The sequence below is a fragment of the Anas platyrhynchos genome, chromosome 2, assembly GCF_047663525.1.
Source record: "Anas platyrhynchos isolate ZD024472 breed Pekin duck chromosome 2, IASCAAS_PekinDuck_T2T, whole genome shotgun sequence".
In the NCBI taxonomy this organism is placed as follows: domain Eukaryota; kingdom Metazoa; phylum Chordata; class Aves; order Anseriformes; family Anatidae; genus Anas; species Anas platyrhynchos.
In genome coordinates, this window is record NC_092588.1 from 11,882,156 (window position 1) to 11,938,035 (window position 55,880).

Below are 55,880 nucleotides of genomic sequence, written 5' to 3' on the forward strand. Positions count from 1 at the left end.
CCCCTGAGCCTCCTCTTCCCCACACCAACCACCCCCAGCTCCCTCAGCCGCTCCTCACAGGACTTGTGCCCCAGGCTCTTCCCCAGCTTCGTAGCCTTTCTCTGGACATGCTCTAGGGCCTCGATGTCCTTCTGGTACTGAGGGGCCCAAAGCTGAGCACAGCACTCGAGGTGCAGCCAGAGCTGATTAGGCTTTGCAAAGCGATAATGATTGAGTCTATTGGAAATCAGCAGTGGGATTTGGTATTAAGAGACACTAATAAACCAAAACTATATGAATAGGCTCTCCAAACATGGGAAACGGGATTGTGTTTCTATAGTGGAGGAAAAAGGAAAAAGCAGCTCTGTGTGGGGCAACCCATCCCCAGTGATACAAGGCTGCTCTGGGAGAGCTCCTGGCTGAGGGTTACACGAGCCGAGCACTTTCCTGGTTCCTGGGCAGGTGGCTTCTCAAAATAGCCGTGACTCACCAGTGTTTACCCACTAATATTTTCTCAGCCCCTGACTGCAAGGTGATTAGAGAGTATAGATGAGAGTAGCCAAAAGGTGTGGCTAGTTTTCATTACATTATTATCACAATTAGTTTGAACAGTGTCATCACGCTTGCAAGGGCCTAGGAAAAGCGCACTGGTGGGCAGAAATGAGAAAACAGACAGTGAGGGACCCCCAGAGGCAGACACAAAGCTGGCAAAGGTTTTCATACAGTTCAGAAGGGAAGGGGAAAGAATGACAAAAGGAGTGGATTATAGTGAAAATCCACTTGGGGATTTTATCATGAGGGCATTTTATTTATGCTGTGGTCACACCTAAAAGTCTCTTTTGTGGACCAAGCATCCACCATTTGTGTGTTTTGTGACAAGAAGTAATATGCCCCTCTACAGACTTGTTTTTAATATTCTGTGCAGTTTAATATTCTGTACAGTCCTCCCAGAATAAGGCAGTAGAAAATGGCAGGGTAAGTAGGAGGGTGACTGAGGTGACCAAGGACATGGAACAGTTTCCAGACAAGCAATGGCTACAAAAATTAGGACACTGATGCTTGGCAAAGACAAGTGGGTGAGACTCATTAAAAGCTTGTAAATCTTTAGTGGGATGGCAAAGATGAAGAGGAAACACCTGTTCACTGTTTCTCTCTGCAGAAGCATTTTGCATAAGATGCATAACTACAGTGTTAAACAGATGAACTGGTTCAGCTGTTGCTGCTTAGCGAAGGATTGCATACTGTCGATATACCAGAACAAATTCAAGCTAAAACTACTCCAATTCAGAGCACAGAGGACGAGATTCTTAATGCAATAGGTTTTTAAAGCAATGCTCTTTAGATTTATGATTAACAGATTATTATCTTTGGCTTCTCCAGCAGTTCACACTTCATGGAGAAAGTCGCTGGGTTTTCATGCATAAATTCAAGCCTGAAAACGGGATTATTGATGCAAAGGGATTGGAATAGATTTCATGTACAGCTACTGTAAGAACATTTTCCATGCACTGAGATGGAAGAAGAGTTCTTATGTAAATTAACTACAACCTGCCAGAAAAGTTTGATGGCCCTTTTCTCTCTGCTTTCTAAACTGGAATCCCCTGGGGCACACAGATAGCACCTTACATTGCCTAATTAAAGCTGTTGTGGGGTCTGGAGCATACCAGGGAGGCCGTGGCCTCTGTCTCTGCCCCACCACAGTCAGTGCCACCCTGTCCAGGAAACGTCTGGACCAGAAGTCAGTCAGGCATGAGGTCTCCTGGAGGTCCCAGCCTTCCAGAGAAAGCTAGCTGGAAGGAAGAAAAGCAGAGATAGCAGCAACTATGGCGAAAGAAAGCAGGGGGAGGAGTGCAAGAACCCCAGGAGTTGTATTTTCTTGGTCTATAGAGCTGAATTAGAAGGGGAAAGAAAGAAAACCAAAGAACTACAGCCCAGCACCTCTAACAACTACAGCTCCCCATTGCCACCCGCTCCACAGCTTGCCTAAACCTGGTGTAACAAACTAAGTATTTTTTATTTGTTTTGATACTGTGAAATTTGGCAGCCTGGAGTCCCTGCTTCAAAAAACATGGTTAACGTGAACACTCGAGGTTTTATAGACCTCTACCATGTCCTCCCTTATCTCTTTTTTGTCTTCAGAAAGTGACAAAGCTCTTTTGATCCTAGCTATTTCCCACCCTTCAGATCATCAGCCTCACCCTCTCTGAACTCTTCGTGCTTCACTATTGGCTTCTGAGAGGGGAAGGTTTTTATGCTTCCAGCAACAAACCAGCAGAGGCTTTGAAAGCAAAGTTTTTTAAACGTATGATTATCAGATTATTATCTTTGGATTCTCCAGCAGTTCAGGCTTCTCAGAGCAGTTTTCCAGCAGCAAAAGGGCTTTAGGAGAGGGACGCCCTTTCATTAGCACCAGTACTACCTTACCACAAGGGAAGATGTCTCCTATGTTTCCTACATTGGTACAACACCTTCTCCTTCTCAGAAACATCTATAGCACACAGTGGGACCACGTGCACTCAGCACCTTGCAGACCTGGGTGCTGAGCACCCTTGTGGGTGCTATGCAGTCCTGGTGCTGCTCAGGGCACATTTCTGACTTCCTGACACGACTGCTTTCAATGCTCTGGCTTGGTTTTTTTCCCCCCTCACTTGCTGTGCTTAAGCACCAAGAAACAAACCAGATGAAGATCTGTTATCGCTGTAGGCCATACCCTAACTCCCACAGCACTGGCATTTTCTCTCACCCAGACCCACCCATTATGTGACTGCTTTTACAACAGGAACATTAGTAGTTCTGCTAAAAGTACACATGGTATTAGCCTCCAGAATGTCGTTTTTGCAGAAACAAAGGTTCTCTTTCACTTCTCTTCACTTATCTCACCAGCTTACCACCATCTTAACACAATCCATTTCCCCTCTTACCCACAAACCTAACAAAAAAAGTGCAAAATGAAGACAGCCACATGCCACCCAATGCTAAGGTAAGAGAAGGAATTTGAGCTTGCAGTGAAAATTCCTGTCTTTCTTTGGCTGTTTTCTCTCCTCTGTCTACTGAGACGACAGTTGCTTTGTAACTCAAATAAGTTGCTAGGTCACGATCCACCCAGTGTGTCTAACAGATCCACCCAGCGTGGCTGACCGATCATCTCCCCTACCTCTGGATGGCTTCAGACTAAATGTCCACATGTGAATTAGTCACCTGGAGCTTCTTCGTCAACAGGAGATAGCGAAGAATTTTATGGGTTTGGCTTGACACCCTTCTAGAGAGCAGATGCAGGGGTAGATGCCTACCAGAGGAACACCCTGAACTCTCCAGGCAGGTTTGGGTGTAATATTTGTGGCCATGGCCCACAAGAGAGAGGGGAATGAAAGACCCAATGGTATTTCCTGGTCTTGTGATCCCATATTACATTTACTGGCGTAAGAAATAGTATCTAATAGCTAACACCATGAGGGGGTAGCTCCTGTTCACATAATTCCATCAAGCTTCCTGGTCACATTTGATTGCCAAGCTTAAAACAGACCACAGTAGCCTGGCTGAAAATGCAGTCTCCTCATACCATGTTATCTGGTACTACCCAAGAGCTCTACAATGTTTGATTTTACTACCAGGTGAGCAGGACATCATGTGAGTATGCACCAGACTGATCGCCACGCAATGTGATCACCTTATCTGACTATAAAGCTGCAACCAAAGCCTTCACCTACTTTTACTGAACAAAATCAAATGTAGCTTACAAAAGCTGTTATCTGGACCCCACTGCCACTACTGAGTACTTCAATGTTTTGAAATTATACAATGAGATGTCCCTGCTTCACATGCATCCCTTTCTCACAGTACAAAGAGACTGGATTTTACGCAGCCAGATTCCTCCTGTTTGAATCAAATAAATTTCTTTTTCTCATTTGCATCCTTATAGCTTCCCCTGCAGCTCAGCCATAGATGTTTTGTTTTCTTTCTGTGATAACATTCTGTATAACCATTCAAACTCTCATGTCTACACAACTACAGCTAAAAGCATGACGAAGTCAGTTTGCTTTCTTCCTTGGTTGTGTTGTATTAGGAAAAGGGAAAGAAAATTTTTAGCAACTGCACTACTTGGAATCCCATATAGATATGCTCTGTTGGTTTATTTAATCTACAACAACTTTCTTTATTAAAATTGAACCTGAAATCCTGTGGGTGACATTTTTATGTTCATATGTCAGCAGCTGCCTATTTTGCTTTTTTTTTTTTTTAAAAAAAAAAAAAAAAAAAAAAAAACTTCAACAGAAACATATTTATACAGAATTTTCTCAGCAGTGCCCATAATACAATCCCATCTCTAGGCAAGCTTCCAAGCCTCAGCTGCCTGGTCATATGAATGAGGGAGTGCTTTGTGCTTTCAAACCTCAAACAGCATTACCCGCAGTAATTTTTTTCATTCTCCTTTCCAAAATTCATCTTATTGCCCTCCTCTGATGCTCCTGAACACACTTTTCCAGAAATAAGTTACTTTAAAGTTAAGATTGCACATCATAGAATTATTTTTCTACCTTCTCATCTTTTGCCCAACCAGGTAGTTATTACATCTGTAACAAGACATGCTTCTTCATGTGTTCAGCCCCTATCCCACGGTATGGGCTTGATAGAGGAAAGCCAGTTACACCTTTAAATGCTTCTGATTTTGGTGTGAGTCAGTAATACATAATGATTTTCCTTCTTTCTCCTGAGTTCTGCGTCTAACAGATTAATTCCTTCCACAAGCACCTGTGAAACAACCACTTCTTATTAAGTTGGATTGCCATTCATTCTGATTCTCCCAGCCTCATCTTTGTTTCTGCGTAGTTGCATAGAGTGTTTAGCATCAGAGCCTTGCACAGCCTCCCCATTGCTGTTCCATTCTCAGCTTCATTAGCATTTCTCTCGGTATTTTATCAATTTATGGACAGATGCCCACAAATTTCCATAACAGACAAGGGACTTCTATGCACATCCACTGCTAATGGATTTAAAATTACTCAGTGTGTTTTATCTGCAGGGCTTCTCCTTCATAATACCTGTGGGATAATTTGCAAAGCGGTTTTTGTATCATCTCCTTATTTAATTTTCTTCCTTGATGTCTCCAACCAGAATGGTGATGTCTTCATACGGCTCTGCTTCAAAGCTGCATGCAGCTCGTAAGCAAGGGGCTGTAGGAGTAATAGGCAGCAATGTCTCTTCTTGCTGCCCTAATATCACTACAGACCAGCTCCAGAAACCAAAATACAGTGATGGCCGGATCCAGACAGTCTGTCTTCAGCTTCAAACGTAGGTATTGCATTCCCTAAAATGCCTAGTCCCCTAAACACTGTAATTCAGAGCCTGTAAAATAATTCCCTGTGGAGGTAATAAAGCCTTGCCAGGTCCCTCTTCCCTGTCCCTCGTTTGACTTTCCTGTGAGGCAAAGGCACCCCGTGAGCACCTCTCTGCTACATGAGACACTCTCTGGCATGCTTTGGCTGAAGAGAAACCGATCTACTTGTGGAATAAAAGCACCTACAGGCTGAGAAATCAGGAAATAACCACAGGGGTTTATCTGCACTCTACCTCCAGGTGTTTTGCTGTTTTTAATGTTCCCACATATTGTCCATCATTCCTAAGAGATCAGTTTGATTCAGGCATAGTATGGAAAAGGGGAAGGAGATATAATGAGACCTCCCGCCTTTTATTCTGCAGGTTTTTCCCCTTGCAATGGCTATTTTTCAGTTCCTGACTTCCTTTTGATTGGCAGCCCACTGAGATCACTATGTGGTGGAGATTTAACAGCAAGTGTCAAATGGCAGGCCAGGTACAAGCCTAAAAGCAAACTATGAGACAGAGCTTCTGCCAAGCAGGCTGGTGTGCCAACACCCCTGTTCATCGTGTCTTCAGACCAGCTTAAGTCAACAACAAAGATGCAGCTAAATTTGAGGAAGTCTCTCATTATTTCAGTGCCACAGCCATGAGAATGTTCCTCGTGCCTCTGGCAAAGGTTTATTTGCACGGTCATGGTTTCAGGTGCAGCTGCAGAGCACACAAGGCCAAGGCTGTGGTTCCTCTGGCTCTCTGAGCTCGCTTCCCCTATCAGGGCAGGGAGGAGATGGCAGAGCTGGTGCAATACACACCTGGCTGGGTCATCTCTGTGGCTGCCATCAGCCTTGTGCCCTGGTGTGTACCTCCTGGCACTGTGTCTGCATGTCACACCTTTTCCTGGTCACTCCAGGCTCTTCCTAAGAAAGGTGATGGTGCTGCTGCCCAAACACAAACATTATACATCTCCCTGAATAGCCTGATCAACTGCTGGGTGCTTGTGAGCAACTGTTTTAGCAAAAATGCTTGCTATTTAAGGAGCACACACAAAATGTGGGTCCCACAATCATTCAGCCCTGTGCAGAGGAGAGAGCTCCTGTCCCGAAAAGCTTAAAAACCTAAGCAAATTTAAGGTACATTTCAGTAAGCAGTCTATACAGGGCAGCCCATAAGAGCATACTGAATAATGAAACAGAACAATATGAAGCAGAAACACCAAAACCACCAGTACGTCCCCACACCTGGTCACAGCTAAAGCCCTCAGAGATGCCAACAAGGGGACAGTCAGCCTGGGCTGTGCTCCGTGGACCACAGGTGTGTGGGACAGAGTGCCATCTGCTTTGCCCTAAACCAAACCAAAGTACCCTAAACCAAAGGAGTACCAAACCCAAAGGAGTCTGACCCCAATACTCTCACCCTGAATAGACAGAACTGTAAAAAAACCAGAGTCCCTGGGTCCCTGGGCTTGGGTCTGTGGCTGTGACCTGACACAGGACCCTGCACTCTCTGCAGCAGCACCTTGTCCCCACTGAAAAATGCAGTAACCATGCATGTAACCATGTATGGCAGGGGGAAAGGAGGTGATTCTTTTTTATATAAAAGCTATTTCTGTGTTCCTTTTATAATACTCTTCTAGATGTCAAAGCCAGCAGCCTCCTGAGCACTGCCTGGATTATCAGAGAGAGATGAGGAGATGTAGCTGCTGCCACAAAGCACCCATCATCTAGGAAAGGAGAGAGCACAGGAGAGAGGAAGCATTTCAAGCCTCCTGCGATTTGACTCATTGTTTATTCGGAGGGTTTGATTTGTAAATGGGAGGAAATTCGCTTCCATTAACTTGTCATTCCACACCAAACACAAGTTGCATGAATTATAGCCTTTACTAACCAAAAAGGCACACAAAAAGCCTTGCTGCTCCGTGTCGGTTGCTCTGCACAAAATGCAGTTAGCAATAATATTTGCTCTTCTGAACTACCAGGAGCCAAAGAGGAGATGTCAAGTTACTGAATGCACCAGCACTGATGCAGACACAACCCAATTCCTCGGGGCAGCTGCACAGGGGAGTGGGGCACAGGGGCCAAATGTTTTTCCCCCTTACCTGGAAGCACATTTGTTGGCCTGCAGAGGAATTGTTTCCTTTCAAGCAGCAAAAATCCACCGCGTTAGAGACTTGGAAGCCAGATAAAATAGGCACCTAGGAATATAGACATGGAAGAGAAGAGAGAGACAGAAGTTTTGTGTATAGATTTAAATTCACATTGATCTTAATTTTTAAGTCATTTAGATTGGTTTTGTGACAGGTATTGTGTAGGCTGTTAGCCACAGTTTGAGGTTGTTTTTATTTTTCAGTGTGAACTTAGATACCAGTTTAAAAGAAAAAAAAAAGACACTAACATAAAGTTGAGGCATGCTAAAACTTAATGAGTGCAAGACTGAAGCCAAAGCAGCTCTGCAATAATCATTGAAATTGGAAATGCAGCTGCGAGTCACCTGTGATATAACTTACATTACCTCAGCATTTGAACGCATAAATCCTTCACTTTTTCCAAAATCTCAGTCCAATACAGAACTGGATCATTCTCAGACAGGGTTTCATATCCAGGAGTAGCTTATCAGACATCCTGTACCCAGGAGCTGGGATGATCTAAGAACTTTGCAGCTGCCCCCCCAAGCCTGCATCTTCGCTTCTCTGTACAGATCCTTCTAAAATATTTAGCTAATTCGTCATGAAAAAAAGAGTGGATTTAGAAGCAGTCACATTTACACCCAATTTTTCTCTCGCTTGGGAATGGGAGAAAAATGACTTCAGATAGAATAGAAATTCAGGATCTATGCAATTTCTCGCTCAAAACAGCCACTTAGAGGAAATTGTGTGCACAAAAATGAGCAACTGCACGTAGGAACCACAGACTTGCAGACCTCAGTACTGGTAGCAGCCTCTGCGAGAAAGTCTGCAGGGAAAACACTAGACTGCCTTTTACCTCCTCTGCCTTCTTCACAGCTAGCATGTTTGATGGAAGATTTAACAAAGCTCATTTAGCTGTCGTTATGTTTCCACACAAACACGGCATAGAATGTGAGGGAAGGAAGCTTGCTGCTTCTTTGCATGGATAACAAAAATCCTTTGTCGTTTAATTGCTTTCCTTTCCAAGTAGAGGAAAGGGGGATTTAATAGCAGAGAGCAGCTGGGCTGTGTTCAGCCCCTGATCTCAGCAGCAGGGCCCCACCACGGCCACCCAAACCTCAGCTGCAGCATCAGAACCGTGCCTAGAGCTCCGACCACGTGCTGCAAACAGCACACTGTCCTGAACCATGACGTGCATCGTCAGGAGCCAAAGATCTGCATACCAGAAGCTGGATAAAGCCAGTTAAGAATCTGAAATGAAATTAATTTCCAAAAAAAAAACCTAGGTATTTCTCTTAAAGTACCTGTACAGAAATTGAAGCCGCGATAAAGTCTTGACACTCAATATCTGCTAAGGTGTTTCTACAAAATGTGGGAAATGCCAGGTCACACAACTTCCCAAACCAATCTGCCTACAAGAAAGCTCCAACTATCTTTATTTTTATTCTGATGGCAATTCCCAGGATGCCAGAGCATTCCCCTTGTACTTCATTCCCTCTGGAGCTGGTCCTTGAAGACATCTTACCTAACACTGAGAGTGTTCTTGAACACTCTTATCTAACCTGTGTTAGTTTAATTTATCCCCAGGGTGTTTTGGTGAAGCAAAATCCATAGCTTGGGAAACCTTGAACCATCACCTGCCCAGAGTGCCTGCAGCCTCTCTGCCTCCAAAACCAGAAAAGCCAGCAGTCATCTCTTCATCAGAGCAGAGCAGCACTGTTACCTGCTGCCCTGGGTTTTTAAAAACTCCACTGGATTTATGACATGGAGATAAATTCAGCCCTGAATTTTGCAAGCGGTTGCCTGAATAAATCATGTCTGCGAAGTCCCTGTAAATTCAGGTTAGTGCTGCTGAAGCTGCCCTTTGTATTTATGCATCTCTCTCACCGCACTGCAATGACTGCAGCACCAAGTTTTAACAACACTTCTGTTGTTTTACCGTGGTTCAAGTACACAGCAGGGGTAAAATCCTCATTTTTGATAGCAGTGGGATAAAACCCTCCTACAACCAGCTCTCAGGGAGAGGTAGGTGATTTTTTTTTCTCCAGTCTTTGGAAATATCAAACTGCTTCGTCCTCTTCCTCGCTACACCAAATCCTTGGTGTCAGCAACATGTGTGCAGGGCACGTTCACAGCAACTGTTTAACCAAAGGCTTGTCAGAAAGAAAGGCCACGGTGCATTTGATGTGTCTTTATATGTATCCTTGCTCTCTGCAAAATAGCCACCTCTAACTATGCCACGCACACACAGTTGGAATTGTTAGCAGTGAACCCAGTGCTGTGTTTGAAACCACAAAAATTGGCAGGTTGTATTAGGAATTGATCTGGCATTGGAAGAGACCTTTTGGTCTCTGTTATTGTTACATATTGCCTTACCTGGGTTGCTCCAGCGGACCTATTATTGCAGGTATCACCCCGGCTTTGCCACATTTCAGCAGTCTTGCAGTCAGCACAATTTGGGAATAACCATTCATTCATTCAAGTGTGATGATACGGATCTCTACTCTTGACCTCTAAAATAAAAAGAGCTATTTGACAACCATGATGCCATGTTTAAAACTGATACAAAGGTGAGTCTGATGAGCGAGTGCCAACCTCAGTCTTTTGTGATTCTGGCTTTGTATCTTATACAGAAGCATGGTTGTTCCAGGGATCAGCCAGGTGACACACAGCCACCGCACTGCTGCTCAGCAAGACAAGAAAATTGAGGGATTACCTAAAGTTAAAACCTTTTTGCTTTTTACATCTCTCTTGCAGAAAATCCTATTGACATAGCTTATTACAGTCGCCCTTTAGCCCTTCAGCTCCCTTTAGCTTGCCCCGCCAATTTAATGCAGATCCCCTTCCCTTGAGAGATGGTAAAAACAGCTTCTTTAGAACCACATGGGAACACGTACTCATGCCTCCAGACCTGGCAGGACTCACCCCGGAGGAGCAGACAGCACTGAAGGCATTGGGTGCCACAGCCCCTGGGGATGCGCAGCCATCTCACGGCTTCTGTCACTGATGGAGAGGAGAGGAGTTCAGTTCTGCAGGTGAAGTGAAGAACATAACCTCAGGTAGCTTGGGACTGAGACAAACACTTATTTTGTCCTAAGTTTTAAAATGATTTTTTACTTTCCGACTTTAAATGTAGGCAAAGTGCTTCAACAATGGAGACGCTGTTCAGATTAAATCAGCAAATAGTCAAGACAGCAATTAAAAATAACAAAACAGCTATTTCATTTGCATTTTTTCAACATATTAACTATTTATCCAAAAGTGTCCTTCAAACAGAGTGCCTCAGCTCCAGCTTTAAGTGGCTTATTTGCACCAGGAAGGAAACGGGATGACACCGCAACCTGGATTTCTAAAAAACATGATGATGATTCTTTCAGGGATGATCATAAACTATAACACGCCTGTGTAAATAAGCACTTTGATATTAGGGAGAGCATTTTTCCCCTTTTGTAGATGAAATTGACTCAACAATTTTCTGTTTCATTTTCTTTTATGTGCAATAGATTACCTCCATCTCTCTAGAAAATGCCACTTAGCTGTACACTCTCTGAAGTGAGTGGGGAAAAAAGCAAATTAAGGGTTTGGTGCAGGCATGAATCTTTTTGCCATCTCACTCCTTGCACAGGACTGCAGATTGGTTTGCAAACTTAAACAAGTGAGAATGAAATCTTTAGATAAATCTGAGCAGTAGGACACAGATAATTCATTTTTAATTCCTGTCTACGTTCATCCCAAGGAAGAACTGACAAAAGCACAGCCCATGGAGCACACCTGCAAGAGGTACACACACAGCAAGAGGAGCATGGCACAAAAGCTGAATCTCTTCCTTTGTAACCAGCCGTGCAGATGTACAAAACGTTTTAGTTTTCACAATTTGATGTGGCAGGCTGTGGGAGTGAAATTCAACCCACTCTGGAATAAATCAAATACGATCAAAGGGAGACCCTTAAGTGATTTTATTTCAGAAGAAGGGCTTGTGACATCCTGAAATGAAATATTTGATAGGCACAAATTGTCTAGACTGTATTTCCCTTATAACACCTTTTCAGACACAATTCCCACAGCAAAACATCAGGGAGGAAGAAAACAACTAAAGTGAGGGTACAGAATACACTTACACCATGTTGCATCACCCAGAGCTTCTTCCCAAAGCGAGGACACTAAAAACATCTAAAGGGCATTTAATGTAAAACTAGAGAAAGGCCATGCACATGTCTTGGCCAATAAACCACCAAAAATACTAAAACCACCCAGAAAACCCCAGAGAACTCCTTGGCTTTGCCCCAGTGCGGAGAGTAACCCAGGTTCATTGCTCATGCCAGGTGCAGGCTTGCATCAAGCCCAAAGCAAAACTCAAGAAGTGCTGCCTGGCACCTCAGTGGGAAGAGCAGAAAATACTGAATTTTGCCTCTTAAAGAGGTAGAGGATCAGTCCCTACCTGCAGTAGGTCAGTGCCAGCATCAAGCGTCAGCCTGGACTTCCTTCCCACCATTCAATGCCATCGTCCAGATGCAATGGTGAAAGCTGGATTTCTGAATCTCCTTCTGAAAACTACAGGGAAAGTTATAGGAGAAGCTCTTTCTGAAATTACAGGAGAAACACAGCACCACGTTCATTGCATGCTGATGAAGACAACAACCTCCCAGTGCCTGCACCTGCAATGTGCTCCTCACATTCAAAAAAGACAGCAGCTGGGATTGGCACAGGGATTCTCCAGATTTAGACCCATTTTGATGTTTTTGCTCTCCCTGCCTGCCACCAGTTAGTGGCCCCATGTTCTTAGTCCTCATAGGAGCCCACACTGAAGACCATCATGTACCTACCGTCTCCTTGACTTGGTTCTGCAGGTCCATCACACCACAACCACCCCAATTTATTTTCAACGTTAGCCTTGTTAGGAAGCCCTGAGACTCTGGACACAACCAGGGCTGTGTGCTTTCCTCTCAGGCCATGACAACAGGAGACAGGAGATACTTGATGTCAGACAGGTGGTCCTGCATGGGGACATTTTAATTACCAATTCCCAGAGCTAACATCCCGCTACGTGTGTGCTCACTGATGCTAGCTCAGCCCAAGCTGTCACTGGGATGTAACAGAGCTGCCTTCCTGGCTCTTCTTTCCCATACCATCACTCAAGATGTGACATTCAGGTAGGTCAATATACATCAGAAAAGCTCCATGCTGAAAACTGTCATCCTCAACTCAGTGCACAGGGGAAGGAAACATAATGGTATCACCATTGCCAACAGATTGGCAGCAGTAGCTCAGGTTCCCAAACATATCTAGTGCTAAAAACATAGAAATATCTGCTCCAATCGCATAAGAAAACTGACAGTATGATTTGCAACTGCAACAAAACAAATTCCTAAGGGTTGAGATATTTTTTGCCTAATTAAGAAAATGCAAATATACAAGAAATGCTTTGCTCTTAAAATTTTCATCTGATACAGATCTCTTCTTGGAAGAGTGAGTGTCATGCTCAAATGATATGTAAAACTAGCAACAGCCTCTCCAGAATTTAATTCAGTGACTTTTGCACCTCTTCAAAGCAGATAATTAAAATTGACTTACAGAAATACCAGCATCCTACAAAACTCTTGAATAGTTTGTAGAGAACAACTACAGCGTCAGAACAAAAGCTTCGTAGACAGCAGGTGTTAAATTGTTAAATGGGGATTAAAACCTGTGGGGAAGACAGTCACTTAAACATCACTCTTTCTACAGGCAAATACTAAACCCTCCAATCCTTTCTGCATTACTCTTCCCACTCTCAAAAGTGCAATGCCATCCAGAAGCTGCTAACACACAACATCAGTTAATGTTCATGTCCGTAAAGTCAACATCCAAACCATGCTAAACCCCTCTGCTTAAAATGTTTTAACAGGTTGTAAAGACATAAATTGGTAAAATATGACTATGTATCATATATTTGTTTGGGGTTTTAGTGCCCATTAGTTTGCCATCAGAACGGTCTGATGAAAATGTCAACTGGAGTCTTGGGTGGCCGGTTTACAAAATCACACTGGGAAGTTAAATATTGACAGTAAAAAAGCAAATATTAAAAATGACAACAAAACGCCATGGTTCTCAGCCAAAGTCTGTGGAGACCATAAGAAAACATAAAATTGCTATGACAAAATATTGTTCATGAATCTCTCTGGCATCTTTAGTCCCATGTTCAGAAGGATGCTTCAGACCCACAGAGCCTCATGCTTTGAGCATCTCCACTGCTGTTCAGCCTGGAGAACATCAGCTCTGTTTTGATAACCTCCGTGCTGCCTTCCTGGGTATTTTCAAGGTAAATCCATTCAGAAGCTCCAAGGCCATCTCCCTTACCTGCCATTTTAAGAACATCACACGGATTTCTTTGCATCTTGCCACCCATTTCTTCCTCCATCCTCCTGAAATCCAGCCACCTCATCTCTGTCTTTAAGGAACATCACAGGTCAGCCCTTCTTTACCACTGCAACTACAGCATGGATGAGGGTGAAATCTGCAACCTGATCCAGACACATCATCGCGTGCAGGTCTTAAACAACCTCAAAACGCACATCTGAGAATATTGCTGCTACCTCTGTACTTACTCATTGCTGCACTGGAGCAGCAGGGCCCCCGTAGTGTTCGCAGCATGCCTGATACTGCATCTTCTGCTTGCATTGGCACAAGTTGTTTGGGTTACACCATCAGTAAAGCCAAGAGCAGACCACTCCAGGGGCTGTAACTTTGATATCTGCAATTGAAGGCACTCATGGCCTTTCTGTGCAGAAAGATGCTGGGGCATGGGCATCCGTATTGCCATGCCCAACAGCACAATTCCTCTCCTTCAGCCTCAAGCTCTCATTTATTAAAATGACCTTTGATAGAGGAGAAAGACCCTAAACCAAACAGAAATCAGACCAGCAGCCTCTCATTCACAACATTTACATAGAACCACAGGCAGCATCATATCTGGAAGGGGTGACCTGTGTTCAGTGATGCCATCATTTTAATTAACTCCAGGCTATTCATTAACACCTCTGGGTTGTTTGCTCTTCAGTACCTCAGGATAGAAGTTTTAATCAGCTTAGTGATTGGACAAATAAGATTTTTTTCTCTGTGAATTTATATATTTAAGATCTCTCTCTTAAAGCTCCTGAAAGAATTGGATGATGTGAATCCCCCAGGGAGGGTCTCTGACACTTCTAGACTGGCAGGGTTATGGGGTCGGATGTTTTTTTTGCACTTCACACATACAGAACTCGTTAGTCAGAGCATCTCCTCCAGGGACATTTGACAGGATAGCTATTACAGAGCAGGGAAAGCGGGCATGGAAGAAAGGAACACGTATATGACATTATGCATGCACGCATCCCTTCCAGCTTCATACAAACTGATGTTAGACCCCTGGGTTTCAGCAGCAGTGGGCAATGCTCTGCAGCACTCTTCACAGCAAGGGCAGGGCTCCCTCTGCTATGCAGGATGCAAAACAGCTTTCTAGGCAATTAAAATTGTAAGGTCAGTCAAGCTTGCAAATCTATGGCAAATTCATCCCTTCAGGGCTCTGTGCTTTTTAGACAGAGCCTGGTAAAGACAGCACAAAGCTGGAGCATCTCCTGAGACGTTTCTCTCACGTTCACTTGCATTTGACCTTCTGCTGACTCGAGCCCTGGCAGGAGCTCTGACTTACAAGCCCTGGCAGCAACCCAGAGAAGGAGGAAATGGAGTGGGAGACGTCTCCATCACCTCCAGAGCATCAGTGCTGTATTCTGCAGGTACCCCGCACACATCATGGTGCCAGCTCTAAGACCCTTCTGACCCTGTTATAAGGCATCCTGCAGGGGCAAAGTATTTTTTAAGGGGGTATCTGTACCACTTATAGGTAGATGACAACTTTGCTATTTTTGCTTGGAAAAATAAAATGGCATAATGCAGTCGCAGTCAATCTCTTCTGTCCTAGTTAGAGCAAAGATAAGCCTGCAGCAAAATGACTTAATACACAGCATGATTCAGTAATTTTTGGAGATAAGAACTCTATTTTAAGTATTAATAGGATGTCCCAAACCCCAGAACTTCATTCATTTTCAACTTTATTTTCATGTTGAATAATTCTTTCCTCCCAAAAAATAAGTGCAACTGCTCCCCCCATCACCTATCCATGAGCAGCCTCATGCAGCCCAAGCTTCTGAGCGCTGAAGTCTCAGGCCTGTAAATGACACACACGGAGACAAAAGATGAATTAACTGACGATGCCTGTGCTATTATAATAATAAAGCCTAGAACTGCTCCTGGGATTAAACACAGATCTGCAGCAGAAAAAAAAAAAAAAAAAAAAATGTATCTGATCTGTGCCCCAGCAATTTGGATGAGCTGTTGGCAGACAGGGCAAACCTTTCCCCAGAGCTGTAATTAGCAAGATGGATTCATCATTACATGGGAATTTTGATTTGTTTGGAGAAGAGAAAAAAAGCCTCCTGGGATCCTGGCGATCGCATTCATTACCAAAAGAAAGTTCAGCATCTCAATGAGGGTTGGGTACAGACCTGTAGGTTCAAGAGTGTTAGATGGGTTTATTGAATACATCAGGGTCCTCAGGGACCTTGCTGAGCCACTGATGGCTGGCACAGAAACCAAACATGCAGGAGACATCAAAGAGCTGAGGCCAGGCTGTTTGAAGCCAGCAGATTTCACAGCTTCACCCTGGTTTAAGGGAGCTTGGCCCTGCTGGCCACGCAAGCCCTGTCCGTGCCAAAGGGGGCCCAGGAGCCAGCAGCTGGGCCAACTCCAGGAATGGAGATCCTGCACCCAATTCAGCCTCTTGTTTCTTCACCTGTGAACACAACTGGGTCTGCAAAGGGGTCTCCATGTGCCCCTTGCACCAGGTGGTGTCTCTCAGCTGTTCAATCCCCACAGGCCCCCTGTGCAGGGCAGGGCCTGCTCCCTGCTGAGATGAAGCTGCCAGGTCTCTGGGAAACAGGGATCCCCACCCAGACGAGCTGTCTCAGGCTGCTTACACCCCGACAGATTTAAATTCACTGTACTTTTTGGTGATGGCATTTTCAACCTGATCTGCTGCTAGGACATTTGATCATTTCCTGGGGGTGCTCTTCTAAAAGCATGGGACACAGCCCGTCCTCCCCTGCCAGCAAATGAATAAATCCATCCCCAGCACAAAAGGCCAGTACAAATCATTCACAGGCCACAAATCATTACAGGCCACAAGGAACTGACACCACACTCCCAACTGTAGACAGGGATCACTTCGGTGGTGTAAGATGAGCTGAGGCTGTGACTGCTCAGTAAGCCCCCAATAAGTCAGAAAAGCACTGGCCTTTGAGGCTGGAGGTGAACCAAGGCCTGGCCACAGGATCACCACAGGAGACAAGAGGCATCTATCCCCACAGCAGACATTTAAAATATATACATATTATACATTTACACACATCTACACACACATCTGTGCACACATACACACACCCTGCTCAAGAAGGAGATTTACAATTTCTGGTAGGTTTTCTGTGAAACCTTTGTAGGTCGGCTGAATATGAGCCAGCAGTGTGCTCAGGTGGCCAAGAAGGCCAACGGCATCCTGGCTTGTATCAGAAACAGTGTGACCAGCAGGGCTAGGGAGGTGATCGTCCCCCTGTACTCGGCTCTGGTGAGGCCGCACCTCGAGTACTGTGTTCAGTTTTGGGCCCCTCGCTACAAGAAGGACATCGAGGTGCTTGAGCGGGTCCAAAGAAGGGCGACGAAGCTGGTGAGGGGCCTGGAGAGCAAGTCCTATGAGGAGCGGCTGATGGAGCTGGGCTTGTTCAGCCTAGAGAAGAGGAGGCTCAGGGGTGACCTCATTGCTCTGTATAAGTACATTAAAGGAGGCTGTAGCGAGGTGGGGGTTGGCCTGTTCTCCCATGTGCCTGGTGACAGGACGAGGGGGAATGGGCTAAAGTTACGCCAGGGGAGTTTTAGGTTAGATGTTAGGAAGAATTTCTTTACTGAAAGGGTTGTTAGGCACTGGAACGGGCTGCCCAGGGAGGTGGTGGAGTCACCATCCCTGGAAGTCTTCAAAAGACGTTTAGATGTAGAACTTAGGGATATGGTTTAGTGGGTACTGTTAGTGTTAGGTTAGAGGTTGGACTCGATGATCTTGAGGTCTCTTCCAACCTAGAGATTCTGCGTGATTCTGTGATTCTGTCCCTTCCAACTGAGCAGTTCTGAATCTTTTCAGCCCACAGCTACACATATGTGTTGGGTGCTTGAGACATAGAAACAGCAAACCAGCTCATGGCAGCTGCTAGAAAAAGCAAAAACCCTCTGTGTAACACTCCCATGTGGAAAGTGACCTCTGGGGACACTTCAGTGTCACAGGCCATCTCTGGGAGACCTCATTGCTCACTACAACTGCCTGAAAGGAAGGTGTGGGGAGCTGGGGGTCGGCCTCTGCTCACAGGTAACTGGTGATAGGACCAGAGGGAATGGCTTTAAGTTGTGCCGGGGGAAGGTTCAGGTTGGAAATGAGGAGACATTTCTGCTCAGAAAGAGCAGTCAGGCACTGGGACGGGTTGCCCAGAGAGGTGGTGGAGTCCCCGTCTGTAGGGGTGTTCGAGGAGAGGTTGGTTGCTTAGGGACATGGGTTAGTGGATGGTTGGACCAGATGATCTTGGAGGGCTTTTCTAACCTTAATGATTCAGAGATTCAAACATTTTTTAAAAAGAAAAGAACACAAATACGATAGGCAGCTGAAAGGCAGGAAGCAGAGGAGCCTCATTAAGCAGCCTGCAGCAGTGGCTGGGTCTGCCCCCATCCCTCATCCCCTGTGTGGTCCCTGCATGCCCCAACCTGCTGCCACCACCTGTGGCTTCATCAGCCCCAAAGCCACCACCAGCAAGACTCATCTGGCCCCTGCTTCAGACACGGATGTGATTTTACCAAGATGCATTTGGCAGATATAAGCATTACTCAGGAGCAGAAACATTCTTAATAATCCATTAAGTCAGTTTGAACTGAGCTGTAGCAGCCCCTGCACAGAAATGGGTTGCTGCAGAGCAGGTTTATGCAGCCAGCAAGCCCTGCAAAGCTTCCCAGGGCAGAAATCTGCTGAGGAGCAGGGAATGGCAGGCAGAGAGAGCCAGCTGCATCCAATCTCTCTATAAACTTATCCCCTAAAGCCAAGACTTGTTTGGAGGTAGGAGCCCAGTTCTGCAGTCTTTTTTTTTAAGCTAAGCCTGATGCCGGAGGATGGCTTGTCTTCACCAGATGTAAAAAAAAAAGCAGGGGGAAAGAGCATCTTGCTTTAAAAAACAGAAGTAACTTTTCCTAAAAACAAGAGTTTCTGGGTTGCTGCTCTCACTCCTAGCGTGGGAGAAGCAGACACAAACACATTTCTCTCCAACAAATCAGTCTCATATTTTGATGCAAGACTGCTCTCTGTTGGTTTGGAGAAGCCCTGCCTGCTGTTTGCATCCCGCTAAAACCCTGCCAGGCAGCAAGTGGTACTTTTCCAGTAGCAGCAGGACAGCAGTGCCATCGGCAGGGAGGTAAAAATCATTTTATGATAAAAATAAGATTGTTGTGTGTCACAAGAGGCATTGTCCTGATTTTTCCACTTGATAAGTGAAGCAGCTATTCTGCCCAATTCAAGCAGGGACTGGAAACAACTCTTCTAAATGGGATGCTGATTTTTATATATATATTTTTTTAATTTCATCTTGCTTCACTCATTCCCCCCAGCATCTTCAGCCTCTGTACTGCTAGCCTGAAGACAAATGCACAGAGCACCACAATTTTAGATCCTGCCCTCTGCTTAATAATGGATTTGACATATATCTGCTCTGAAGAGTGGAGATGAAAACAATATCTGCCCCCCACCTTCTGAAATATTATTATCTGCCTGTCACTGTGCATAAACCTTCAGGTTCATCACCCACATCTGTTCAGTCCCCTCAGGCCACAGCTGGAAACTCAGCTCTCTAGGAAGAAAGCAAATATTGGACCAAAGAAGAACATTCACCAATGTTATCAGATTTGTCAGCTAAAGAAACTGATATTTTTATAAAAATCCCTATAGAAATTCAGCTGATAATACTGTATTGGACTGCTTTCAAGCATCTGCTAAGGGGAAGAGCTCTCCTTAGTAATTTAAAAGGTTGGAACTACAGAGACAGCTTAGATAAATCGCTAGCCAGGATCAATGCAGAAGAAGCAGCGCGAGGAATGCTACAAAACTGAGCTTCAGCAGCTTTTCTTCCAAAAGCAAATCCCCAAACTATTTTTGGATGAAATGGCCATGCTAGCACTGTCAGACATGCCACTCAGAGTGCCCACAGGCACCTGAGGGGAGACCAGGTCGGAGAGGATGCTCCACATCGATTTTCTATTTATATATTACAAACACACTTCAAATCATCACCATCCCTGGGGGTGTTCAAGGAAAGGTTGGACGTGGTGCTCAGGGACATGGGTTAGTGGGGGACGTTGGTGGTAGGGGGATGGTTGGACCAGGTGATCTGGGAGGGCTTTTCCAAGCTTAGTGATTCTATGAAATTCACTATTTCACCCTCCCAATCACTATTATCATAAACAGCACGTAAACAGAGCGGGGCTAAAGCCACATTCCTCTTGTTTTTAAAGTCTCTCAGATCCAGGTTGTCCAGGCTGCTCAGACACCTGTGTCCCACACAGGTTCTCAGCACAGAGCCATGCAGGTAAACCTGCCCATTTGGGGGTATCAGCATCAAATAAACATCAATCAGCTGCAGGTGAGGACTAACAAAGCCCTGCACCCCATCCTTTTCTCAGATGTCCCTGGCTCCATTTCAGAAGACCAAAGATTGATAAACTAAGGTAAACTTAAATTTAGAAAACAGGCTGTGTTTTGTGGGGCTTCAGGAGCTGCACTTTCCCAGGAACTGAGCTGGGCCTGCAGGCAATGACCTGAAGCTGAGCAAAGCTCAGAGACTGCCCTGGCAATGCAAGGCTAAGCCAATGCCTAAACTATTTAACCTGAGGTACACTCTCGTATGCAGCACAGCTAATGGCAACACTCAGTGTATCAGGTTGCATGATGAGAGTTGTTCATCAAATCAATATTTGACAAAGGCTTAGTCCTACTATTTGGTTAGTTTTATAACCAGCTACATGATATTCTGCAAGTAACATTTTAACCAAGTCTATTTTCTGGAATATCTTGATCCGGTAGGCAGAGCTCTGTCTGATGACTGCATAAAACTGCCTCAGTTCAGAAACCTTCTCCAGCAAAGAACACCCACCTTAAGAATACTTCTAATTAAAATAAATAAATAAATAAATCTGTTGTTTAATCCTGGCTCTGGAAGTCGACACAATACCAGGAGAAGTGGTGGCACCTACAGGAAGAAACTTCAACCTGCTGAGTCCTCCTGCAACATTCCCACTATAAGGTCCAGGTAAACACGTGTGATTTCAGAATATCTACAGCTACTTCATTTAATGTTAGAAGCAATTGGAGGAATACCTCATCACTCCTTTCTGACACTCTGTTTTTATACAGTGGGTGTAAAAGCAATCCGGTTAACGCACCTTGATGGCTGGAGGAGTTCAAAGAGCAGGAAGATAAGCCATGGGGGTGCTTTCACAGTTCTCCTCCTGCTGGTTTCCCAGACTGCCCACACCCTAGGCACCTCTCGTTTCAGTGCCTAACTTCTTCCCCAGATTTTTGGGGCAGGAATTATGGTGGGTATTTAAGAAGCCCATTTCCAGTTCTCTGTACAGTAGAAGTGAGCTCTAGGACACAGCATGCCAGTACCTATACTCCTTGTCCCAGCATTTCTTAACTTCTTCCTTCCCCCTTCTAATCATTAGCTTGGTTTCACCTCTATTTCTGTTCCTAGGCTGAACATATTCCTTCTATTACGACTCTTTTCAGTCCATGCTGGGCCAAAACTACTTAAACCTTGTGGTTTACCTGCACACCACGCATGCTGCAGGTTATACCACCTCATACACTGCTGCAGAAGAAACTTCCAGCCCACTGCTAGTGACAGGGATGGTTATATCCAGGCAATTGATTTAATTCTTCCCATTGTTTCTAAATCACTCCCTTTGCAGGACCTGGGAGCTGCCCGTAGCTTCAGAAGCAGCACACAAGCTGAAGAGACAACACAAGAGCACCTTGCTACATCACCTGCTGAAAACCTGGGACTGAGCTCCGTGCAGTTGGATGCCAAGGGCCAGGTAGCCCAGGGACATGAAGAGATGTCAACGTGTACAATGCAGACTCATGGCTAGGCTAAAATCCCACGGGTACCCCGATGGGAAACAGCACCAGAGGCTCCCCCATTCCCATACGGGGTTGTACGCAAGAACTGCGGAGAAAGAAAGCCTTAAGCTTGCCAAGTTTTTTTAGGCAAGAAAACACCAAACAGAAAACACACAGATTTTTAACAACAGGAGAGACATCAGCAGAAATTCAAAGCCAGATGTTACGTGCTTGTGACAAGTGCAGCACAAAGCAAGCCAGAGGAACGCACAGGTCAGCAGCAAAGAGCTGATGCTGCAGCGCAAAAACCCACAGGAAACGGAGCATCAAGGGGAAAGCGGGCATAGCACAAACAGCGCCAGGCTTGGTCGACAGGAGATAAAAACAACAAAAGCTGCAGCCCAGGAAAAGTAAGCTTAAGTCCTATCAAAACCACAGAACTGAACTTGTATCTTTTACAAACAAAATGGCAAACAGGCTGAAACAAGGCAAACAAACAAACAAAAAACCACCATTCTCAATTGGTGCAAATCAGAAGACACACTGAAGTCCATCAGCTCCATCCTGTTGTCCTCCAAGGCCTCTGGCCTCAGCACCTTGCTGCTCCTCTGGGCTCCAGCCCCAGTCTTGGTGCTTCCTTGCCACCAGGTTGGGTACTGCCACCACATTCATAAAGCCACTCTCACGCTGGTAGTTGAGTAGCGATATCTAGGTAGTGTTACGAAGATGTGTTGTGCTGTGTTACTTACCTGCTGTAAAATTGGCTGGATGCTCCCCTGTATGCCAGCAGTCTCCCAAAACACAGTTCCAACTTTGTCCGGTGCTCTAACTCTCTCCTACTTAAAACCAAGCATGTAAGATTTCTTCCTGGATTTCTAACCAGGAGCTGAGGTTGAACAGGACTCCAGGAGTGCTGTGGGCCATGAGCTCAGGTAAAGTTGCTCAGGGCTCCACCCAGTCTGTTCTGAAAACATCCACAGCTGGAAGCTGCACAGCACCTCTGGGCAACCTGCTCCAGTGCCTGTCTTAAATATGAAAAAGTTTTTCCCCATATCCTCTGCAGAGGGAAAAAAACAGCAAATAAGCAATTGTACAAAACCATGTTGCTGTAGTGCAGAAAGAAGAAAATACTGGTTATCTGTACATTTATTTGTGAGATTCTCTCAGTTCTGCTTGGACTTGGACTGATAGTTGTTCAATGGTTGGCAGGGAGTCAGTAATGGGTGGAGATGGGAACCCTAAAGATGCAGGACGTAGACCCATAATGCAAAGAGACAAGGATAAAATAAATTCAATCTTCATTAATTTGCACGAATCCTATGTCAGTATTCATTAAAGCTGTTAGAAAGCAGTGCCTCCATCGTCATATTCACATGACATTGAATTCACTTTTGTGAAGCTGTGCAGAATCACAAAGAATTGAGGCCAGCAGTAGTTGCCTGCATCTCTAGAGCCTGCAATGCTAAAGGAAGCAATACAAATTTGTACAACATGAGCACATTGTTCAATACCATTCCATTTCACGTGTACAAGCTGGAACCAGGTGCAGGGGATGTCACTGCTGACCCAGAACTTTGCGTCCAAATTCAATTCCCAAAGCCTGCCCAGTTCCATGAGACAGACTGTACCAAGTAGTTCCCAAACAAATAATCTTGATACCCAAGTAGGCCAAAGCCTTCTTCAAGAAGCATTAAAAAGTTGGGCTGTGTTCAAAAGCAGCTGACCTGTTCATTATTTCTAGAGGGGTGGGAGGGAGGATTACTGTTAGCTTTACACACCAACCAATAAAACCTGATACATTTCATCTCTGATGCACAAGAAGCCTTTAGCTCTGTCCTGAGGACAAAGCTAGAGGCATGCATTTAGAGTACTCAAGTGGAATGAAAGTCCTTGGGGTCTTACAATGACTTTATCAAGAAAATCTGAAACAGAATAAAGGAAGACTTCAATCCAAAAAGGAGACCATTAATTTTCTTTCCTCATCTACTTCTGTATTTGTTTTTTGTGTTGTAATCAGACTCTCTGCAGTCACATCACTAAGATGAAGCCTAGGCTTACAGGATGCATTGTCCTGAATTATTTATCCCCCGATTTGCAGATTTTCCATGCCGTTATACCTACACAAATCATTGAACAGTTAACATTTATTGAAAACAGCTATCCAAATATTGCCTTGGAAAGCGTTTTAACACTCAAATGAAAGATAGCTCACATTTAGCAGCAACACAAGGATTGCTATGAGCAATAAAGATATCTGTGGTCATTCCATGGCACTGTTTTGAGTGACTACCGTCACTGAAGTGTGCCAACAGACCTGCACAAAGCCAAATGAGCTTGCAGTGCAGTTTGCTTCCGCTGCCATTCTGCTGTAAATCAGACTTCAGCTGAAAGGGATTGCTTCAAAGGAAGAAACAAACAACAATTTTGGTATCACTTCATCTAAGCTCTCGATCACAAGTCTCTTTAGTCAAAGGAAATGGATCAGATACCACCTGTGCAGCTGCATTCAATTATAAACCCTACAGATTGTAGCTGAAGGAAGAGACATGGCATACATCATCTTGTGCTTTCCCTTCTCCTTAGAGGTTAAGGTACAGAAAAGGCTACACTAAAAAAGTTTTATCTTTATAAAACTGCATTGCTGCAGAATTGCACGTATATAGAAACAAGCTATTTTGATACCATTTGGTAGTCCTGAGCACTACGGTGCCAGGGTGACATTTTATTGCTGTGCCCAAGATGACAGAACTGCTGTGTGAAGGATGCTGCACATGGTTTGACCTACACCACAGTTTATTTGTAAACAATTGTTACATGTGCCAATAATTTAATTGAACACAGACTTTGTACATTTCAATGTATAATATTAACAACGTCACACGAGAAGAGCTCAACTGTATTCAGTTACAGTTGGACTTTAAAACCTTCAAAATACAAGCCAGAAACACTGAACAAGAAAAAGAAAAATCCGAGAACAATGATGGAAAAGGAAAAACAACTGCGAGATAACGTCATGATCAAAAAACTTGAAAACAAACAAAACACTTTCTAGTTGGTTCCTGAATATTCTCAGGTGCACCCATCTAGAATGATTACCACGTGGTTGTGCCAGAGCACAAAGCCAACCTCTCTTCAAGGAGTTAAAAATAGATCTTGCTGAAGACAAACTTAAAATAACTTTACAATCTTGCAATGCATGTAATTTCCCCCACTGTCAATAAAACTACCTGAAGAAAAGAAATTATTTTATTTGTCTTTATTTGCAATACAATATAAAATAGATTCTTTTGGTATGAGGATCTTGGAGATCTTATTTTTTACACCACAATTAAAACAAAAGTCACACACTTTTGAGTAAAGCCTCTGGACCATCCCAAGCACTGGAGCTGTAGCCAAGTTTCAGGTATTTTAAGGACTTCTTTGGTTGCAATCTATTCGGTAAACTTCAGATATGCAGACTCGAACACTTAAGCTCCTAATTCAGTGTTGAGGCAACAAAATTAGAGTAGCTTGATTTCTACAAACTGCAACATATCCGGAATCCTCACCATTAACGGTAAGATTTGTGGGTATTAAATAACTCTGAAAAGCAGACAACTTTTATTCAGAAGCTTTAGACAACCTAGTAACAGAGGTTATCCTTCACTCAGTAACACTGAAAGATATGCAGCGAGAACAAAAACTGAAATCCATTCTCAAACTTCCATACAACAGATTTCACTTGCACTCTCATCAGTCCCATGCTTGTACAGATAGCGTGCGTGGCAAGATTCCATACAATATGCCAAACTAACTCCCCTACTACAGCTCACTGTAGCGCTGAAAGTATTGTCTATAGTACTGAAAGTGTAAGCCATCCTCTACTGATTAGTTCCTCTACAGTGCTAGATATTGGATTAATCTCCACACAATTCTCACAGTAAACTTGGTTTCTAGCAGACTGACATTCGTTTCCTCTTTACTTTCCTTTGAAGGAAGTAAGGCAACTTAAAAAACACCATGGAGAGTATGTACTTCCAGTACAAGTCACTGTAGTGTAAATAAACAATTTTATATAGATACTCTAGCTCCCTAATTTACACGATACTAAATTCAGTTGCTCTTGGTAAAATACAAAAACAAAATAGATGTAAAAAAAGAGCAGCACTGAGCAAACTGAAGTATTACAGACTTCCAGTTTCTTAGAGCACAAGTCCCACACTTACACTTTAGGAATGTAAATAAAGCAAAGGAGAAAAGAAGAATGGGATTTTCACACTTGTAGCTGAAGTCACTGCATTATCCTCTCATGGTACAGTTTCCCTTTTTGAACTTGTGTTGTGTTTTTTCATACAGCCATACAGAACAGAACACAAACCCAACTGTCGTTATTTTTCTCCTCACTTTTTTTTCAGCATCATCTTTGCCACAGATTCTTGGTCCGGAACGTAACGCAGGCTAGTAATGGCAGGATGGTTAAGTCTCATTTTTAATTATGATTATTTAAATCAAGGTAGTTCCAGAAGAGAGTTGTTGGCAGAGTACTTAGACACATAGGTTAAAAGCCTTAGTATTTCAAATCTCTTGTTCTCCTCACGCGCTATATGGGACAGGCCTGTTGTTTTGTGTTTTGTTTTTTTTTTTAAGCTGGCAAGAAGTTGTTAATGCCTAGTATAAACAATGTGAAATCATGCTACATAAAATCATCCCCTAGAAATAGAGTCAGAACATGATTTTGGATGAAAAAAACTCACTGTAATGTTTGTCAAAATCAACAGCTAATGGTTCAAGTAAAACAGATTCAGAGAAGTCTCTGCCTACACATCCTCTGCTGTTGTTTTCCTTTAGTAATGACAGTCATGAAAAATAAAGAGCTCTGTTCTTTCAACCATTAATCAATAGCACAGATCTAGTAATCTACCTTAAAGTCAACTTATGACATCAGTTTTCCCATAGTGCTCATCAGCAGTTTCAAACAACGAGGGACAAACTCTAAGTGTGCCCAAAATCCCAGAAACTCCTGGTTTCGTACACAGACCGAGACCAGTCCATTATCATCAAGAGCCCTACAAACAGAGCCAACCTCTTCAGCCCTCCCTAATCCCACGTCTCCACTGAATTCTGCCAGAGATCAAAGTGCACCATTCCTCTTCAAAGTGGCCGTAATCATCAGCAGGGCTTCAAGTCTGCCTTGATAAACCTCAAACATCTTCCTATTGTGCTGATGCGTCACGGCCTAGTATTAGGCTAAACAACGTAATTCAACAATTCTTAATGCCCCATATCACCATGATACTTTTTTTTTTTTAAACAGTTGGTATCACTGAGCTTTCAGAGGAAGAGCCAAATGTTTTACCTTTATACAGAAAGATTTTCAGTAATACAGTACAAAACTAAACAGAATTTATGTCCGAGTAATGAACATAGAAAACTACTATTGCAATTTTGTGGTGACAGCATAGAAATTTAACAATCATCAGAAAGCCTACAAAGGGCGTGTTTAGTTATAAAAGAAAGATTGTCTCAAGATAAAAATAGTGCTGACAGCTAAAAAGCTCTCTGTTGCAGCAATATACGCAGTAATGAGTAACAAGTTCTAGACAGTTTAAGCATTTCCCCAATACTGCAACACGATACATTTTTGTAACACTACTTTTACACGGGTTATGCTGCAGCAACAGTACACTTCTTAGTCGTTGGCACTATAAATGAACCATAATAGAAGAAAGGCATTCAGTGATCAATGCGTGAGAACCCCTATTTGACCTGTTCCTTAGGAGTGGTTGAAATAAAAACCGAGGAAGGGGACCGTCCGCTCCATTCAGATAACACACCCTCCTTGAACATGAGATTCTTGGCAGGCAGTGGAACACCCGTATCTGCAGAAGAAGGCTGCAAAAGTGAACTTGAAGAACCAGCATCATGGAGCTGATCCAGTGTTGAAATACCTTCCTAAAGCAAAAGAAAAGAAAAAATCATCTTAAAAACCAAGAGAAATAATTAAGGACTGAACAGCTAGAATATAACAGGCTACTCCAATCTGCAAACAGAGCTAGTGTTTCTGAAGTATGCTTAATCCAAATCACTATGGAAGCAAAACCTGAACAAACAAAGGGCAGTAGGAAACAGGCACACAGCTGGCTCAGCTGCATCCGTGTACACGTATTTAGGTTCCATGAAGCCTTCAAGGAGGCATGAGATTTAAAAACGAAGGGAAGACATTCAACAAACGTAAATCTGTGAAATCCTGAGGATAGTCTGTGTGTCAGTCTGAGCATGTTAAACACTGCCACTATCTCATATTGTGCTTGGAGGTGTGTGTGTGTATATGTATATACACGCACACAGAGGCAATGACTTGATCATATTGTGAGTAGCTTTATTTCCCAGAATTTTGCTTTTCTCAGCTTAAAATCACCTTTTTTCCCCCTTCCCTACATAGATTATCATCAAGAGAAGAGTATCCAAGAGATAGGAAGAAATCACTTGAGACTCATGGATGGTGTTAAGGTTTCAAACTTTTTGGGAACCTCCAATGTTCTCACAGGGATACGGTTTCTAGGTCCCACCATCCATTCCGCTACCTTGGTTAAGTAACCTGCAGGTTCTGTATCTTATTAGAAAGATTGGATTTTAGAGAAAAGTATCATAAAGCATAAGCAGCTAAGCAGATCCCATGTTACATGTGGACACGCCTTGCTAGCACACATTTCCATGCAGAACTACAGGAGGCTGCACAGCTGGCATTTCTCTTTTCTTGCTGTGCAAGACCCCGTTCTCTATCATTGCTCTTAAAGATTCTCCCAAAGTATGTAGAGTTTTACATGCTTATACTCATTCACCACCAGATGCTAGAAGATCTTAGGACAAATGCAAGAGTCTACTGGTGTAAGATACTTGTTATTGTATTTTATCTTTGCTAAGTGAATGCAGTTGACTTGAAACGCAGGTAACACTTCAAAGCATCAGCAGATCCATGGTTTGCAGGGATCTCCCTGATGTACCTAAGAAGCAACCAAGCAGCCACCAAAGTAGGCTGTATTATAAGTAACTACCCTGCCTCCACTCCCCCCCTTCCCCCAAAAAGAAAAAAGTTAAATGGAAACCCATAAGTTAAAAGACAAAGATTAAATAAGGCTAGAATTTGAGGTCCAAAATAAACAAAAACCACAAGAAGTACATTTCCATACAACAAAGAATGGCAAAGAGGAGGGCAAAAAAGGATGAGAGCATACAGAACAATTTACATCTTGACTATTCGTCCTTACCTGGAATGAATGAACAAAATTAAGAACCTGCAGAGACAGCTTTCTACTGGAATGTAAGAGTTTTTGAAGGCTGTCAAAAGTGAAAAAGAAGAGCCTATGTTCAAACACAGAAAAATCAAAACCACACCATGAATTCCCAACCTTCCAAAGGGCTTAAATTTATTCTAGTAAACAAGTATAATAGTAACTTGCTCAGAAATAACTTTAGCAGTTTTGTCACGTGAGATCACATGACAAAATAAAAAGCTTTCACACAGAAAGCTTGATGGTAATGTTACCACTGACAAGGTGCTCAACACATCTCATTTGTTTGCAAGTCTAGTCAGCTAAATGCTATTTTCACTGTTTACACTGTGCTAAACTGAAACTACTGCAGTTGAAAAATGTTATTTTACTTCAGATATTAACGTATTAGATCATCGCGTCTCCTTCTTACTTAGGACAGCATGGTGACATGACTTAAGAAGCAGATTAGTGACAGACTATTAAAAGCAAGTTGACTACTACAGTAAAACCCCTAAGCCATGTTTTCAAGCTGCCTTTTATTTTGTCTCCAGAGCCAAGGGGAGAAAAAGGGCACATCATTGAAAGAGTAATCTTTCAATGAAAGAAAAACTATAGTCAAAAGCAGAAGTTAGCTTGATCATAAGCCAACACTAAGCTTAGGAAATAAAATGCCAAGATCAAAGAAACTTTACACCAAAGCTGAACACATTCTACATCAAAGCATTATTAGTACGCTTTTTTTTTTTTTTTTAAGGGGATCAGTGGGTGCAGAAAGAAGGAAAAAAAGTCTGTTCTAGGCTAGGAAAGGGAAATGACCAGAAAGGCACCCCAAACTTACTACTTGTTTTTGTTGTTTTGTGTGCTTGGTACAAAGAATTCATTTTCCACCTTGCACAAATTTAAAAAAGCCTAATTTTACTACATCTAGGGACTACTCAACTGTACATTACAGTTGGTATCTTTGAGCCAAAAAGCAATGACACCACCTTACACACTTGAATTAGGTACCCTGAAGATCAGCTCAGTTCTGTTCCTATAGTCATCAAGTTGTAGGTATTGTTTTTTGCAGAAGCTCTGGACTGGACACATACAACTGTTAAACGTGTAGCTGGTAAAACACAGCTTACCTTTCTTTCCTACATAATCCATGAGTGGCAATTTTTCTGCAGACTTTCTGATTCAACTCAGAGCTGAAGAGAGGAATGCCAAAGCATAATTCCAGGGGAACCCATTCCAGTTCTGTTGTGGGTACTAAAGAAACAAACAAATTTTAAGAAAAGACAAAGCAATAATACTGATCCCAGAACCAGTTCTCAGATCAGGAATTTATTGGACAGTTCATACTTTCTAAGGCAATTAATTTAATGAACTGCTCAAAGATTCAAGGGAATCTGAATTTTAGAAAGGAAGAACACCTAGCGTTGCACTTATCCTACACAATAACTAACAACAATGTGTTCAGAACCTTAAAAACAAGGGATCTTACCAGACTGAAAATGTGTAGTAAAGACACTTGTTATGCTTTTACCTTCAAGGCTTTGCTTGACTGCAGAATCCATTGAGGTTTCTTCTATTACCATCTCAAACGACTCTGTACTCCCATTCACATCAGATCCTGATGCTAGTTCGGCCTCTCCTAGAGGTAAGATAATTCTTACATAAACATTTAGATGAATGTAAGTTTAATTATTAACTGATGTAAGGAACTTGACACAAGTTTTGCCCAAAGGCCATATAGCTATTAACTGAAGGGACATAGTGAAATACAAGGTCTCACTGATTTTAGAGCTGAAGAGCTACTTAAGGATCCTCAAAACAATCATGAAAGACCAAGTTCTGGCATATAAAAATGACAATTTACCTTTTAATGTTTTTAAATTATTTTTCCCCTTCCAATGGCTATCCTAGTACAGTGATTTTCAGTCTGTATGTGCAATGTCTGAGGTAGGCTCAAACAATAATTAGGAATCCTGTCTACTGCCAGTAGATTTACATTCAAGGTAGGTTCCTGTCTTTGTTAGATGATATTTGGTAGAGTTCCAAATTAAAAAATTGCAATCAACTTTGCTGAAGTGATTGTGGGAAAATTAAGGGAAAAAATTACTGTTAACTAACCTCTTCCATCAGAAGCGTCGCTCAGCTTTCTGTTAGCATGCCGACTTGTAGGATTCAGCATAGTGACATAGCCACAAAAATGCTGCAAGTCTACTTTGTTTCTCAGTATCTTCAAAGCTGTATGAATGCCCATGTTCACACGGGAGAAGTCTAGCAGAAAACAATACACACCTCAGTTTACTTTACCAAAATCCTCCTCCAAAGCCATTGAAATTCTGAAGAACTACAGTATAGTATTGAAGGGTAATGATGCGTTTCAACATTGACTTGTTCATGCTAGAAAACAGAGATTCTGCCTTTGAGAATTTTTACCTACCATCAAGTCAGAAAACAGACAGGCCAGAGAGGGAGTATATAAAAGTAACGCATTTTAAACATAATAAAAATGAAAGGAGGAAATTAGCTTTATTTCTAGTTGGCCCAGGTTCTTCTAAGTTGCAGCCTAAATAATTTTAGATTTCATTTCCAGAAATTCGCTGTGAGGAGACCTCTCAGCTGGAAAGGCTATGGCCTCAGCTATCCAAAGTTCGTGTCCTACTCACCAAGGAGTATGTCAGAAAGTTAATCCCTGTGTTTTTAAAATTAGTTGAACTAGGCAGACTTCGAAGGAGATTTGCTAGCAAAGCTCTTCCTAGTAGAGTGAGGAATCCTCTGTTATAGTTCCTAGTACTACTAAACCAGTTAACTTTGTTTGCTTTTGGTCTCAACTCTCATAGTTAATAAATGCCAAATAGAAGAAAGTCTTAGAGACGAATACATAGAAGATTTATTTATACAGTTAATAAATACACACAAATAAAAATTGAGAGGTGTTTGTGGAAGTTATTTCTTATTGTCTGTACTGAAACACAAGACAGGCCAGGAAACACATTCTATTTAGGACACAATATAAAAAGGAGACGCATTCCGAAGCTTAGAACAGGTTTGTCAACTATTTAAATATTGTTTCATTTTTTTCACCTAATTTGACCCATAATTACAAGATTGTTTAATTACAATTACTAAATTCCTAAAAATTGTTTTTAACAATTGTTAAAATGTATTAAACTTGTATTAAAATTGTTATCACAACTTTGCTGAACGAGATAACATGCAGGAAAAATAAATATGGTGGTGTAGAGATTACATTAAAAAAAATTACCTCCTTGCTGCTCAGCTTCATCAAATGGAAAAGGTATATGCACAGTTTCTCCCATTCCATGCATGCCATGCCCCTGAACATCAATAAATTTGCATTAGACACAGAAAAATACACTCATCAACTTAGCTTAGCTCTACTCGTGCTCCCTTGTAAAGGGTACCAGTCACAATGACAAAATAAACACAAATATTTACATGAAGTTCTCACTTTGCTGAAATAAAGACTGAATAACATACGCGACCCTTCCCTCTAAAATGCATGTGAATAAACAGAATGAAGTTAAACTTCATTGAAGAGGAGCAATATTTCTCTACAATAGTATTTATAAACAAATTTCATAATCATTAAGCATTTCTGAAGGAAAATAAAGGAATTTCCGCCCCCTAAGTACGGAACTTTTTTGAGCATCAAGGCTGCCTTCAGGAATGTGCAGTTTTATGTTTGCTACAAATATTAAACATTTATTTAAATGATTATTCCAAGAATTCAGCTGAACTGATGAAATACTAAAGGAAGCTACTCTACTTTCCCAAACAGACAAACCCACTCTGTTTCTGCTGTTTGTGACAAACAGCATGCTTAGCTTTCCATAAAAGCAGTCATTAGTTACCTGAACTGTAGCTTACCGTAAGAATTAAATACTAAGCACTCTGAAAAAGGTGCATTTCTTGAAAAATAGTTCGTATTTCCAGCCACACCATATAAAGTAGCTACAGTCCAAAATGCTTGTGGACTCTTCAGTTGCATTCCAGTCCCCTACATCCCCAACACACCCACAAATCCACATTTCATTTAGCAAAACCCTTATGTGTACCCATAAAGTAATAATACATATGCAATATGCATTCAGTTCCAAACTCATGTATTTACCATCTCTAAATCACAGCAGCGATGGCTACAGAAGTTAAACGTTTTTCAGCTCCTGGCAAAAGAATAGCTCTCCTACATTCTTAATCTCCTCTACCATGCAACAGCTTTACTCAAAATTAGGTACATTTTAATCACTTATAGGAGTACTCCGTACCTGAATTAGAACAGCTGAATGCGTTAAAGCATCATTCAACATTGTGAGCACATTCGAAGTAGGAACCACTCCTGGGTCGTGACCCCACGATGTTATTAGTAAGCGATCATAACCCTGGAAGACAGAAGAGAATTTACAGCAGTAATAGACTATCCAAGCACACAGTGCAGGATTAGTTAGGCTAATAACGTACTGTCACCACTCTGAAGTAACTGCAGGTAATTACAACTGATAGCATTATACTTTGTTATACGTATCACTCATGCTCATACTTCCATTAAAGACAAGTTCGCCAACTTCAAAGTTCAGATACTGACTGAAGCGGGAGGTATCTGTCACCAGTCCCTACGTGGCCCTTGCAGCAGACTCATAACCAATAGGAGATGAAAATAATTCCATATAATTTAAAAGAACATAAAAAAAAGATAAACCAACACCATCAAAAGAGAACAATGATATATCCACCCCAAAATACATATCCAAAGAGAAGGGGCAGAGAGGCAAGAACGCTGACTGTGAAACAATTTTTACTTCTTAGTTTCAAGACTGAAGTCCTGCATGTCTGCTTTTCTGTAAGAGTTTTAGAAACGTCTCAACAGTTCCTTAAGAAAATGACACTGCAGAACAGTAGCAGGAGAGAAGCATCCCCATCTGTAGACAGAGGAAAAAAGGCTCTAACAAGTTTGTGATAATACACACTGTGAAATCACGCGGTTCAGGAAAACCAGACCCATCAGCTTACTGAAAATACAGGTTACTATAGAAATTTTCCAAGGCTACCACACTGAATGCTTTTCATTAATGAAAATATGCAATCCACAACATTTACCACTAGTTTAAGCTACTGACTGACTAATGGTTGAGTGAAACTCTTTGACAAGAGCCTTACAAAATGCCTTCTCTAGAGGACCTGATTCACTTAATCTTGTGCTGCTTTAAAACTAGTCTTAGAAACAGAAGCAACCCACAAAACTTTTGAGATCAAGAAAGACATGATGGGGAAGGGAAGAGAGATATGGAAGATGCTGGAGATACATCTACAAGTCCTAGAGCCAGAGATGACTGCTGACATAGATACACCTAAGAACACGCATCCCTCTCTGAGTGTCTCCATGTTATTGTAATGGATTCAGCTCAAGTGTCTACTCAGAATGAAGAGATGCAAACTGTAGAGACTCCAATTATAAATTTGAACAAGACTTTTGATTAGTTTATACTTTATGAACTTTATGAACTCTGTTATCAGTGAGAGACAAACACTGTTCAGTGTCTGCTACATGTCAAATTAAAGTCAAGGGATGATTTTTTTTGTTTCTGGCAAGTTTAGAAGCTGCTGTGACCACTCCCACCTAGGTTTGCCTAAGCTACAAGATACCTAGCAGGACTTCTTTGTGAATGAACTAGACAGGACAGGACTTTGTGAAAGAACTGGACAGGACTTCTTTGCCCATGAACTGGACAAACCTGCACTGTCTTATGGAAATCCTTCCCAAAACACTGTATGCGTACTCAAAGGTTAGGTGGATTCAAGGCTGGGAAGTCCAGGGAGAGCAACTGATCACTGCAGAGGTAAGATCTCCAGCTATGGTCTCTATGCACACAAAAATCACATACAGTTCACTGAGTTCCAGACCAGAACACGGGAAGGCTGGAAAGGTTTTAAGAGGAAATACTACATAGCCATAAAGCTACAGTCAGTGCTAGAGACTGGCTACTGAGCCAAGAAAACCTTTTGTCCAACCTAGCGTAATGTTTATTAAAATATTATGTCACTTAAACTACAGGAAAAATTACTATTCCTCTGACTTCAACCGCTATCCCTGAATGCTTTAGTGTACTGCACACTTCTGAAACATTTAGAAAAAAAGAAGAGGAAATAAATCCATGTATACGCTACCTGAAAAATATCTGGAAGTTTTCGAAGACGCGTTCCTTTAGAGAGCAAAAGAGAGGGTGGTCCTTGTCCAGTTATGTGGTAAATGTACAGTTTGAACCAAACTGAACTGACTTCTGGTATTGCAGGTCCAATATGCTGAAGAGAGATTATTCAAAGCAGTTAGAGCCTCTTATTGCAATTCTTCTATGTACAGATATAGCTTTATTTTTGAGAACTGATGATTAAGTTAGCTTTACAGCACAGAAAGTAGTACAAATGCATTAATTTAATAACGAGAGATTATATTCTAGGTACTCTCTCTCTTGATACTAAGGTATTTTCTATGAGTTCAAAAACACTGTATCTGTCATTAACCCTACTCAAACAGTTAAATTTGTTAATAAATTAAACTGAATGTAGTAAACATTCACATTTTACTAAGCATTTTTAGACAAATTGAAATACTATTTTACGTGGCAATAATTATGTCTCTTCTGAAGAGATACACGACAGACATCTAAAAGTTAGAGATATTTATACTACTAGATACTTTTTCCCCCCCACAGTATTTTATTTTTTTTTACCTGGGGTGTACAGCTGCTAATAGGTCGAATTTCATTGGTGAGTGGTGCCATGGAGACCAGCAGAGTATAATTTTTGTTGAGAACTCTGCTGCAGGTAGCTGGATCCAAGCCGAGCAAACTCTCACATCGTAAGAGGTCCAAGGGAAACCCTGAGTTGAGAATGTAAGATCCTTTAATTATCATTTGAGATAGAACATACATCACAAAGTATGGTCTAAGATTTTCTATTCCACCCTGTCAAACCATGCATACAGTATTTTCTACAACTGAATTTTAAATCACACACAGATTTATTCAAGTGAATCCCAATAATTTCAGCAGTTCTGCTCATACAGGATTTCCTGGTGCAGAGCTGCAACTTGCTCCTCACCAACTGATCCCAGAAAAGAACATGCAGAAATACTGAAGAAAGTTACTCAGTACCACAGGCATGATGGATGAAGTAATGATGTTTTGGCTTCAAAATATTTTTAATCAAATAGGGAACACCAATTGCTTTGCAACACAGAAGCTTAATCTGAAAGATGAGTCCATGGAAGTTAAAGTTTGAAGTATTTCCTTAAAAGTGTTCTCAGTACCGTTATTTGGTTGGTCGGGCTGCACAGCTTGTGCCCCTAGATCTTTATTGTGCCGCAGAAAAAGTATTGTGTTTCTCAGTGTAAGTGCATGATCAAAGTACCGCTGTGCTTCCCCTTCACCTGTGCTTTGAACCTAAACAAGAAGCAAAATAAATACATATAAATGGCACGTTCTTTCCGCAAGCATCAATCACACAATAGGAAAGATTAACAAACTAACGTTTTAAAGCTTTGTAACTGAACAAGCCTGCAGGTTATATGCAAAGGTGATCCACAACAACTATTAAATGAAAAGTGAGTCTTGAACACGCTAGGCAAACTGTCAAAACGTACACAGACATCTACAAATGTGAACCATGCCTCAGTCTTTAAGCAGGGATTTACATGTCCAGTCACCCTGGCTGGTGTAAAAGAATACAGCAATTAACAGCCAAGTCTTGCTACATCATTCCAAAATGGCGACTGCAGAATTATCTTTAAAAGGTAGATAGGTTAAACATACCAGAATGGTTAAGTTTTCCTACAAAAATTATATGCAGATTTTTAGAAATATATGAAGCACCCTACTAAACAGCAAGTGATTTCTATTTAACAAACAAGCCCCTGGACACATAGACTTGGGCAAATACTGCTTTTGAACTCACTTTGCTCACCAGACTCTCACCACATTTGTGTACACCACAAAAGGTTTGAATGCTGCAAATCAGCAGCATTTTAACTGAAACACTTAGGTTCAGCATGATGAGGTTTGTGTTCACAACACTGCATTACTAGATAAGACTATTAAAGCAGTCCTATAAAAAATCCAAGGGTCTACTAACCCTTTACACAAGTACTGAAAAAGCATTTGGTCATACACGTAATAGATTACCTTTTCCAGCTCCACTAAGAAGCTGTCAAGAGACTCATCTGACAGTTTCCCAACTTCAAACATAGTAACTGCATGACTTTTCAAGTTCTGGAACAACAAAACAACACTGTTTTAATTATTTTGAAAAGGAAACGTGCAAGTAAAAATCATTAAGCGAATGTTTCTTAGCCACAAACAATATAAAAGTTTTTAAAAATAAGTAGAACTACATTATAATGAAGTCAAACTATTTTAAAACTTTACATACTTATTCTTAGCGTAACACAGTGAACAATTTTGACATACTGGTGAAAGATTTCCCATCATTAGAAAGGCAGTGAGAGTAGAATCAAACAGGAAGGCAATACGCTTTGTATGTCCACTAGACAGATTCAGGCTGCTCACGCTGGCTGTTTCAGCTAAGAAAGAACAAGAAGAAAATAGATGATCATATTTGTTTTGTTTAAATATAATATCAACAAGTCATTAAACTACTTAAAAAAATCAAAAACCCTTAGTTAATGGCATACTAAGTACAACAGAATTTCCTTATCACTATTAAAGTAGCACCTGAATAAGTTTATTCACGTGTTGGTATCTTGGCATCAATTGACATCTATAAACAGATTAGCCAAATAGATTTTTCCCAAAAAAATGAGGCTGAAAAACTCCAAACCAAGACAGACACCACCTCCCCCGTTGTATATTCCATATGAAAAAAATATTTACACAATCTGCATTTCATTTGTTTCTAGAACCCTTCATAGCCTATGGCACTACAAGTATGAAACAATTGTTCCTAATATATTACATTCACTGAGTGCTAACCTGGATCATCTTGACTGTTGGTATCTGTATCTGTGGCAGATGACCCAGCTTCCTGTATAGGACTTCTGTTTTCCCCACTGTCCCATGAAAGCAGCATCTTTTGAGGATCCAAAGTACTCCTATTAATGTGAATTAAAATCCACATCTATAGGTCACCGTGGCACCAGAGAAGTATCTTTGCCTTCCAGTGCTAGTACCCCATGCACAGGCACATCCAACACGTGCCTTTCAATACCTCTAAGCCCTAAACCAGCCCAGCGTGATGTCCCTCAGGGTGCTGCTTTAGCTTCAGCAGAAAAGTTTATTTGGAGGTTTGAAAATAGCAGGTTTTGAACAACAGATCTGAAAAAGTCAAACCACCTGCTTTCAAGAAAAATCCAAAGGAGAAATCTAATTTGCTTTGTTCTCACATTCTGAGTTAGCATTAAAGAATAAAAACTATGCCTCAGCTTAAGTGGCTTAAGAGAAATTGAACTAAAAGTGCCTGACAATTGTTAAATAATTTAACTTGGCACCCCGATTCAGAGAGCCCTTTGCTTTGTTTGCATTAACATCACTTTTGCAGTATTTAATATGGATATACATAAAGAATGTCAGTGAAAGAACTATTCACAGCAAGCAAGCTTTATGTATGTGCACATTCACTCGCAGCAGTACCAAGAGACTTTGTCTCTGTACTAGCACAGTAATAGCTGTTATTTCTGAGCCCAGCACTTCAAAACAAGCACGCACTTGTCTGCTTCAAAAGTCAGCAACTAGGCACTTAAAAGTCAAAAAGCCTGCTCTGAGTAACAACAACAGAAGTAATAAATTGAACTTACAGGGTAAGTTATCACCCTTTATCCTCAGATTTGAGGGAGAATCAAGTATTTGTCATTGTACATATTGGAAAGCGAAATGAAATCAGCTGTTACAGAAGTCAGAGAGCAACTGATAGCTCTACAATCAGATTTAGGTGCTAGTTTTCTCTTCAAAGAGAAAATAAGCTTTTTGAAAGGACGGAGACTCTTACTTCAGTCTGTTTACAGAAGGAACATTCTTCCATGATGGATGAAGATTATCCAGGTTTATCACTTGGCCTTTTTTATGAGCGAAGCCTAACCGACAGTACATGGACACAGCATTCTGAAAAAACACACAAGCTTGTAATAAGGAACTGCAATATGAAACCCATCTATCAAGACAACTTTCAGGACAGTGAGATTTCCACATCAAATAACAGATGTATGATACATACCTTTACTAAAGACAAATCAATCTCTAGGACATTTGCAAGCTAAAAAGAAAAAAAGATTCATCAATACAGAATTTAAAATGCAGAGTTTTGTCACTTGTGGGCTTTGACATCTTTTTGTTGTTTTTGTCTCCTTATACTTCAATACAGCCTGTAATGGCAGAAACAATTTTGTCTTGGCCAAAACAAAATAGGAAAAGGGGGGGAAGTCATATGAAGTCTCATGATTGCTCCACATCAAAGCATGCAAAAGAAATCTTAGGTTATCTTCTACTACATAATTTCTAGACTAATTGCATGTATCAGCAGATATACAAAGAAGCAAATAAATCCTGGATGTATTTAGTGGTATTTTTCAGATACTTATTCACAAAGTTTTGAGAATCAGACCTTATGAAAAAGGTATTTCATTAAAATTATAAATACATATGCAAAAGCTACATTCCTACTATAAGCCAATACCTTACATGTTTTCACTACTGGAGAAATTTTTATCTTTCCTTTTTTTTTTTTTTTTTTTTTTTAATTCACACTAGTAAAACAGAACCAATCCATTTAGGACACAGAGAAAAGAGAAAACATTTCTCCAATTCCAGCTTGTACAGAAGCTGCTGCACAAGTCACTCCTGTATAAATTCACTCCAGCTGATAGAGCTGCTTCACTGAATTGAAGGTACACCTTTAGCCTGCAACACTACCAAGTTATATTCAATATTAAAGAATCCATTTGGATCTCAAATCCTAGAAGTCTGGCAAGACATAAATAGAATCACTTGATATCTATTACTATCTCTGTCTTAAGTATTTCACCAGTGTGCTTTGGGCCTTTTCAAGTTTTCCTGTCTCCTTCTCACAAGGGAAGTTTTACTTACCTCTGCCACATTAGTGTGTTCATCTATTGAAACAAAAATCTTGTACAGGAGTGTTTCAAAGTAATCACCTTGCACTCTGTTCATCACAAAACCTTCAAGCGGTGGCACTGAAAAGAATTATTTGCAAGATTAGAATTTTTAAACTGAAACTGTATAAAAACCGGAAGATAAATTTACACAGATTTAGTTCTCATGGTATTTATTTCTCTCCGGAGTCTAAAAGAATAAAAGCCTAAAGGTAGTTTACATGGTACTAAAAATTCTCCTTAAGAAAAGCAATGGTTGTTAATGTGTTTTCTTATAAAAAATAAAGCCACTCTTATCTTGCATTGTCTTGCAAACTCCTACCCATCCACTACAGATAATTCCCAGTCAGCCAGCCAATAAAATGGTTTTCTAATGGGAATACGGGGGGGTAAAGGGGACCAAGAAAAACAAAAAACACTTCCACCCTAAGCTGAGAATCCCAAAGCTAATATCTAAGCAGTAATTCTCCTGCAATTATAGGACTTTCACTTAACTGCTCTGTATTAGAGCAATGACATGTGGTTCTGCACAGCTAGGTTCCAAGTAATGCCTCTTTGCATATTACAGTCAGTTCAGAAACCCCTGAGACCTAGCATAGAACAATGAGCTGTTCAAAAGGCAGCCATACCGTGTTAAGCTCCTACCTAGTCCCCAGACACAGCACTTTACTATAATTAAGGTGACAAGACCCTGAAGGATGGAAGTGGTATCTAAAAAAGAACAAAAAAAAAAAAAAGCTGCATCTGTTAAAAAAAGCCACACAGGAATCAAAAAGTCACATCCTTTTGGCAAGGCAGCTATATTTCTTGACATTATTCTTTCTTTTCATTACAGGCATACAGGAGGGTACTTATTCCATGTTAGTCATGTCATGAATCTTTAAAATAATCTCAGCTTACCTAGATACTTATATTAAAGCATAAGAATTCAAGTTGAATTAAGTCCCATGTACAATAAAAAAAGTTTCAATATGGCTGAAAAATACTTTGTTGGGAAAAATTCTCATGGTTCACATGCTTTAAACAAACTCACGCCCACAGACAAGCAGTTTCCAAGACAGACAACTATAAGATAACTGAAATAGATCCAATAAAACACAGCTATTATATCATAAAAATATTGATTTACCTGCTATACAGCTGTCATCAGATATGGGTACATCGAGGTAAATAAATCCTTTGTTATACAAGCCTGTATAAACAAAAATACATCGTTACAGAAAAAGCATTTTCCAGAGTACTGATGATACAAGTAGATTTCCCCACCAGTCAATTAGGAATTTGAAGTAATTTTTTCTACAACCCTCACAGTACAATTTTACTTTGCAATGTGTGGATCAATGCATGTAATATTCAGCAGGTGTCACCCTAAAACAGAGCTCTTTACTTGATCTCTGATGCAGTGTACTTGGAGCTCCGTAACTATTCCTAGGGTGACTGAGTATGGTAGAAGGGCCAGAAATTGAAGCAGCTACATTTGATAAAAACAAGTGTTACTCTCCCTAAAAGTTAACTTTGTTTTCACCACCATCCCTGTACTATTTAATCAGTGTTATTCTGAATTAGTTTTGTCACCTGAGGCTGCTGGCTACATTTTGGTCTGCTCTAACCCAAGGCAGAGCTTGCATGCTTTGTAGCACGGACACAAACTAAGTCACATGAGCTCTGATGGTCCTCACATGTCCTTCCCACAAATCTTCAGAGAAAGATGTTTTTATACAACTACAGAAATAAATTCCAGGGCACATCAGCACAAGGTATCAGCAAAAGCACAGGAGATACAGAGGAGCACAGCATACAACACGGCAGATACCAAATAACACTTCCCACACATGACTACGATCTGAGCACTAAGCGTTTGAATTGAGTTCTGCACAGTAGATGAGACAGGGAAAAGTTTTTAAGAAAAGCAATACCCACAAATTAGGTAGAAAGGTAGACTGGATCCTTCTAAACCTATTTTCCCTCCAAGCTTTAAGCCCTTTCCACAAACAACATCACGCCATGTATAGAGAAAAATCATTAAGTGTTTTCTGAATTCAAGTCTTCTTAAGCCCTACAGTTTCGGTTCCACTACAGAGCTTGTATTACACCCACCTTTCTTTGTTCTTAAATTTCTGTCTTGTTCTGCTTCTGTAACAGGCAATGGAATTTGGCCTTAATTTCTAACACAGTTCCAATTGCCTGTAGTAAACCAAACATTTACAAACCAACTTCTCAATGTAGAGTTTGTCAGTGAATTTGTATTCCCTTGACTAATGGGATTTGTGTACAGCCAACACTTCTCACACTGAAACAGGGAGAGACAGGCTCTTAGATTTCAGCTCCATTTTTGATGGCGTTCAAACAGTATGAAATTTCAAAACCTCTTCTTTGAAAAGCAAACTGAAGTTTTGGCACCTGGGATCATCAACTCTGCCATTTTTATTTTCTCTCATCCTCATCTACTACCTTTCCCTTCCCCTCCCTCGATCTCTACTGTCACCTTGTAATGAAGGAATTTAAGAAATTATTTGAAATTGCACATCAACAGCTGCTAAAGGCTCACCCTTAAATTGTTTACAAGGTCTTGAACGTAGCCTGTACAAGCTCTTGAGTATTTTCCTCCACATCCTCCTATGCTTCAGCTGTCTATAACCCTTTTGTTCCTAGTTTTCAAACACTACTCTCAGAATTTACTGATTTTGACCAAGATTAAATAAAAAATAATGTCAGTCAAGCACTTACTGTGAACTACATGGAAGTCTAATGAACCAGCAAGCTGAGGACCTGAATCAATGATCTTATCGATAGCAGACTTCTCCGACGTAGTGCAAATCTAGGTGAACAAAATCTTGTTAGTCTGTTGGAGAAATAAGTCTATGCAATTTAATAATAATATCACTCAAAAACCACAAGTATCTCATGTTCAGATCAGTCATGAGAAAACAAAGTAACCACGCTCTTCTGCAAAACGCTTGCATTGAAGAATTCACTGCACTTCTTGTTCAAGTCTTAAAATTTTTGCTCCTGTCCCTGTACAAAGTAATGTGGGCTCTAGGAATGGTATTTAACGGCACAGGGGACAAATGAAGTCCACCGTATGACAGGTTTGCTCTTTAAAGCTTCTGAATTGAGTGTTCAACCATGCAACTGGGACCATTCTATAAAGAGCTCAAATAAAACATCAAAAACATCAAAGCAACTTGCTCCACGTTAACTATTCTGGATTGATGGAATGTCAGAATACAAGCAATTGCTACCCAAGATATTCCCAGTGATAGCAAACAAAGATTTCATCACTGCTTTAAATACATTCCAATCTAAACAAATAAAAGATTCCAGAGAAAGAATTAAATCAATTAATTAGATCAAGTGACTAGCTGCCTGGAGAAAAATTGTGAGAATGAAAGTAGAATGAGGAAGAAGCAATAAGCCAGCTCACATTTTTTGCGTGCAAACTATGTAAAAAACATGGAGACATAAGGTGAGCAGAAAAGAAGATACATATCAAAGTCCACTAGCATTCTAATTCTATCAAAGGTCAAGATTTAGTCAAAAGCAAGATGTCAGAGTTAAAATATGAAATTTAAGAGAAGCTGTTTTGGTGCATGTTCCCTATAAAACACAGCAGCACATGCTTCAGTTGCCACAGTTTGGCTGACCCAAAGCAACCTCTGCACTGCACACAACACAAAGTACGGAGAGCAGAATATGCTGAAGAGAACAGCCACTTCTACTAGTTCCAGTCTCAATTTCCATAAAAGACTCGTTGTAAACCTCCAACTTGCAACAGTCTTTGTGTAGAATACCCAAAATTAAGCCCATTATCAAGGTATTCAGCCAAAATTAGAGGTGCAAGCCATATTCACGTACCTTGATGTCATCCTCAGTGATGTAGCCAGACTGCACAACCCACCAAGCCTCTATGGCTATTTCCACAGGTTTGACAGGTAACAGATCACGGGCTGTTTTCCTTCTGAAAAATTTCTGCAGTAGTACAGTCCATTTGAGATAGAAATAAGTAGCACTTCACACGTGCAGACAGCTGTTTACCTTTATACAAGCTGATTTTTATAAGCATCCATTTTTAAGTACATTACATTCACAGACTGGCCACACAAGCACTATTAATCTTGTCATTTAGTGAAAGCACATCCTTGTTCAGAAACAAATGTGCTTCCCTCCTCCCTCAAATCATACGACAAGGAAAAAAAAAATATTTCCTTGTGATAGTGTCAAATCTTCACATAAAACCATATTCTATGTGCCACTAATTAAAAACACTATTCAAACAGGATCAAGTCCAGAAACAGCACAGGAAAGTATACAAGTGGTATATTTTAAAAAGTTTAATAGTATTAAAACCATTTTAAGAACATAGTTTTATTTTAAAAGACCAAGAACACCACATTCTCAATCAGCATCCAGGCTGAAGGAGTGCCATGAAGCTACTGTGAGAGTATTTCGTAGAATCATAAAGGTTGGAAAAGACCTCCAAGATCATCTGGTCCAACCATTTATGAGTTTCCTGAAGAAAGAGAAGTACTGGTGCAAAATAAAAAGACCTCTGTGGCTATCAACAGCCACTGCAATGTTTTCCATGCTGTTCATATGCACGGATGCTTGTTCAGGTTCATTGCTGTTGTCTTAAAGAGCAACATGCATACCACAAAAATGCACACCTGGTTGGAGGACAGCCCTAGAATTCCTGCTCTCAGCTCCACCCACAAACATGGAATAATTCTAAAACCAACACCACTATTCCATATTTATAGCGGCCAGGAAACATTAGTTACAGAACAAATACATCGCAGAAAAATATGTTAAAAAAGGCAATGCCACATATCCTTTTCTTCAGTATATTTTAATTTAAAAGTTCTTTATTAATATCACAAAGCAGAAAATAATTCGAAATATATTATGTTGCATTTGGTTAGACATTACTAAAACAAGGCCCGTGAAATGTTTCCACTCCATTCCTATCAAATAATATGCTATGGGGGAGGGAAGAAAGGGAAAATTAAAGACAACCTCACCTTTGAAGATCTACACTGGTTCATTAGATCTATATACTGGTTTCTTCCTATACCAAGAAGTCTTAGACCTGAAAAATAATTAAGTTTTTATTTCTCTTAAGAAGGGTTTAAGCTGAAGATAGAGAAAACATTCTTCAAAGAATCAGGCCTACTTCTAAAATAAGGCTTTCATTTACTCTTTCTTCCCAAAATAATAGAAAGCCTCAAGTCAGTTCTAACTGAATTTGACTGAGAATCATGTGCATCTAAAAACCACAACCTATCCCCATTTACTTACTCTACAAAGGTTTTAAAAAAATCCCATTTCTCAAGCCACAGGGTAGCATGGAATAATTTAACTCCTTTCTCTTCTGTTCTTACATCAACAGGTACATCAACTATACTTCAGATCAAGAGGACTAAAGTTATACCTGATTTTGGTTGATAGCTTTCTTTCCCCAGCCTAAAACCACACCATGCACTGGATTACAACTCTGTCAGCTAAGAATTAGAGCACAAAAGGCCATATAAGCCTTTAAGGAAGATGACTAACAACTCGTTGAGTTGAAATGAATCAAGATTTAATTCTATAACCCCTAGCCTTCAATCACTAACAGTTTGTGGAAAGATACAGGAAAACTACTCAAGTAGTTTTGAGCTTTGACCCCTATTCTGTCTCAGTTTTACGTCCAGCTTTCTGGTTTAACACTAGTTTTATTAAAAATTAAAATGAAGATACTCAACTTAATTTACTTCAGTCACTGACTCACAGCTGCTGTTAAAATAATAGGATTGCTATGAAAAAAAACCAACAAAGAAGCCTTTCTTGTCTACAGACTCCTGAGCAATGTTAGATTTCCAGGAACCTACGTCATGCTGAGCAAAAAGTTCCTTATCTGTTTCCCCAGTGTGAACATTAAATAGAGGCAAATTAGTACAGTTAACTCGAGATTTGGTGTTGTTTAAGAAAAATAAAAACTGCTTTCCAAAGCTGCAGACTACTCCTCAGCTGACTGTACATTATATACCTAAAGAGAACCATATAAATTCACAGGGAAGGTGAGAAATGAAGTACGTAGCTATAAATAACTTCCCAGTGGCAGGTTTCAGGAACACCCTCCCTGTGTCAGCAATCTGCATTTTCCTCTGTAAGACTTGTCAGCAGGCTATCGCTCTGTTCTCCTTCAAATTCAACACCAGAGGTTGCATTTTCACTTCCCTAATTACCCCTTCTGGTGCCCACAACAGAAAGCAAGACAAAACAGCTGGGACATCCGAACGTATCACAGCGTAACATTTTGGTACAAGGTTCCTCTTCGTACACCGACGTTAATTCACAGGGGTGCCAACAGCCTTTTGGGAACTCCCCAGAGCTTTCTACCCAACACACACCAAAAAATCATACGGACAGAACTCTGCATGCCACCTTAATACCACCATTTAAATGCTTCTATACCTTCACTCACACACATGTTTTCAGGCAAACGGGTGCCCTGCAAATCAACCCCAGCTCGTTGGAAGCAGCAATGCAGCTAGGTAATACTTACAGTCAGCAGCAGTGAAGTTGGGTAACGAATCATAGCTTTTTTCACTGTTCATTATATCCTTAAAAAGAAAAGAAAACTTAGTTCCAACAAGAGAGTTATTGCTTCAGAGAAGCAGATCCAAAAATCACTGTCTTGCAAAAACAAATTGAAATTAAAACAGAAATCTATTGAAGCCATTGCATCAGTTCTGGCAGGGATGGAGTTAATTTTCTTTGCAGTAGAAAACGTTTTGGATTAGTGACCAAAACAATGTTGATAATACATAAATGTTTTAGTTATTTCTGAACACTGTGCTTACACAGCCTCAAGGTCTTTTCTGTTTCTCACAGCACCCTGCCAGAGAGGGGCTGGAGGGGCACAGCCAGGACAGCTGGCCCCAAACGACCAAAGAGATGTTTGTAACATTTGATGTAATGTTCAACAAAAGCTGGGGGAAAGGAGGAGGAAGGGGGGGATGTTTGGAGTTATGGCATGCTCCTTCCCAAGTAACCATTAATTTCGCTGAGCCCTGCTTTCCTGGAAGTGGCTGGACATCTGCCTGCCACTGCGAAGTCATGAATGAATTCTTTGTTGTGCTTTGTTTGCAGGAGCAGCTTCTGCTTTACCTGGCAAGCTGTCTTTGATCTCAACCCACAGGATTTCTCACTTCTATCCTCACAATTCTCTCCCTCATCCCACTGAAAAAGCAGCAAGCACCTGCGTGGGGTTAGCTGCCTGCTGTGGTTAACCCCCTGGAGCCAGTTAACGTCCCAACTGCTTGGCTACTCACCACACAATAAGTTAAATACACAAAAATTATACTTTGGTTTGATGTAAGCTTGAAAAAGCTAAAAATGCTGACCTACAGATCAATAAGGGTGAAATCCTGCATCTGCCGTCACAACAAAAACCAGCACAGGAAATCGCTAACCAATAATGCAGAATAAGCTAGGAACTAAGCGGTTATAAAGCGTGCAGTCACTACACAGAAAATAAGCAGTCGCTTCCGACATCCAAACAAAATAAAAGAAGATTGCCAGCATGTGACAGAAAACAGAACTGTCTTAATTCTCCGAGAAGAGATCTCTAATATGGTCAATTATCATTTTTGAAAAGAAAACAGCTCGAATCTGTGTTGTGTTTTTGTTTTTTAAAAAAAAAAATCCTTTTGTTTTATTAATCAAACAGAATTCATTTGTATTAAACAAAAAACTCCGAGTTGCAGATACCAAACATCAGAAGAAAGCCTAGCCCACTGAGTGCGCTGTGACAAAGTCCAGTCCTTGAAAGGCTTACAGGGGCCCAAGGGAAAAACCTGCAGGTACAAGGAGTTGTCCAGAAGCTTTCCTTACCTGCAGCTCGTTAGCAGACCCTACCCAGAGCAAACAAGCCCCGTGACACTGCCCTGTACGCACTCTGGGGCCAGCTCTGCAGTCTGTAGGACAGAACACAACATTTTCTCACCCCAGTTTTGTGCTCACCTCCATGATGCCCGTGTAATAGGAGAACGGCGTTACCCTCAGCCCCTTAACCATGATGTCGGACAAATGGTAGGGGTACAGCATCAGGTGATCCCGACTGTATTTCAGCAGGTCCTCGTAGTATTTCCGCTCGTCTTTCTTGACATGCTTCACTACAGGAAAAGGGGAGAAAAAGTTACGAGGTTTGTTAAAAAATAAGAAAACATTACAGCAAAAGGATCAGAAATAGCAAAATGTGGATTGACAAAAGTAAAAACCAAACAAAGGAGCGGTGCAGGGCATTCAGCACCCATTTTATACGCACACAACGAGCACTCAGAGCCATTAAGGATCACTTTAGAACTACGCAGATTTATTTCACGGGCTACAACAAAGTGGTCCACTGAGAGACCACTCACGCAGGCTCTGGAAATTCTCATTAATTAGCGAAGCCATTATCTGCTACAGGAGGAGGACTGGATGCAGTCAACACAAAATGCATTGGAAGCAAGCAAACAAGTCGTAACCAACAGCTCCTAAGAGCCAGACCTTGAAACAGGGCAAGCTCTTGGAATTTCTCAGGAAAGAGCCTTCCAGGAGGAAGAACCGGGTAGCGACCGGAAGTTGTTTTGTTTCTTTACTCACCTAAGTTATTGCGGTACCGTAGCTGATTGCGGATGCTGTAGAGTACAACCTGCCTTTCATACTCCCTCTGAGAGTTCCCGAGACCCTTGAAAAGAAGAAGAGCTGTCAGCTGGCACGCACAAAACCTGGTGTAGTGAAACCACTGCAAAGGGGCACACACAGAACCAAGTGATCACTTGTCATCAGTCAGCGAGTCCCCTGGTTCATTACAACGAGAGATCTTCAGTCCTGGTACAAGGGCAAGACTATTTTTAGTTCAATGGGTCCCTCCACACAGGATGGGGACTCAGACAGCAATCTTTTGTTGTTTTTCTTTTCCTAGAACCCTTCTGACCAAAGTGGGAGCTTCTCATCTTCAAATCAAAGGCTGCAAAACTTCTTTTTGATTACAGGAAGCACGGAGCATTTCACCACGCAGTCAGCACCTTGCAGCCTTGAAGAAGCGCCCAGAATTAGTGCAACAGAAATCATTTATTGTGAGGTTTCGGCTGTTGCACGTAATAAGCTTAGAAGAAAAAAAGGAAAAAAAAAAAAAAGAAACTTCTCTGGTAGCTTCACAGAGCAGGCAATCAAGTGACCTTAGGTCACGAGATGAAGGCATAAGAGCAGTGCAGCACTCGACTACCACAAAGCAAGATAAAAAGCAAACTTTGGTTGAGCTTTAAATGCCTTATTTCAGCAGCTGTCCTGCGAAACCCTCCACGTTATTCCTCTACGCTGTGTCTGGTAAAAAGCCAGGAGGTTTTCTTCTCCCAGTTCCCACAGCTGATGCTCACATGCAAAAGAGATCCTTAGCTCAAAAGGTGTTTTGCTGCATGTATGGGACAAAGCAACGCGCTCGGTCTCACAGCTGGGGCCCACGACTGAACACCCACAGAGAGATGCAGGTATTTTCAGAGCCCAAGAGCAGGCAGGAATTGTTTGCCAACTTCCCAGCAGCACTGGGCCATGGGGGTGAGCCGAGCACCTGCCTCTCCCTGACACGCTGCCTCCCCTCTGCTGTCACAGGCAAACTTTCATGAGGTTTTCTGCTCCACGCAGCACCGGGCGCTGCTGGTAGCCCAGGCTCAGGGCGCGCTGCTCTCTGCTGGGGCTGCACAGGACGGCCCTGAGAGAACCCCTGCACCCCCACGGCCTCCTCTCACCCCACAAAGACCCCAAACCATTCCTATATGTACACCTCATTCCTCCCTTACAGACCCCAAAACACACCTATAAGCCTCAGCCCCCCCACCAGATCCCAAGCCACTCCTAGAAGCCCTACTCTCTGCAGACCCCAAACCTCTCCTATAGGCCCCTCTCCCCCCATACTGACCCCAAACCATTTCTATATGCCCCGTTCCCCCCTTACAGACTCCAAACCACACCTATAAGCCCTACTCCCCACATACAGACCCCAAACCACTCTTATATTCTGCAATCCCCCCTGTACAGACCCCAAACCACTCCCATACACCCCATTTCCCCCTTACAGACTCCAAACTATACTCATACGTCCCTTTCCCCCCACACAGACCTGAAACCCTTCCTATACACCCCCAATTCCCCCATACAGGCCCCAAACCTCTCCTATAAGCCCCTCTCCCCCTATAGAGACCCCAAACCTCTCCTATAGGCCCTTCTCCCCCCATACTGACCCCAAACCATTTCTATATGCCCCTCTCCCCCCACACAGACCCCAAACCACTCTTACATACCCCGTTCCCCTCTTACAGCCCCCAAACTACTCCCATACACCCCTCTCACCCCACACAGCCCCCAAACCACCCCTATATCCCCCATTCCCTCCTTACAGCCCTCAAACTACACCTACACGTCCCTCTCCCCCCTTACAGCCCCCAAACCACCCTCCCACCCCCCTCTCTCCCCTCACACCCCCTCTCCCCACACCAAACCCCCTCTCCCCGTGCCCCCCCCCCGGGCCGTACCTGCTTGACGCTGGCCGGCAGCCGCGCCCAGGGGTAGTTGTGGCGGATGTGGAACTCCACGTCGATGTTCATGGCGAGGGGGCCCGGCTGCTGCTGCTGCCGCCTTCCACCAGGCCCCAAGGCCCAGGCCCAGGCCCCGCCGCCGCCGGGGGGCGCCGCAGCCCCGGGGCCGCCCCGCCCGGCCCGCTCCCAGCCGCCGCTACCACCCGGCCGCTTCCGCCTCACGGCCCCCGGAAGTGGGGGCGTCACTTCCGGCGGGGAGGAGGGCGGGAAGGTGTGGGGAGTGGGAGGGAGGTGGGAGGGAGAGGCGGGAGCGGGGGGCGTCAGCCTGCTCTGGGCGGTGGCAGTCACAGAGTTACACAGTAAAACAAGCACAGAACCACACAAAACCCCACGTTATCCCACAGAATCCCACAGTATCCCAGTCACACAGTCCCAGAATGGCCGGGGTTGGCAGGTCCTTCTGCATTTCAACCCATCCAACCCCGCCACCCATTGCCCACCATGGCGTCCAGGCAGATTTTGGATATCTCCAGAGAAGGAGACCCCAAAACCTCTCTGGGCGGCCTGTCCCAGCACTCTGTCACCTCACAGTACAGAAGTGCCCCCACATATTGAGCCCGAACCTCCTGTGCTGCAGTTTGTGCCCGCTGCCTCTCATCCTGTCGCTGGGTACAGCTGCAAAGAGACCGGCTCCATCCTCTCGACACTGTCCCCTCAGATATTCGTACACATTGAGGAGGTCTTCCCTCAGTCTTCTCTTTTCCAGGCTATAAACATGCCCATCTCACTCAGCCTGGTGCTCCCATCCCCTCATCGTCTCAGTAGCCCTTCTCTGGACTTGCTCTAGTACTGCCACGTCCTTCTTGTACAGGGGAGCCCAGAACTGGGCGCAGTGCTCCAGGTGTGGCCCCACCAGGGCTGAGCAGAGGGCAGGATCACCTTCCCTGCCCTGTTGGCAGCACTATTCCGAATGCACCCCAGGATACCATCGACCTTCTTGGCCACAGGCTGAGGCTCAGGCACTAGTACACATGCCTAGATGTGATGCTCTCACATGGACTGGCCCTGCAGAGGGACCTGGCCAGGTTGGCTCGATGGGCAGAGGCCAACGGGATGAAGTTCAACATGGCTAAGTGACGGGTCCTGCACTTTGGCCACAACATCCCCATGCAGCTCTACAGGCATAGGGCAGAGTGGCTCAGAAGATTTGCAGAGGAAAAGGATCTGGGGGTGTTGGTTGATGCTCACCTGAACATGAGCTGTCAGTGTGCCCAGGTGGCCAAGAAGGCATCCTGGCTTGTATCAGGAATAGTGCAGCCAGCAGGAGCAGGGAGGTGATCGTCCCCCTGTGCTCTGCTCTGGTGAGGCCGCCCCTCAAGTGCTGTGCTCAGCTTTGGGCCCCTCAGTCCCAGAAGGACATCGAGGCCCTGGAGCGTGCCCAGAGCAGGGCTACGAAGCTGGGGAAGAGCCTGGGGCACAAGTCCTGTGAGGAGCGGCTGAGGGAGCTGGGGGTGGTTGGCCTGGGGAAGAGGAGGCTCAGAGGAGACCCATCCTGTTCAAATAGGATAGCACAGGAAGGATTAGTACAATCATGGAAACTGCCTTAAATAAAAAAGCACCAGCAGATGCCATTCTTCTATTAGGAACTAAGGTTTTGTGAGTTATTTATAATATTATAAGTGTCAAAATCAGTGCCAATGTTCCATGCACAAGCATTTTCGTAACTGTCAGCGAAATACTGATGGGGTTAGAGCTCTTCGTTTTTAACACCACACAACATTTCAGCGAATTAACTGGTAAACAAGCAGAACCAAGTGAAAGCAAGTCAGCCCCTGACTCCTTTCACAGTTCAAGTGATGAAGCTCTTACCCTGCCTGCTTGGCAATAACCTTCAAGCCGTGGTGACAGAGGTGAACAGGGACCAACAGCACTGGAAAACTCGCTGCTCTGTTATCATGGAGTCGGTGAATGACAGACCCATTTCTATGGCTGTGGTGTCACCACTGCCTCCAGGATCTCCCTCCTGCACAGCTGCAGAGGCACAATGCCTCGGGCAGTGGATATGCCCCACAGAGATCCTGCAGCTGAGGAGATGGCAAGAAGCTCACAAGCCCCAGAGACAAGGGCTCCCTGTTCGTACCACTGGCAGGGTGCAGTCCAGGAACACGGTCACAGCCTGCCGAAGTGACCTCATCTTTCAAATCACAGTCACCAGGTTTCTTAAGAGTCCTTCTCTGTCACACCCTATGTTGGTTTATAAATAAACTATTGAAAAGATACCAACAAAAAGCCATTTTTGCATTGCCTGCTGCTACGTAAACCAGGCGGTGCAGGTCTTTGGCTGGTACTGTCTGTTTGCTTTTGATATCAGTAATTAGACACGCCTCACGGTAGGGCAGGATGATTTTTTTTTTTTTTTTTTTTGTGGATGGTTCTGAAGTAAATTCTCTTGGTAGTGGCACCAGCACGCAAAATACCATTTTAATAAAACACAGGTATGAGAATCCACAAGCTAAGGCTGTAGCTGCCCAGAATGACAGTAATATATGCAGAAAAAAGACCTGTTTCATAGCTTGGAGGCTTCCATTATATTCCTATCAGCTGCCTCAGGCTTTTCATTGATAGCACTGGCAGAAGGGAAGCAGAACCAAGGCAATTAGAAAGAAACTATTGACATACAGTAGATCTACAGATAGACAGAATAACTGATCAGAGCTATGATTAGAAGCCAACAGTGGACATATTTAACAAGTTCTGAATTTGCTACCAGAGAGGATACCATACAACAAAATTTTTCTGTGTTTATTTATTTTTGAGAATTTGCAGATTCAAATTCATTAAGTAAAAATCATAGGTGAAACACTCTGAACTCCTGTACCTTTGACTGAGGTCACTGGACACTGAAGTTACAATCACATTGGTGTAAATCTTGTATCTACAATGCAGTGAGCATTGGATAATAAGGGATCCTTTTTCTTGGCCTGATCTTTTACCCAGACCTTAGGATATCATCCAGTCCCTCCCGGCCCTGCTATTACGGATGGATGTTGCACAGTTTAGAGTTTCTTCAGCTGTCGCTTCAGGCAGATGCAGCAAGGTACAGATTTATCCTGGGAATACAGGCACTATGTAAAGCCTTCACCAGTCCTTCACAACTTCCCCTGACCTACATTAATTCTCACAGGTAATCAGCCTTGGTTCAGAGATTGTTTAGCCCTGGTTTAAGACTGAGTAGACTTTTGCTGCTGACTATATATAATGAATATTCTTTTTTTTTTCTTTCCATTTTGGTTAGCACATGACTACTTATTTAAATGCATTGATTTCTGGCAGTAGTAATATTCCTTTGTGAGGACAAGCAAAAGTGGGATTGAACACTTTAGTCCTGTGTGCATCATCCATTAGCTTTTCTCCTTCCACATTCTGTAATAAATCTACACTTATCTTTGTCTCTTACTTCTGAGATATTTTTAGACCATTTTCTTTTTGCCTTTAATGCCTCTTACTCTGTCTATTTGCTTTTTCTAAATTGGTTCCTATGTTCTTGTCCTGTGCACCTACAGGCAGTCTCAGTTATTGCCTTTTGAAGTTTCATTTTCTTAAAAAGTACCTGTTGCAGACTCACAGAGACATATTTTTTCTTATTGAACTGCCTATCTCTCCCTCCTATAGAGAAAATTTCCTCTTGGGCTTTAATATTCTTTATTTCGGTTATTCTCAGTAGCCTTCATTCTTGAGATTACATTCTCAAAAGACATTGCCTTTCAGTTCACTGATTTTTCAAAAAGAAATCAACTTTTTTTTTTCCCCTCATTCCAGGTCTTTTGTGCTTTTTCCTTGGAATAAGTTATCTCTGTGTATCATTACCACTTTCAAACTGGCACCTCCTTGTTTTTTCAACAAGTTCTTCCTTGTTTAAAATCAGAAGTAGGAGCACAGCTTCCTCAAGTGATTTCCTCTGTTTCCTGAGATACAAGTTGATTTTTATGTGCTCAACAAGTGTGATAGACCGGTGGCGGCCCGCTGATTTGCTTTTCCCACTCACAGATGGCTCTGGCATATCTGGGTAGTAAAAAATAGTGCTTGAAAGAGCTAGCCGAGCTGCATCAGTGCAGCTTTTCTCTGGACTTCCACTCTTCCACTCAGAAGTTGCAGTGAGATCTCTTTTTTTTTTTTTTTAACTAATTTGTTTATTTGGATAAATCTTGAAATACTGTTCTGAATTCCGGTGATTGTCTTTACTTTCTTGAAATTATCTGTCCCATGCAGGATTGCCAGGGTTCAGCAGGGCTGAAAGGAATGGCAAGCACCGCTAACACTCATAGAGCCATTTCGTAGCTCATACCAATGCTGCAGTCAAGGTTGGTGAAGGTAATTAATTCTGTTGATTCTGGTGTAATCAACAAGCAGTGTTTCTCTGTTGCTCAGAAATCCAGGTGTCTGTCACTCCAGTGGAAAAATTGTCCTCTTCTCACAGAGAAATGAGACACCATCCCACTGCCCAGCCATGTGGGCAGACTGACACCACAAATAGGCTCTCCAAAAAGCACAAGCCATCTTCGCTGCAAAGCTCAGCTTCACATGATTCTTATCTGTTACCACCTTGGTCCTTCAATATTTCACTTCCTTCACTAGATGAAAGACTTTAATGGCCTCTTCCATTTAGCTTCACTTAAGGCCCCTCAGCTTTAACCACTCTGGTGGTTAAAGAGTAGCAGCATTACTAGTCAGTGGTTGCGTGCTATAGTGTGTGGTGCTTCTACATGGGATAATGTTTCATCTCTTCCATTTTTTCACCTGTTTCATTTTGCTGTGCTCTGCCTTGCAGAGAATGGCTGTTAATAGACACCATTTTGATAAGCCCTGAGTGCCTTCTCATGCCCTGCATCTAACCCATTTGATCTTGCCATGGTGTAATACTCCTCCCTTGGTTTTCCATCCTGCTGGCAAAAGAAGGAGGAAATATGTGGAGGCAGACTCTATTCACTAGGTACCAAGAGATACCCCTCTTTTTTTGCCTGGGCCATGTCACCCACATGAGTATGATGTCCGAGTCTCTGGCAGGGAGGCAGTCCTGTTATTTACAAGGCTCAGAAGTACCACTCAATCCTTTATTTTTGTTAATTTTGCAAACTTTTAAATTCATAGGACATAAACCGAAGTCAATAAAATCGATCTCTGGGAGTAACACGTAGTTTTCCTGCTGAAACCCTATTTGCATGTTCAAATAGACCACGCGCATGCATAGCATGATATAATATGACTCAACCTATTGTTTGCTTTAAATCCTTAATGAGGTGTGCCGGGCTGCTGTACT

At 42.3% G+C, this 55,880-nt stretch overlaps 1 protein-coding gene across 1 annotated transcript; it reads right to left on the minus strand.

Annotated features, from left to right (window-relative positions):
* Positions 1-24,864: 24,864 nt before the first annotated feature.
* FAM91A1 (family with sequence similarity 91 member A1) lies at positions 24,865-50,795 on the minus strand. Its single transcript, XM_038174690.2, has 24 exons — positions 50,561-50,795; positions 48,633-48,717; positions 48,009-48,160; positions 46,549-46,606; positions 45,023-45,090; positions 43,860-43,973; positions 42,732-42,822; positions 41,134-41,196; positions 39,979-40,085; positions 39,110-39,148; positions 38,885-38,997; positions 37,873-37,991; positions 37,351-37,463; positions 37,066-37,152; positions 36,195-36,327; positions 35,617-35,765; positions 35,054-35,188; positions 33,157-33,270; positions 32,133-32,205; positions 30,992-31,141; positions 30,405-30,512; positions 30,004-30,127; positions 28,871-28,940; positions 24,865-27,554 (listed from the first exon to the last, which is right to left on the minus strand). The coding sequence occupies exons 1-24, from the start codon at positions 50,630-50,632 to the stop codon at positions 27,360-27,362; spliced, it is 2,532 nt and encodes an 843-aa protein (XP_038030618.1). The 5' UTR covers positions 50,633-50,795; the 3' UTR covers positions 24,865-27,359.
* Positions 50,796-55,880: the final 5,085 nt, after the last annotated feature.

What these genes read in the sequence shown, in the direction of transcription:
- FAM91A1 (XM_038174690.2), bottom strand. Translation starts at nt 50,632, where the DNA reads ATGAACATCGACGTGGAGTTCCACATCCGCCACAACTACCCCTGGGCG. An exon ending in ATTACACGGGCATCATGGAG is followed by an intron (nt 46,607 to 48,008) that starts GTGAGCACAAAA and finishes TTTCTTTTTAAG; the next exon opens with GATATAATGAACAGTGAAAA. An exon ending in CCTTCTGTAAACAGACTGAA is followed by an intron (nt 37,992 to 38,884) that starts GTAAGAGTCTCC and finishes TCACATTAATAG; the next exon opens with GAGTACTTTGGATCCTCAAA.